The sequence below is a fragment of the Folsomia candida genome, unplaced genomic scaffold (genome assembly GCF_002217175.1).
Source record: "Folsomia candida strain VU population unplaced genomic scaffold, ASM221717v1 Fcan01_Sc035, whole genome shotgun sequence".
NCBI classification, from domain to species: Eukaryota; Metazoa; Arthropoda; class Collembola; order Entomobryomorpha; family Isotomidae; genus Folsomia; species Folsomia candida.
In genome coordinates this window covers 1,047,307-1,119,395 of record NW_019091227.1, presented here as the reverse complement: position 1 = coordinate 1,119,395, position 72,089 = coordinate 1,047,307, and the positions used below count along the sequence as shown (strand labels likewise).

General features: G+C 31.9%; 3 protein-coding genes and 2 long non-coding RNA genes across 9 annotated transcripts; 3 read left to right on the top strand and 2 right to left on the bottom strand.

The window, feature by feature from the left end:
• Positions 1 to 32,420: 32,420 nt before the first annotated feature.
• LOC110860907 lies at positions 32,421 to 34,269 on the top strand. The gene is made up of 5 exons (XM_022110025.2): positions 32,421 to 32,634; positions 32,951 to 33,042; positions 33,161 to 33,272; positions 33,681 to 33,824; positions 33,884 to 34,269. The coding sequence occupies exons 1-5, from the start codon at positions 32,562 to 32,564 to the stop codon at positions 34,081 to 34,083; spliced, it is 621 nt and encodes a 206-aa protein (XP_021965717.1). The 5' UTR covers positions 32,421 to 32,561; the 3' UTR covers positions 34,084 to 34,269.
• Positions 34,270 to 35,447: 1,178 nt separating this feature from the next.
• LOC110860899 lies at positions 35,448 to 38,638 on the top strand. The gene is made up of 8 exons (XM_022110016.2): positions 35,448 to 35,552; positions 35,801 to 35,907; positions 36,005 to 36,096; positions 36,227 to 36,335; positions 37,167 to 37,409; positions 37,868 to 37,992; positions 38,211 to 38,322; positions 38,377 to 38,638. The coding sequence occupies exons 2-8, from the start codon at positions 35,829 to 35,831 to the stop codon at positions 38,574 to 38,576; spliced, it is 960 nt and encodes a 319-aa protein (XP_021965708.1). The 5' UTR covers positions 35,448 to 35,552; positions 35,801 to 35,828; the 3' UTR covers positions 38,577 to 38,638.
• A 530-nt stretch (positions 38,639 to 39,168) lies between these two features.
• Positions 39,169 to 42,047, bottom strand: LOC110860888 (salivary glue protein Sgs-3). The gene is made up of 2 exons (XM_022110002.2): positions 41,919 to 42,047; positions 39,169 to 40,117 (listed from the first exon to the last, which is right to left on the bottom strand). The coding sequence occupies exons 1-2, from the start codon at positions 41,919 to 41,921 to the stop codon at positions 39,269 to 39,271; spliced, it is 852 nt and encodes a 283-aa protein (XP_021965694.1). The 5' UTR covers positions 41,922 to 42,047; the 3' UTR covers positions 39,169 to 39,268.
• A 1,562-nt stretch (positions 42,048 to 43,609) lies between these two features.
• LOC118439413 lies at positions 43,610 to 47,122 on the top strand. Of its 5 annotated transcripts, none has more exons than XR_004837414.1 (4): positions 43,610 to 44,470; positions 44,664 to 44,788; positions 44,860 to 45,210; positions 45,346 to 47,122. It is a non-coding gene; the product is annotated as an uncharacterized LOC118439413 (long non-coding RNA). The 5 variants fall into 5 exon arrangements; XR_004837416.1 differs by having other exon boundaries at positions 43,611 to 44,788; positions 45,346 to 45,539; positions 45,618 to 47,122; XR_004837413.1 differs by having other exon boundaries at positions 43,614 to 44,788; positions 44,860 to 44,908; positions 44,974 to 45,210.
• Positions 47,123 to 65,011: 17,889 nt separating this feature from the next.
• On the bottom strand, positions 65,012 to 65,225 carry LOC110860905. Its single transcript, XR_002549002.2, has 2 exons — positions 65,188 to 65,225; positions 65,012 to 65,122 (listed from the first exon to the last, which is right to left on the bottom strand). It is a non-coding gene; the product is annotated as an uncharacterized LOC110860905 (long non-coding RNA).
• Positions 65,226 to 72,089: the final 6,864 nt, after the last annotated feature.

Sequence of the window (72,089 nt, the reverse complement as noted above, 5' to 3'; positions counted from 1 at the left end):
TTTCACCACTTTCTCCATCTGAAGATCTGAAAGTAAATAATACAAAAATCTTGCCAAGCTTTTCTCAAATTTTCGATTTCTTATACATACTTCAATTTGTTATTTCCTGTTTTTTTTATACATTCACGCAGACATTTATAATCTAATAAAAATGTATATGTTTTTCTGTACAGTAAGGAAATTCTGGTTTTGAATAAATATACAGCCTAAAATATGCAAAAATATGAAAAATGTTACACAGTTTATTAAATCGAATCAAAAAAATCGATTCCAGAACCGTTTACCTACATATCATACCGATCATTAACAAAAATTCAAAATTTGAAATATCGACACCACTGTTAAGCACAAATTTCATATAAAGTTTCCTAATTGTCTATATTTTCCAAAATCACTATGAAAATTCACTCCGATGTAATCGAATATATGTAAATTAGGCTCACACCAAGAGTTTTAAAATGAGGCAATTCACGAAAAATTCAGGCAAAATTGGTACGTTTTGTAAAATAATTATACAACCATTTACAAATAAAAAGACGCCCTTGATCTGAGCGAGTTTATAGAAATTTGGGAGCTAATTTTCCTCATAAATCTTTGTAAAATTTTGCAACTTCACAAAATTTACGGATTTCATAAAATTCATGTACTATTTCGCTCGAAATGGATGACCTTCAATACTTATGGAACATAACTTTCCCAGAAAATTTATTTCGACGTTGATATTGTCTTGAAAACGAACTTTTATAAAATAAAAAGACATCCTTGATCTGAGCAAGTTGACAGAAATTTGGGAGCTAATTCTCCATAGAAATTTTTGTAGAACTTTGTTAAAGTTTGTAACTGTGCGGATTTTATAAAGTTACCAAGGACTGCGTGAAATCCCTCACTGCCAGATAGATTGGTAAACTAGAACGGAATATTGTTCCCACTTTCATTAAATAAAATCTCATCGAAAACAACGCAAACAACTTGATCCACATCTTTCTTTTTCTCTTGTCATCCACTCTCCACTTATTCCGTGATTCCACCTGATATTTACCTTGCTCTCCATACTCATTTAAAAAATTATCCTTTAAATCACGTTCATCCAGCTAAGATTTTACACCTGTTCCATTTCTTCCTTTTTGTGTGAAGACTTGTTGAAACTGAAACAAATCTTTCCACTTCAGATTTGAGGGAATCATCCCTATTTTTCATTGCTGGTCAGGTACGTGCTTTCTCTTCCCTCTTGTGTCTCTAACATACTTATTTCATCCTAAAATGTAGTATCACCTACACGAAATACTTATTTCCCCATCACATTTGTGAAAAATGGTAACTCAAAGAATTTGATCCAGTGTAAATAATCACACCTTTAACCCCTCACTCAAATTCTCCTTTTCCTGACTGTTTCAATCATAAAAATAATGGAATAAATTATGAATTTTGTATGTTAAACTCATGCTTCGTGCATAAGTACTTTCTCCGGGTACATTTTCTATTCTCAAATTAAATAGATCACCGTCCTTCATATGCAAAATTTCCATGGAAATCTTAAATCCAGTATTAAAATTGTATATACCAAAGTAGTATTCATATATGACTATATATCAATGTGGTATTGATAAGAAGTACTGTGTAGGGATACCTCGGTATTAAAATTTTACCATATCGGTAGCAAATTTGTATGGTCCCGTATAATTTTAATACCAAGCGGTTACACATTTTGCAAAATGTGAAGAATTTGATTAAAGTAATTTAACAAGAATTTGTGAAATTAAGACGCCGAAATTAAAAGGTTTACGTTTCTATATTCAAATATCAATTATGGAGATACAATATTCCTCAGAAATCATGTATTAATATGCGGTATTCATATGATTCTGCAACGGTGGTATTGATAAGTTATAATACCGTGTAGTAGCATCTCAGTGTTAAAGTTTTACCATGTCGGTAGTAAATTTCTATACACCAGTATAATTTGCAATACCAAGCGGTAACAACTTTAACACAGAGAAATCAATAGCTGCCTGACTATACCAGATTTCTAACAGTGTGTGATGTGACAGAATCATTTTACATGGTGAGATTTGGTCAAGGTGACGGCTTTCACTTAATTCGCACCTAACCTGTCATTCCCACTTTTCCCTCGCAACAAGCGTGCGTAGGCGATCACATTCCATAAAACACATCAAATATCAATCTTCCCAGAAAACAAATAAACTGCGACATGATCACACGGACGAAATCATGAAGCACGTTTAGAGGGCCATGCAGAAAGAAGGTCATCCATTTTGTGGTATAATATATTTATACCAAAATTTAAATAAATCTGTTACAGAATGGGTTTAATAAGGCAATTAGTCATACAGTCATTTGTAACTTTTAAAAATATGTGCGTTTGGTAAAATAATTTTAGAAATTTTGACAAAATCATCTGTGGTCTGAGCAAGTTTATAAAAATTTTGGAGCTAATTTTTGTTCTAAATATTTGTATAGTTTTGTTAAGGTTTGTAAGTTTACAGAATTTAACGATCTTACAAAGCCTGTGTGAATTGCCTCAATGTAAAAGTCTTATGATGGTAGTAATTTGCATCGGATAGATCAGAAACATTGCAGAGAATTTCCATCGTAATTCTGTAAAATAAAAAAAAACTGGGAAACTTATTTTGTTTTCATGAAATTGCTTAATAATAATGCCGATATTAAAAATTTTGAATATATCTTAATACAAAGTTTGTTCCTTTCCATAGGTTACCATTCCACGGACTCGGTATGTTGACCTTAGGATAGGAATAAGTTCACGCAAGTATTCGTAAACCGTATAAACTTTCACTAGGGGATTTTAAGATATATTTACTTATTTTAAACCAGATTTGCCAAGTTTTTATTAAATTGCAAGCTTCTGCGTGAAGTCTTGATTACCGTAGATTTTTAAAAATCTGGTAGAGCCACATATTTAGCCTGTACTGGTAATGATTTGATAATGTTTTCCTATCGGAGTGGTAGTAGTTTGTTTCTGAGTGGTAAATTTTTTATTACCACACCATCTCTAAATGGTAATACGCTTTATTTCCAGTGCAGGTAAAGTAATACATTTCCTCCGGTGAGTAATGATTTAATACCAGTTTCCTAAGAGTGTAAATTTCCGAAAATTTCCGAAAAAATCGGTGACATCTTTTCTGCCCTGGGCCATCTCTTCTATTCCTGTCCGCGCGGTCCAGTCCACTCATGCAAAGGCAAACAAGATCAAAGAGAAATTCAATCCGACCACGAAATCCGTCCTTCGGGCAGGAAGAAAGTAAGCAAATAATAAATAAATCCCGGCCAGACACTCGATTCGACTGGACCCACTCCGCTCCTCCCGATGCGAATGGGAATCTGATCGTCAAAGTGAAAGTAACCGAGTGAATGGAAGCGAGCAAATAAATATGTATTGCAAATATTCACGATTTATGCCAAATTTTCCAATAGGGCGAAACTGTAGGACAGGGTTTGGACAAGAAGAAAGTGCAAATTATTCATCAATCAATGGCAAATTTGTAGAAAATTTAGGCACGAATAACTTTTAATTAGTTTTTAATATGAAATTGAAGCATGATTTTTGCAGGGTTTTATGCAAAAAAATGCAGGTAGGTATGCATAAATTTTATGATAGAATACAGGAAATTCACGCGGACCTTGGTAACTTTGTAAAAGAGTGAAAGTAACCGGGTGATAGAAGCCAGTAAATAAATATGTATTGCAAATATTCATGATTTATGCCAAATTTTCAAACCGGGGGAAACTCTAGGACAGGGTTTGCTTGCACAAGAAAGTGCAAATTAATCGAATCAATAGTAGCAATTTTACGCACGAATAACTTTTAATTAATTTTTGGTATATGACATTTGATTGAATGAAGCATGATTTGGTAGGTTTTTGTTAGAAAAAACGTATGTATAAATTTTATGGGGGAATTATACAGGCAATTCACGGAGGCCTTGGTAACTTTGTAAAATAGTGAAAGTAGCCGAGTGAAAGGAAGCGAGCAAATAAATATGTATTGCAAATACTCACGATTTATGCCAAATTTTCCAACTGGGAGAAAATAGGGGACAGGGTTTGCACAAGAAAGTGCAATTATTCGAATTTGTGGTAAATTAGTGTCAATTTTAGGCACTAATAGCTTTTAATTAATTTTTGGTATGAAATTGAAGCATGGTTTTGCAGGGTTTTATGCAAAAACCAATGTATGAATTTTATGATTGCATTATTATTGAGGTAATTCACGAGGTAACATTGTAAACTCTGTAAACTTAAACCTTTACAAAATTTTACAAAATATTTCTGAGGAATATTAGCGTAGGTACGTATTTTGGTGAAGTTACTAAATAAATTTCTCAATTTACACTGTCATCTAAATTTGAAAAGTTTCAATAATATTTTTAATCATCCACAATGATTTAAAACAATGGATTTTAACAAAATTACATAAATTACATAAATTCTATAAACTTATAAAATTTTACAAATAGTTCTAAAAAAATTAGTTTCCAAATTTTAGTAAACTTGCACAGATCAAGGGCGTCTTTTTATTTTGTAAAAGTTTGTTATATTACTTATTTTACGAAATTTACTGATTTTACAAACTTACCAATAAATGCGTGATAATTACTGATATTATATAACGCGTAATTTGCTTTGCAGTGATTATATAAAGCACCCCGAGGGCTGCGCGAATTTCCTCGTTGCGAATGATAAAAATTTTGTCCACGATTGTTATCAAATTGGTTACCTCAATGAAAAATCATTACGTAGCTAAAGACATTTCGTGAAATATTTACTACCCCACTACAGCATCTATTTAATAAACAAATGCGATAGTTATTCCTCATAAAATTTATTCCTGGATACAAACTTGTACAAAACTTTGTACAAAACGAAACTTACACTAAAATGGGAAAAATATTAAAATTTTAATCCAAGAATTTTTCTTGTGTTTTACAACACTGATTCCTCAGATTTCATCAATATTGTCAAAACACGCCATCCTTAAAATTACAGGTAGGAACGATGCTTCCTAACTTAAAAAATTACACATCTCGGGATGTGCAAATTAAATTTTTACAAATATACCTCGAATTTTATGAACGAGACTTATCACGAATATTATTGTTATTTGTGCAAAAATTTCAATTCACTAATCTAGATCTCTTTTGCATAAGAACGACACTTATACAAGTTGCATATTGTAATAAACTTCTGCCAAATTCTAAACTTTTTAAACAATTATTTCCTCAAATTTTTACCCCACCCTGTTTTTTCCCACTCGAAGTTCCCAAAATCTAAATAGAGTTGTAGAAAACAGAACAAAATCCACATACGTGCCGAGAGCACGAGAGATTTCATTCTTTGACCAGGATTACAATTCAATTTGATGTGCGGCGAGACGTGTTGAGAGCGTGTGGCCCGTGATATTAGAAACGATCGAGTAAACACGGATCCAAATCCAAATCTGCGTTTCCGAGGAAATCTATTTATTTTGAGAACCCTTGTCCAGCCTCGTTTTCACGGAATTTCAGTGGTAATGAAACGGACAAAATACACGATTTTCTAATTTTCCAGGGGATTTTACGATTTAATGAGGCAAAGAAACTCGCTTAGAATTTTATAATAATTTCGTATTTGTTTGAAAAGTATTTTACAAATTGTTGTCAAGAATTTATAATTTGTAATTTAATAACGTCGAAAGATGTGATTTTACGATGTACGTGAGATAATAGCATAAAAGATTATAATTGAATCGTCGCTTAATTTACGAAATTTAGCTTGTTACAAGAATTTTATTGAATTTCACTTGGCATTTCGATTTTAGATTTTTGAACAAGAATTTCAAAATTGTTAATTATAGTTAAAAGTTTTAAGAAATTTTATACTATGTTTTGCATGAACTCGTTTCCTACATATTTATAGTTACCTCAAATTATGATTCGAACAATTTCACACTATTTGAACTCTGCAAATAGTGTATAGCAAACAGTCTTTAAATCTTAAAAAAAACTATTTCAAAATTCCGATTTGTCAATTTCTGAAGAAGTAAGCTCTTTTAATCAGTGTACGAGATAATTGAATCTGCTAAATTTAGCACTGCTGCAAAAAAGTGTAAATATTTAAATGCAAATAGGAATATATTTTCATGATAAGATTTTGCATCGAAATTTCCAAAATTTTTATTTTATTTTACACGAACTTTACATAGGTACATTGAAGACTTTTATATATTTCACGATATATCTGTATCATATATTCTAAAATTTTGTACAAAAAATTTGTAATTGAATTACGTCGAAATGAGATTATTTTTTTAATGGCATAACTAATAATCAAATTTAGGTTCATTACCGAGAATAGTCTGTCGTGGACCAGTTTTTGTGGGGGAACCATTTTTTTTGGCGCATTGCGAGCTACAATGTTTGTTAACTTATTTTAATTGAATGTTAAAACCCTCATAAAAATTACCCAGACAAAAAAAACATTGAACAAATCTGGTAATTGCGTCGTTTCCAAACTTTTGTGAGAATTTTGGAAACGTAAAATATTTTCGGGATATTTTAAATTTTCTCTCTAAATAACTTGGTAAAAAATTTGTAAGTATATATATAGTTGATACCTCCATAGTAAAAATCTGCTATGAAAAAGTTGCAAAAATTTCTGCCCGATTCAAAGTTGTCACCATGTCTAAACAATTTGTCGAATGGCCCATCGTGAACCATTTTTTGTTGTCCATGATCTTTAACTCATTGAGGCGATTGACCCGCAATTATGTAAAAATTCCGTATTTCTTAATAATTTTTACACATTTTTGTTACGAATTGTTTCAAAAAATTCTTATTTCGTAATTTAATAACCGACAAAGGTTCACTGTAAATAAAGTTGAGTAAAATTGCCACCAAAGCAACTATTGACTAAAATTTACCCTGAGAAAGGTAAAATTTTCTCAATGTTGAGCAAAAATCTTTCAGCCTTGAGTAATTTTTACCTTTCTCAGGGCAAATTTTACTCAATAGTTGCTTTGGTGGCAATTTTACTCAAAATTGAGTAAATTTTAATCAAATTTATGGGAATTACGGTTGAGTAATGTTGCGGTAATGACAAATTTATCGGTATCACTCAGGAACAAATCACTACCAATCCGGTATGAAGTTATTACCAACTCAATACCAACACGGAGTATATATATATAACTGAACCAGATTTATGACAGTTTTCAGAATTTTTTACAATTGCAGAACGCAGTTTTGTTATTGCAGCATTTTTGAACTGTCAGACAAAATTTAAAATCCTGGTTAATCTCGTTAGAATTATTTTATTTAAAAAGAATTTAATTAAAGCTGATTAATTAGTTTGTAACCCAGTAAACTTCTCACTAAACGTGTACTTATTTTGGAATATGCAATATATGTTTGAGCCATGTGCTTATAAAATATACAATTTCAATTTCAAAATAAACAATTTCCGTAAATAAATTCGATTGAATTGAATTTTCGAAAGGTACAAAATTTATGAAATTATATGACAAACTTCTCATCATGAATTTTTAAAATTTTGAATATTGTGACACAAACTTCTTTCGTAAATATGTATACTGTGCGATTTATAATTTACAAGGTTTTCCGCGCAGAAAGAAAAAATGGGTAAAAAGTCATTTACATATTTAGAAGTAGGAGGTACGTGGCGAGTTGCATGGTATTGTGGGGCTGAAAATTTGCGAATTTTGTATTCAGGGACGAAATATTTACTAGAGCACGTGGAGACGAATTCTGTTATGGAGGAGTGGATATGTAAAAGTCAATAGGTGCAGATTGAAACTTGGAGCAGAAATATTGCGAATTTTATAGTATTGAAACTGTGCAGAAAAATTGAGAATTTTTTTATGTAGTACGAAAATATGTATGATACATATGCACTTATTAGTAGACTGGTTTTGCTACCGAGTCGATACGTGAATGTAAATACAGATATATGTATCACACATCTATATATGCAGGTTGAAACTGTGCAGAAAATTTGAAAATTTGACTCCTTACACCAAATATGGTGAAATATTTAATCCACAAGAACACGCGGATGTTGGATTTGTTACGAAAGCGCACGCAGATGCAAAAAATTTGCAATATGCAATTTTTTGGGATATATTTATGCAAAATAAGTAGGTAATACTCGCGAGCACTGTGGGCTCGATTTGTTCGGAATGAAGTGGATTGCATGGTGTGACAAATATAAGGAAATTTTCGATTTGTATAAATTCGCAGGTGTTAGAAATATTTGCAATCAACACGACAACACAGTTGCATCAGTTGAGGATTAGGTCATGAGATTGGACAAGCAAAAAAAAAAACAAGTTAATGCCAACCAACATAAAATTTGTGTCACAAATCACTTTGAAGAACGTAGAGTTCATTGGGACAAGAATAACTCTTTTTTACCACCAGAACCAGCATTGGTTCAAGTTTAACCTTTATTGACGAATGGAGTAATTTACGAGTGATGAATCGACGAGTCGAAAAAAATATCAAATGTGCCATTAGTTATAGTTAGTTTTTATTTCAACGAATAGTTCAAACCGAAAATTATTTTTTAGATGCTGCTTAGAAAAGTAGAATTATAAATTTCGTACAAAATGTACTTGTAAATGTTTACAGAGAATGTTTATTTATGCATTTTTTTCGATTTGTGTATGTAGCATTCAAAATAAATATTTTTCAATATTTTTCTATATTTATTATGATATAAATATTTTAGGAATTTTGTAATTTATTGTACTGTCATTCTTTAATGAAAATCGTACTAGAAATAAATTGGTGATAGAATTTAAGATATTGCGAAAAATACAGAAAATTTTATTTTTTTACAATTTGATTTTTAAATGTTTTAATAAACTGGTCAACTGTGAGGCTGAATATTGAAGCTGTCTAGTGGATGATTTTTATTATGCAGACAAGATTTTTGAAATTTATCTCAGAAATATAAACCATGGCATAACCTTGAGCTAAATTTAATCTTAAATTTGTTCAAATCAAAACCATAATCTAATCACAAGTTAACGAAGAAACTTCCGATCTAACATAATATTATTTATATATGAAAACGTAAACATTTTACTTCGGCGTCTTAATCTCACAAATTTTTATTAAACTACTGACTTCATTTAAATTCTTAACAACAATTTGTAAAATGTGCAAACTAATTTATAAAACGTATTACAAAATTCTTGGTATATCACTGTAAAAAATAGCGGGGCGACGTCTCGTTAAAAGCTTGCATATACTAAAAGCCAAGCCTTCGAAAAGACCCCACCTCCCAAAAAATAATTTGAAAAAAATTTAAAAAAGTTTGCAATTAAATATGTCGTAATCTCCTTGTCTGCTTTGATAACCTTCCGCTTTTAAAAACTTTTCATTCTTTTGAGGAATGCGAGCTTGTGAGGTTGACAGAACCCGAGTTTGACACACACTCTAAGAAACCTGGTGATAACCACCACGCGGTGGTCATATGTGACTCTTCCGGAATGGTGACAGCTGCAACCACCGCAAGGTGACAACTGCACCACCGCACGGTGATTGATCATCACTGAGCTGGTGATGGGCATCCACCATCCGGTGGTCTTCTGCCACCTGCCGGTAGAGTCACATATGACCACCGCGCTGGTGGTAAAATTTCTTAGAGTGCATGAATGAATTAAAACGAATTTTATGAACCAGATTTTGAACGAATATGTATAATTTTGCAGGATTTTATGTAAACACGACTGTATAAATTTTCTGACTCAATTATTGCGAAGTTGGCAAAGTTACCCACGGTTGTTACCAAATTACTTACTGTAATGAATATCGTTCGATAACAAATTAGCACAGCAGAATCCAGGCTTACATCTGATAACTACTGATATGTAAATACATAAGTAGTCTATATGATATAAAATTTATTTCTGAATAGAAACTTGTATATTTTATGTTACAAAAATACCCAAATTTTCACATTCTTCCGTGCATGCTTCCGTAATAGTAATACCGCAGGTATTAATAATTTTACTAAAAAACACAACAATTAAAACTAAACTTCTCTATTAGCGGTAGAACGAGGTGTGCAATTTTGTGCAAAAATTTATTATAGAATGTTATGCATGAATTACACAAAAATTATAAGGATTTTATGCGCGAGATTTTCCATGAATATTTATATAATCTTGCAAAACTTAGGCATCATTTACACGTGCTAATAATAACGATACGTATATAAATTACAAGAACTTCTGCGAAATAGATCAATTATTGCTCAAATTTTTACCCAACCCTGTCTTTTTTCCCTCCCGAAGTTCCCAAAATCTAAATAGAGTTGTAGAAAACAGAACAAAATCCACATACACCGAGAGCACGAGAGATTTCATTCTTTGACCAGGATTACAATTCAATTTCATGTGCGACGGAACGTGATGAGAGCGTGTGACCCGTGGTATTAGAAACGATCGAGTAAACACGGATCCAAATGGAAAATCTGCGTTGCCGAGGAAACTTATTTATTTTGAGAACCCTTGTCCAGCCTCGTTTTCACTGAATTTCAGTGGTAATGAAACGGACAAAATACACGATTTTCTACTTCTCTTAAAGATTTTAAAACAAGGGTTTAATTTAATGAGGCAATTCACTCCGAATTTTGTAATAATTTCGTATTTTTGCAAATTATCTGATAACTTGCAAAAATACGAAATTTATTATTTTACACAGTTTTACAAATGGTAACTTCTAAAGATTTAACTTTACGATGTACTGGATGGTATCAAAAATTAATAGGTTATACGGTGGTTTTACAAAATTGAACACATATTTTAAAAAAATTATGGCATGTTTGAGATTTTATTTGATTTTGAAATCCACAAAACACACGAGTTTCTACTTTTCTATTGGATTTTACGTATTAAGGAAGTGATTTATCCAGAGTTTTGTAATAATTTTGTATTTTGTGAAATTATTTACACATTTTTGCTACAAATTGTTTTTAAGAATTTATACTTTGTAAATTGATAACGTCGCAAGATGTGATTTTACAATGTACTAGAATAAATTTGATGTGTAGATGAGTGCTTTGAAACCTTGAATATAAATTAGTTTTATTTTTTTTATTTTTTTTATTTTTTATTTTTTTTATTTTTTATATATTTGTGGCCTGATTTTACTTTGAAATCTTCGTAAATTTGATGTGCGATGAGACGTGATGAGAGCGTACGATCGAGTAAACACGGATCCAAATCCAAATCTGCGTTTCCGAAGAAATCTATTGTTTTGAGAACCCTTGTCCAGCCTTGTTTTCACGGAATTTTAGTGGCAACGAGGCCAACTAAAGACACGATTTTCTATTTTTGTATTTATTGGGTTTATATGAAAGACTTTAATTTAATGAAGCAATTTACTCGGAATTTAGTAACAATTTCATGTTTTTGCAAACTATTGTACTCATTTTTATTACACTGTATTTTTATTATATTTGTGCCAAGAATTTATAGCTTGTAATTTAATAACGTCGAAATGCATAACTTTGCGATGCACTCCGGACAACATCATAAAAAGATTAGATTCTGTCTTGGTTGGCAAAATTATATAAATTTATGCTATATTTGTGATTTATTCATTTTAGTTTGAGATCCGAAAAATACACGATTTTCTACTTTTCTACTGTTCATCAAATATTAATGTTCTTGGAAATTTGGTCACAATTTCTTGGAAAATGTTCTGAGAGGTTATTTGGTTGCTAATTAAAAAATAAATAATCTGCCAGGCAACCTTTCAAAATTTGTTGCGACCAATAATACAGGACGAACAGTAGTTGATTTCACGATTTATTGAGGCGATTCGCTCCTAAGTTGGATGTAATTTCGCAAATTATTTTACACCTTTTGTCAAGAATTTATATTTTGTAATCGAAAGATTTAAGTTGACGATATATTTGAGATAACATCACAAAAAGATAATGCTTTGACAAAATTCAACATGTGTTGCTATTCAGCCAATATTAATACGTAGTCTAAATTCATTGGAAAATTTTCTGAGAGGTTGTTTGGTTTTTCGAAAGTGAAATATACACCGGGACAATGATCCCGTCGCCTTTTTTGATCACGACATCCGTCGCGGGGACGGCGCAATCTTGAGTACAACCACGATCCATGGTCGGTGTGGGTAGAATCGCGTTTCTGAAATTTTGGGGCGAATTAAAAAAAAATGATTTTCTTAAATAGCAATGAGACGATTCACGCAGTCATTGATAACTTTGTAAATTCTGTTATTTTTGTCAAAATTCTATTTATGGTGCATAGATGCGCGTTTGCTGGGAAAGCGGGGCAAAGTTTCCGGGAATTTTAGAGCATTTTTGAGAAATTTTCGAATATACTTCGGAAATTATGAAAGTTGCCAGAAAATTTCGACCATTTTTTCGGCATTTCTGAGTATTTTGGGTAAGAATTATTACCGGGAGAAGCTTTTACGAAATTGTACAACTATTTCTAAGGGAAATTAGTATACAAATCTTTGTAAACTTTTAGTGATTCATAATTTATAAGGTTTTCCGCATACCAAAAAAACATTATTCTAGAATAGAATGTCACATAAGAATTTTTGCAATTTCCGTACGCCGTTTAAGGAAGATCAGCGTTTTTGAACTAAATATTTGACAATGTTTTAGGTTGAGCTTCTAGGAATGTTAATTATAATTATGTTATGAAAAAATTAATGCATGCTAATCTTAAATTTAAGTCAGATTAGAGCGTTTGTAACAAAATAAGCTTCTAACTAAACATACACATATTTTGTACAAGGTTGCGTCATGGGTTTATCAAATGTTCCCACCAGTTTCCGGGATTACAAAAATTCGGGTGAATTGAATTTCCAAAAGGGACAAAATTTATGATATTATATAATAAATTGCATAATAAAAAATACGACCCATCAGTTTTTCAAAATATTAACATTATATTTATAACACAACTTTCGCAAAGATCACTTTTTTTGCATCTGCGATACGCCAATTAAAGCATCGTAGTGTATTTGAACAGTTTAATAAAATTTAAGATCATGACTGTCATAATTATTTTATGAACAAAATAAGAAAATTTCAATCCCGGCTAATCTTGAATTTAATTAAAGCCGATTAACCCACTAAACTTCTCGCCACATATTTTGCACAAGTTTGTATAATAATGAATTTATAAAATATGCATACAGTTTTATAGATTATGAAAAATCGTGTGAACTGAATTTCAAAAAGTTAGAAAGTTTTTGCAATTTTCCAACACATTTCCCAATACAAACATCAGTTTTTAAAATTTTGAACTCTGTGACACAAAGTACTTTCGTAAATGTTACTTGAGCGATTCATAATTTACAAGGTTTTCCGCATGAAAAAAAAACGTGTAGAAAGACACATTGAGAAGTATGATCTTTTGTAGCAGCCGTACGCCGTTTAAAGCATTGCAGCGTCATTGAACTAATTAATAATATTTAAGATGGAAATTGCATCTTCGTCTCATTTTTTTCCGATGCCTGCTAATCTTGAATTTAATTATGTAAAGCAGATGAATCCCTTCGTAACCCAATAAATACGTATCATCTCACAAAACGTGCACATATTTTGCAAAAGTTTGTATCAGGAGCTTATAAAATATACATACAGTTTCCTGGATTATAAAATGTTTCCGTGCAGAATTGAATTTACAAAAGGTGCAAAATTTATGAAATTATATAATAAATTTCCTAGTAAGAAATATGATACATTATATTTATTATGCGACTTGGGCGATTCTTAATTCACAAGGTTTTCCCGCATACGAAAAAAACGGGTAGAAAGTCACATACAAAAAAATAGGTTTTTTTTTGCAATTCCGGTACGTCGTTTAAAGTTTCGCATCGTTTTTGAACTGGTTCACAAGATGTAAGATTGAAAATCATCCTTATGAGGACAATTTTAAAAATGAATTGAATTTACAAAAGGTAAAAAACTTATGAAATTATATAATAAATTTCCCAGTAATAAATATGACACGTCAGGTTTTAAAAGTTGTTACATATCTAATTCAACAGTAAGTTTAATATGTAGATTACAACATTCAAAATTAAGGGGTTAAACACAAACCGAACTACCAAAAATGTGGGTGGACTTTATAAAATTGGATTTCAAAAAAATTGATTGTACTGGAAAAATTTTGAAATTTGCAGAATTTACAGAAAATATATGCACCAAATCCGTAAAAACAAGGCGTTTTTTATGTGAATAAAGGGCATCCCATATGTAAAGTGCAGATGGAAAAACGGCCCTCATTCTGTTGTAATTCAATTTTGTTCGAAGAAACTAAATTTACATAAAAGCTTAGGATCTGTATGTGTTAGTTTTATCGTTAAACCAATTTCCTATCCTATTGTAACTTAGAGATATTAGGTTCTTCCGAGCTCCGCCGAAGGGTCGTTTTCACGGTTTTTCCTAAATGTCCTTTGCGATTCTGCTCCAAACTTTCGAAATCAACGAACGATTGCAAACTTTTTCTTTCGTGTAGAATATTGTCTTCGACAATTGGCCCAGAAGTTCTCGATACCAGGTGTTTGAGATACATTTTTAGCGTTGTTTGGTTTTTGTGTATCTCATCCAATGTGTTCGGGGGCATGAATAACCAAGGTTTTCTTTTGAAACATTGTCTTTGGCTTTAGTCTATCTTCGCATTTTGCATCTACTGGAGTAGTTGCTTGAAAATATGTACGATCGGGGACATGATCAGGGTCAGTGGTCACTTAGATTTCATCATAAATAACCACGAGTTTGCTTAACCCTTTTTTGGAAATTTTTCTGCATGCTGTTTTAGCTTGATGGTGCTGGGTCCATACATTTTTCTTTGCCGATTGCTTTACACACCCTTTCATGCCTAAGACGTGAAGTTTAATTCGACATATCGTTGAGTTCGATATCTTTTGTGTTGTGGATACGGCAATCATGGAATTGCGGGACGCTTCTTTGAGAACATCCTAATTTTCTCGACATTTCTTTTCGTCGACTGGATAACCGTCTGACCTGATATTCTTTTGCAATTCATGTCACCGGCAAACTCACATCTTGTAATTATTAGGTCGACAGCGAATCTACGTTTTTCTTGCCTGGCGAAGTAATCAATCGTCTTTTTCTAATCACGCCGATATGAATTTTCGTGCGTGTGAAAATCGACACTTCCGAGTTTTTGGATTCCGGCTCGTGTAATGCATAGACAAGATTTTTTGATGAAATCTGAAATCAGTTGTCTTAATCTACATGACATCACCTAAAATATGACTTATCTCTGATCAATTTTTTCCCCGCCCGTACCCTTAAAATCAATGCTTGACCGAGCTGCACCTTACTTTTGGGATGCCCTTTAGCAAATAATTTTAAGCTTTTTTAAATATGTGAGCGTTTCTGTTACCACACTCAAAACAAAACGGTGTCAATATATAACTTAACCGCCTTGGTTACAATTGTGATTCCGAGTAGTAACGAATTTTTTCCGTCCGGTAATAACATTATAACTACCGGTATCAAAATCATCATAACTCGGATTCAACATTGTAACCAAGGCGGTTAAGTCATATATTGACACCGGCGGTGTTGATTTGACAAATTTTTATTTTGAGTGTATTAATAACCATATCCAAATACGTCATCTGATTGACCTACTCGTACGTAAAATCGCTCCCACTCTGCTCCAACCCCTCGTCCACCACGGTCCTCAATTTGTCCTGAATTTCGGGATGAATCGCCAACGCATACGCGCAAAAGAGCAACAGTGACTGCGTCGTGTCGTACCCCGCGACGATGAACAGCACGCAGTTCGACACTATCCCGTCGTCATCCAGCAGGTCAGCGACTTGACCTTTGACCTCGCCCTTAAGGTGGAAAATGATAAGGATTAGATGTGGCATAGATTTTTAATCTTAGTCTGCCCTGATTCAATCACATTAAATGCGGATTTCTAAAATGCCTTCAATAGTACGATTTTTAAGATAAATGCTACTTTTAATACTTTAATGTTAAGTCAATTTTTGGTCCTACAAAACAATCGATTTGAAGAAAATCTCTACTTCATTTGTCATTTTTTGCAATACCTTTCGTCAAAAACGAGTTCACTATTTTTTTACAAATTGACAATTTACCAAACTTGCATTTGAAGACGTTGAATTTTTTTCACAAAAATAAATAAAATTGTCAAACCCTAACTTTGGATCTAATGAATTTAACATTGCTCAAAAACTCTGCGATATCTTAAACGGAGTGCAGCAGTTGCAAAAGATTTTTTACAGTTCGTTTCAAAAATAAATTTGCTATTTTTTCAAATTGATAGTTGTGCTCTGTCAAGAATTAACTTTGCACTGAATTAGAAAAAGGTACATTTACCCCAAACAATTATGTCATTTTAAAAATTCGCATTTAAAACCACGTTTCACGGGGACATGCTGACGAGGGAAACTTTTATAGTGCCCGGAGCTCCCAGCATAACCATCATATACATTCGACGTATTTTTTAATACTAGTCCAATGATGTGGCAAAATCTCCGTGTCAAAATGACATTTGGTCAAGCGGTGACGATTTTAGTGACGCGCGGAACGGTCATTTTCGCCATGCTTTTAGTAGCGTAGGTATCCTTTCACCACCCGATCCTCATTCATCTCACTGAAATCTCAACCCATTTGCTCATCGAGGACACTGGCACATATTTAATTTAACTGTACTTACAACATAATTACAATTTATTTACTATTTATAGCTTGTTAATATTATTCTTTTCCTTTAAAGTATGAGTTTAAAAATTATGTAGAAAAAAATTCCACAACTTTTTATGAATCAAAGCAAGTGGAGGGATTTGTTCCTCACATATTTTGAAGTGGGCGTCAGAATGTTATAATCTTTAAACCGAAAAAAAATAATATTGATAAGCCATAAATTGTAAATTGTAATGATAAGTACGCGAATCCATGCCACAAACCGCGGACGCGATCGTACCTGTCGTGAATTTTGTATATGCCGCGACAAAGTCGACTTCCCCTCCAGTTTGGACGTCGATGTAATCCACTAGCTTTTTCGCTGAGGCGTTAAACAGGGCGAAAACCCGCTTAATCTTGCCCGTCGTGAAGGTCCTTCGACCAGAGCCTTCCAGGGTTCGTCGTACATAAAGAAGAGCATTTTTACGTATGCTTTTTATGTATGCATAAGAATGTTTATCTATAATTTATGCATTTTGAATTTTTTCGATTTATATAGCGTTCAAATAAACATTTTTTAAGTATTTATTACGAGGGTTTTAACGACCTTCGTAACTGTGGATTCGTAAAAAAAATATTTAGTAAATTTACGTCATTTACGAAGGATTGATGTGAAAGACCCGTCTTAAAAATATTTTGTAAAAATTGTTTTTAGTTTTTCATTGCCTAATATCATCGGTAACGATGGTGTTCGAAACGTCATGATTTTTTATTGTTACGAAATTTTTTTATGAACGAAAAGATGCCTCAATCTTGCGTATAGTTACCAAACTTCGTAAGCATGATATCGTAAATTTACGCTATTTACGACAGTTATGAAGTGAAAACCCTATATGATATACATATTTAGATTTCCTCATTTGTCGATATCTCGACCAGAACTAGAATATTTCAGGAATTTTGTACATTTTTTGCAAAGTTAATTCCTTTAATAACAAATTACACTACGAAAAAATTGGTGATTGAATTTAGAATATTCCAAAAAAATACTAAAAATTTCATTGATTTACATTTTGGTTTTGAAATATTTTAATAAAATGAGTGAACTGTGAAGCTGAATATTGAAACTGCCTAGTGGATGATTTTTACAGATAAGATTTTTAAAATTTATCTCAGAAGTATAAACTTTAACAGATTGAGTTAAATTTAATCTTAAATTTGTGCAAATCAAAACCACAATCTAAGAACAAAAAACCGCAGTCGCAGAAGTTACCGATCTAAAACAATATTATTAACATACGAGAAGATATACATTTCATTTCGGCGTCTTAATCTCACTAATTTTAATTAAATTACTGGCTTCATCTAATTAAATTCTTGACAAAAATTTGTAAAGTGCGTAAAACAATTTTCACGAAATTATTACAAAATTATGGGTAGATCACTCTAAAAAATGGTGGGACGACGTCTCGTCAAAGCTTGAATATACTAAAAATCAACCATTTAAAAAGCCCCCCCCCAAAAAAAAATAAATAAATACATAAATAAAATTTTGCAATTATGTCGTAATCTCCCTTGTCAGCTTTGATAACATTCCAAAAACATTTCATGCATCTGAATAAGCGGGCTTGTGAGGTTGACAGTACCCGAGTTTGACATATGAATGAATTAAAACAAATTTTATGAACTAGATTTTTTGCACGGATGTGTATCTCTATTTCACTAATTTTGAAGGGTTTTATGCAAACCCAACGGTATAAATTTTCTGATTCAATTATTGTGAAGTAGGCAAAGTCACCCACGGTTGTTACCAAATTATCATAATGATATCATAATGAATATCATCTGATGACAAATTAGCACGATAGTCGGCTTGCTTGCATCTGATAATTACATGAATAAAGTGATTTATCATAAAATTTATTTCTGAATAGAAACTTGTACATTCGTGTCACAAAATCCCAAAATCTTGATATTTTTCCATGTACGCTACCGTTGACCTTAGTATATCAACAAATTTATAAAAAAAAACACCACCATTAAAAGTAAAGTTATCTGTTAGCGTAGCAACAAGGTGTGCAATTTTGTGCAAAAATTTCTTATAGCATTTTATCCATAAGTTTTATAAATAAATTGATTGCATAAAAATTGTATGAATTTTATGTGCGAGATTTTCTATGAATACGTAATCTTACAAAACTTTAGCATTATTTGCACATGCTAATAATAACGATACTTATACAAATTACATAAAATTCTGCGAAAATCTAAAAAAAAAATCTCCAATTATTCCTCAAATTTTTACCCCACCCTGTTTCTTCTCACTCGAAGTTCCCAAAATCTAAATAGAGTTGTAGAAAACAGAACAAAATCCACAAATGTGTCGAGAGCATGAGAGATTTCATTCTTTGACCAGGATTACAATTCAATTTCATGTGCGACGAGACGTGATGAGAGCGTGTTGCCCGTGATATTAGAAACGATCGAGTAAACACAGATCCAAATCCAAATCTGCACTCAAAATTGAAAGTAAAAATGATCTCGCTGGAAGATATTTTTAGACTGATGGTGATTTTTATTAAACAACTTGGTTTTAAGGTTTTGACAGTACATAGGAGACATTCATACATATGTAATAATATGTGGTCAGAAGTGACCATACAAACTACGCAGAGTTATGCTCAAACGAAGTGTCCCTTCTAATGAGGCATAAAAACAAAAGGACCCTTTTAATCCCTTGTCCTGGGAAAAAGGTTGGAAAATGCTCAGCCCTCATAAAAGTCGACAAACTTAAAAATTGATAAATATGGAAAACTTTGTTAACATGCATATTTTAACAAAAATAAGGTAGTAATGAATCATTACCATGCGGAATGACTATGTGGCTCTACCACGTCGGTTACGATTTGTCGTAGAAAGGGTAATAATAAATTCAGGGAAATTCAAATTCATTACCAAATATTAAGGACGTGAATACCATTATGTATTAAATTTGAATTTCCCTGAACTTATTATTACCTTTTCTGCGACAAATCGTAACCGACGTGGTAGAGCCACATAGTCATTCCGCATGGTAATGATTCATTACTACCTTATTTTGAGTGTGCGTTTCTGAGGAAATTTATTTGTTTTGAGAACCCTTGTCCAACCTCATTTTCACTGAATTTTAGTGGCAATGAAACAACGAAATACACGATTTTCTTACTTTTCTAGAGTAGATTTTACGATTTAATGCGGCAATTTACTCGGAATTTCGTAATAATTTCGAATTTTTTTGAAAATTATTTTATGAATTGTTAGAATTTATAATTTGTAATTTCATAACGTCGGAAGATATAATTTTACAATGTCTTCGAGCTAATATCACAAAAAGATCATATAGCACCAAGTCGTTTACTTGGTTACAAAATTTTGATTTTGATATTGAACTTTACTTTCCAATTTGATTTGCAAACTAGACTTTTAAACAAGAATTTCAAAATTGTTATTTGTGTTCTGCTTAAAGGTTTTGAGAAATTTTCTATTTGCACTCTGTTAAATCTGACAGAAAGTATTTCCGAGTTCTTAATTCCTGAATAAGCTTGTTTAATCAGTGTAGGAGATAATTGAATCTGCCAAATTTAACATTGGTGCAAAAAAGTAAAATATTTAAATGCGAATATGATTATATTTTCATGGTCATTTTTATGGAGCATTTTATGAAATTGGCTTTACATTAAAATGTTGTCAACCTTGCCACAACTACTCCACAAGATTATTAAGTTACACACTATAATAATAGGTATAGGCGTTTATGAATAGTTACACACTTCAAGATGTGTATAATTTGTGATGTCGTATAAATAACTTAATTGTTCAAATATCGACAAATCCTGTTAACTGTGAACGACTAACTAAATAGCATGCATACGATCGTATTATTACATTACCCCAATTTTACCAAAAGGGCATTTCGGATAATCGGGCATGGCCAAAATTCACATGCCTAATAGGCAAAAAGGCATTTTAGGCACGTCATGTCTTTTTGCCCTTGCACACTCTGGTTTAAACATGAATGAATTTCAAAGTTCACAAAAATACACGATTTTCTACTTTTCTATTTTAGATTTTAACCAGGCTTTAATTTAATGAGGCGATTCAACCAGAATTTTGTATTTTTTCAACATATGTTACACAATTTTACAAATTGTTGTGAGGAATTCATATTTTGTGATTTCATAACGCCGAAAGATTTGATTATCAAACGATTAGGTATAACGAAATAAGAAGATAAATCTATATACATTTCTAATTACTTACCTTATGTACGTTTACATTACAGTGAAAAAAATGCGGTTACGCTTATAACCAGAAAGTAAAGATATATGACTCTATCAATATGGCTATGAATTTGTCACCGACTCGTTTACAAATAAATTTATCACCACAGTTAACAAATTAATAACCAGTCGATCAGAAATTTATAACCAGTAATTGAGAAATTTATAACCAGTAATTGAGAAATGAATAACCAGTCGGTGAGAAATGAATAACCAGTCGGTGAGAAATGAATAACCAATCAGTAAGAACTTTATAACCAGTCTGTGAGAAATTTATAACCAGTCGATTAGAAATTAATAAGTCAGTGAGAAATTTATAACCATGCATGGCGGTATAGTTATATATACATTTACTTCCTGGTTATCATCGTCACCGCATAATTTTCAGTGTAACAAATGCGCTCATGCATAATAAATTTTTTAAATTTATTTTAATTCTTTGTACCATGAAACTGCCCACTAAGAGGCATACGGTCCCAAACACAAATAATTTTCAGGGCTTAATTATTAGGGCTTACCAAAAATTATAAATCGTTAGATGCACATTGATTTAGCATATTGAAGGATTGCAATGCCTGCTAATCATGAATCTAGTTAAAACAAGGTTCCGTCTCATGGACTTTGCACCATGGCATGCATTTACAAAAATATGTATAGTTTTCGGGATTACAAAAATTTGTGTGACTTGAATTTCACATAAGGATGCAGAATTTGTGTTAACTGCAGTAGATTATTTTCTACGATAAATTTCCCAATAAAAAATACGAGATATCAATTTTTAAAACACGAACTGTTTTCGGAAATATTATTTTAGCGATTCGTAATTTATAAGGTTTTTCTCATAAAAAAAAATCATCCTCGTAAATTTTTTAATAAATTTGCAAATGCAGAACGTCGTTTATTGTATAGCAGCGTTTTTCAACTGTCTTACAAGATTCAAGATGATAATTGACCTTGCCATAATTTTTTAATCAAGAAAGAAAATTTCAATGCCTGCTAATCGTGAATTAAATTAAAGCAGATTAACCCGTTTTTTAGCCCAGTTAACTTCACACTAACCGTGTATATACAAGTTTGTAGCATCAGTTTACAAATTTCCGGGGATTACAAAAATTCGTATGAATTGAATTTAAAAAAGGTGCAAAATTTATGAAATTATAGAATAAATTTCCTAGCAAATGAAATGATTTTCCAGCAAAGAAGTGCTGCGACTTATGACTTTTTAAAGTTTCAAACATTATAGCACAACCTACTTTCGTAAATATTACTTTCGCGATTCGTAATTTACTAGATTTTCAAAAAATCAAAAGAAACGTCTCGATAGAAGATTTCATACGTAATGAAAAATTTACCACTAATAAGAAACAAACTACTACCAATCTCGTAGAAAGTTATTACCAGTACGGAGTTCATATGTTTCTCTACCAGATTCTTAACAGTGTAGGATTTTTATTTGCAACTACGATACGCCGTTTAAAGTATCGCAGAGTTTTTGAACTGTCTTGCATAGTTTAAGATAATGGCTTTGTCGTTGTTTGTTACAAGGTGAAACCCGGAGATTTTGTCTGTCTGTCTGTCTGTCGTCTGTCACCAGAAGAACGGGAGAATGCATCGAGATAATTGAGTTCTGTTTGCAGCATCATACATATGACCCCAGGGGGGAGGATCTAATCAACTTTGGGGAAAATTAGACCCCCCCACTTTGAGGTCAGGGGGTGGTCATATATTTTTGGGGGAAAATTACTGGTATCATTCTATTGCTAATTGGTGATTGAATTTAAAATAATGCAAAAGAATACAGGAAAATTCATGTTTTTTTACACTTTGATTTTGAAATATTTTTAACAGGGTGGAATGTAAGGCTGTATATTGAAGCTAGTGGGTTAGTTTTGTAGATAAGAACTTATCTCAGAAATATAAACCATAGCCTAACCTTGAGCAAAATTGTATTTTATATTTTACCGGTGTAAAAATCAAAACCCTAATTTATAAACAACCTGAGGCAACAACGATCGATCTAAAACAATTATTGTAGAAATATAGAATTATGAATATTTTATTTCGGCGTCTTAACTCACAAATTTTCGCTAAATTAGTTACTTCGTTTAATTTCTTGATAATATTTGTAATTAGTAAAATGCAAAAACTAATTTTCAAAAAATGCGTTCATGTTAAAAAAATGCTGGGTAAAAATTATGGGGCGACGTCCCGTCTAAAGCTTGCATATCCAAAAATCAACTCTTTAAGAAAGCCTTTCAGCAAAAAAAATGACAAACAAAATGACAAAAAACATTTCACGTTTCTGAGGAAACAGGCTTGCGAAGGTTCCAGTACCCCGATTTTGACGCATGAATTACACAAACATTATACGGCTTTTATGATCAGATTTTGTAGATGGAAAGCTTTACTTCACAAATTTTAGCCTCAGTTACAAATGACAAATAATAACGACACTTACATACACAAATTACATAAAATTCTCCAAACAAAAAAAAAATACTCAAACTTTTATCCCACCCTGTTTTTTTCTCACTTTAATGAAACTCAACCTATTTATTAATATGTACATTGTGTGACTTGCTTGTGGTATATTCAGCCTGATAACTCGAAATAATTCTAATCTATTCACTACATGTGATAGTCATCCTCATAAAATTAATTTTTGGATAGAAAGTTGTACATGTTATTGGGAAAATTTGAAATTTTCATATTTTTTCGTTATTTTTCTAAAACAGTTATGCCTCACGTGTCAACAAGTTTTTAAAAAATACCATAACTAAAATCAGCGTGCTGCACGTTATGAACAAGATGTGCATATTTTGTGCAAAAATTTGATAATTTCTTTTATATACCTCGGATTTGATGGATGGATCAATTACAGAAAAAATTGTAAGAATTTTGCGATGGATTTTGTAGAAGTACATATTTGTACAAAGCTTTACTTGCGCTTCTAATTTAAAAATTGTAAAAAACAACGACACTTTTGTACACAAATTACATTGTAAATTGCAATTTGTAACAAAATTCTACCAAATCCTAAATTGTTTACGAAATTTTATATCCCAGCCTGTTTTTTTTTACTCTAAGTTCCCAAAATTTAAATAGAGTTTTAGAAAACAGAACAAAATCCACATAAGTGCTGAAAGCACGAGAGATTTCATTCTTTGACCAGGATTACAATTCAATTTGATGTGCGGCGAGACGTGATGAGAGCGTGTGACCCGTGATATTAGAAACGATCGAGTAAACACGGACCCAAATGAAAATCTGCGTTTCCGAGGAAATCTATTTATTTATTTTGAGAGTCCAGCCTCATTTTCACTGAATTTCAATGGTAATGTAACGGACGAAATACACGATTTTCTACTTTTCTACATATTTATTAGATTTTTATGTAAGGCTTTAATTTACTGAAGCAATTTACTCGAAATTTTTGTAAAAATTTAGTATTTTTTTACAAACTATTTCACACTTTTTTATTACAAATTATTGTCAAGAATTTATAAATTGTAATTTAATAACGTCGAAAAGTGTAACTTTGCGATGTACTCCACTTAACATCATAAAAAGATGAATAGCAATCCTTTGCCAAAGACTTTGGCCCAAAGTTGAACATGAGTTACATTTTTCAGAATAAATTTTATGGCATATTTGTGACTTGATTTTATTTTGAAATCCACGAAATGTTTTACTTTTCTATTGGATTTTACATATTAATGAAGTGATTTACCCTGAATTGTGTAATGATGTTGTATTTTTTGAAATTATTTTACACATTTTTGCTACAAATATAATACTCGGAATTTTGTAATAACGCCGAAAGATGTAACCTTAAACGTAATCGAGGTTAAATCACAAAAAGATAATGCTTTGGGCAAATTTTACTTGAGTTAGATTTTTGTAATAAATTCTATGGAACATTTGTTACTTGATTTTATTTTGAGATACCTACATGATTTTCTACTTTTCTAGTTTATTGTACAAGTAATGACGCGATGGACTATGAATTTTGTATTTTTTTTAGTATTTTAGTATTTTTTTCAAATTATTTTACACATTTTTATTACAACTTGTTGTGAAAAATTTATATTTTGTAATTTGTAATTCAATGACACCGAAATATGTAATTTTACGATATATTAGAGCAAATATCATCACAGGTACAAGATTGGGCAAAGCTTTTATTTACGAATTTACAAATAATTTGATTGAATAGCATTCCTATTTTAGATTAATAAAAAAGCTTTTCAAAATTCTTAATTGTGCTTAAAAGTGTTGAGAAATTTTACAATTTATGCTGCAATATACTCGTTTGCTATTGAGAATTATTTCCAATTTTGACCGAAATTCGACCAATTTTACACTGTGTGTATTCACGTCAACTTCGTAAAAGCCGTAAACGTCGCTTCGCAACATATCTTCGTAACTTTGCGATATTTGCGAAGAGTTGCGATGCGACAACCAATCAGATTGCTTTATTTTTTTACGACACATGCGAAGCAAAAGGGCATCTATTATCGTCGTCAACTATTTTTCACAAACTCGTCGTCAAGTGAAATTTTAATTTCTCCTCATTTTTGGAAATGTTGCCACACAACCTTACACTTTTCCGTCAAATAAATTAATTTTTTGCAAATAATCAATTTACGCATTTTCATGTAAAATAAGTCGTTCACGACACCGATTTCGCAAACACCGCAAAGTTGCGAAGATGTGTTGTGAAGCGACGTTTTTAATTGACGTGAATACCCACACTGTTTACACTCTGTTAAATCTGAAAAAATACTTTAAAATTCCAATTTCTCAATTTGTTAATACACTTTTTTTTAATCCGTGAAGGAGGTAATTGAATCTGCTAAATTTAATACTGGTGGCAATGCAACAAAAGTATAAATATTTAAATGTAGAAATATATTTGCATAAAATTTTTCATCGAAATTTTGAAAATTTTAATTGTACACGAACATCACTATATATTGAAAACATTTACGTATTTAATGATAGTGAATCTTATATTGTAAAATTTTATGGTATGCATTTGTAACTGAATTACGCCGAAATAAGATTATGTTTTTAATATCACGATAAAAGTAAAATTTAGGTCATTTATTTCACATACGGCAAAGAGTTGTCTATCTGTGGGCCATTTTTTGATTATCCATTGCGGGTTATAATTCTTTGCAAAAAGTTAATTATTATCATGTTAAAATACTTGTTTAATTGAATGTTAAAATCGTTAGGAAAATTTCCAGAAAAAAAAACGTTATAAAAATCTGGTAATTGCGTTGCGTCGTCCAACCAAGCTTTCAAAATTTTGTGGAAACGTAAAATATTTTCCGGATAGTTTAAAATTTCACTCAAAAATAAGTTATAACAGAATTGTCCCGTCACCCGTGTCATTACCACAATATTAAAGATTTGCTACGGAAACGTAACAAAAATTTCCCGGAAATTCAAGATTTTCATCATGTTTTAATTAATTTCTAATCGTAACGTGTTAAATTTGAGCTATGCGGAAATTGTTGCTACCATTCGCTGATGAACCTTAAAAAACGTGATAGACGCGGTGACGATTTTGTTACCGACTTATTTTAAATCTTCCCATGGACAAATTTGTTCCGTATTTTTGATCTTTTCCCCATGAAATACAGCTTTCTTTCATGTTTTCCACCAAAAAAAGAAATGTTTCTTGATTTCCTGGTTTCATTCCTTGAATCCTTTTACATTTCCCCTTTGCTGCACAAATTCGTAAAATTTTACATTTATCATTTTCCAGTGACACTGCACCATCAAAGTAAATTCATTACTTTTTGCTTGCTCCAATTGTCAAATTTTTAATCTAAAATGTTCCAAAGAAGAAAATAGAATGAAAGTGCATATTTACTTTCTTTGAGGTAAAATTTCTCGAAATTTCATGCATTTTAAACTCTAGATAATAGCTTTGGAATGTAAAAATACACTCTTAAAAAACTGGTATTACATCATTACTGACCGGAGTACATATATGACTTTACCGGCACGATAATAATGGGTATTGCCATTAAGTAATGTTGTAGTAATGAAAAATTTACCACTAAGAAATGAACTGCTACCAGGCCGGTAAAAAGTTATTACCAAACCAACACCCGTACTCTACCAGATTTTTAACAAGCTCTAAACTAATCCGCACTCAACGCAGAAAGTCGTAATTTAATAAAAACCTGTACGTTTTTCTATACAGTAAGGAAAATTAGGTTTCAAATTATTATAATCTCCCATAAAGGGAAAGTTTACATAGTTTACACAGTTTGAACGAATATCGAATACCTTTAAAGAAGATTAATACGCACTTACGCACAATACGCAGCTATTGGAAAAATACTAATAATCAAAAAATTTTTAAATTCTTATTCTCGACGTCACTATGAAACAAGTTGTAATAATAAAATAATTTTTTTAGCTGTTTTACAGAATTATGATTAAAAGTCACTCCGATGTGACTCGACCAGATTTTTAACAGCGATTGATTAAACAATCTGAATAACTTGCCAAATTTTTTTTGCTGCTACTTTTGTTCTAGATATATCCCGAAATTCGGAATGTTTCAAATTTACAAGATTAATGCAATTCACGCAGTCCTTGCTAACATTGTAAAATCGACAAGTTTCTAAAATAATTTTACAAAATTTTACAAAATAAAAAGAGGCACTTGATCTGAGTAAGTTTACATAAATTTATAAGCTAACCTTCCCTCGAAATATTTGCAAAAATATTTGCAAAAAATAATTTTGGACGGGATAAACGAAAGCCTGCATGTTGCAAAAACCTTAATACATTTTACATATGTGTATTATTCAAAATATATTTCAAACGGTTTCAAACCATGCCTTTGAGGAATTCACGTTAGCCTTCGTAACCAAGGAAAAACTTACGAACATCAGCTTGCTACGCAAAAGCATGCCTTTTATCTTCGTAAGGTTTGTAAGTTCGTAAGCAAAAATTGCCTTAAAAATGTTCGTATGTTTAGCCAAAATTTCGTAGGTTTCGTAATTTTACGTGGTTACGAAGGTTGACGTGAATTGTCCCATTGTTTAATACAACAATTTTTAAAATCACCCACACAGTAATAAATATTTTCACCCATCTTTCCCACACAAATTGGGTCATTTACTCCCAAATTTTCACCCCATTTTGCTTTTGCATCAAGGCAAATAACAAATTTCCCTGGTGAAAGCTGTCTGCAAAAAGTGAAAGCATTTCCATGTCGTTATTTTCATCCCGGATTCCATTCCCGTGATGAAACGGGATCCGTCCGATGATTTTGTCGCTTTTACTTTCTCTGCTCGCTTTTAAATCTAAAACGAATAATGTGTTCGCTTTCTGGGCTGAAATGCAATTAATAATCCGTTATACTTTCCTAGCTTTAGGCTTGGACTTTCTCCGGGCGGGCTGAATTTCGGTCGGATTTATTTCCATGATACATATGCAAACAATCGGTTTAATTTGAATATAATGGAAGTAAATAGTTCGGTAGGATGTGTTATTATTGCCAAATCTGGAATTTGGTATACTGTTAAAAATCTAGTAGAGTCGGATATATACTCCTTACTGGTATTGATTTGGTAATAAAATCCTTCCGGATTGGTTGTAGTTTGTTTCTGAGTGGTAAATTTTTTATTCCAACAATATTACTAAATGGTAATGCCCGTGATTACCGATACCAGTAGAATCATATATGTACCAGAAATGATTTAATACGCAAAATTTTAACGTCATTCACACCATGATTGGTAAATTGATAAGTAAAAATTATTGACTTAATGAATTGAACTTTTAAGAATTACTAATTGACAAACTTTTAATATGCAGTGGATTTTTTTTAATGAAAAGGAATTTCAAATAATTTTTAAGTTATCAGGTCCGTCAATAAATAAACCACAAAAAGTACGTGTTTCACCTTCAAAAAAAATTTTAATTTCTTCCTTTATACAAAATATTTTAACCGGTTTGAAATCATGTCAAAAATTACAACATTTCGCCAATCATTCGATGGCAGATTCTTGGCACATTTAAAAAATACAATTTATCAACAAATTTAATGTGAATGATTCAATATAATTTAAATCTCTAAGTCAAAATTTGATCAGCTTTTCGTCAGCTTGAAATTAGACCAAAAATTTTCAAAAATTTCGACGTAAATATACAATTACTCCAACATAAGATAGAGCGTTAGAGTTCGATTTTAATTTAATTGATCAAAATTATCGAGATTATAAAAATATTCAGAAATTTGAATAATTTAATTGTCAAAATTGATATTTATGCGAATTTAAATTTAAATTAAGACTTAATTAGGTAAATAAAATTTCGAGTGTTCCAATTCACCTGGAATGTATTAATTAAAATAAATTTAAACAATCGGACCCGGTCTTGAAATCAATTTGAGTTATGTTAATTAATTTAACTAAAATCTTTTACCCACATTTTTTTTCAAATTGTTGCTAAACATATCGGTAGTATACGGTAACAAATTGATTTCAGGTTGGTAGCAAATTTTTATTTCACCAAAGGTAGGGAACATTTATTACCAACACGTCAAACCTGCATAGATTTTATTACTAACTTACTTATTTTTAGTGTAATAAGCTTACAATAGCTTATACAATATTGCACCTTAATTTCATGCACTTAAAATACTGTGGTAAAACTCTATTACCAGTCTACCTTATGCATATGTCGAAGTTTAACCAATCTGGTAAAAAATCTCGTCCCATTTTATCCCGGTTACGCATTTATCAGAAAATTTAGTAAATTACTTTTCGCCTATGCACTTCAAAAAGTTGGAAATAATTAATCATACAAGCGTTAAATTCGGGGAATTTTATTACCTGACAGAACTACACAGTATTTACATTTGTAACATGTTTTTCTGACAATTTAAGTAGGACGAATTTGTAAAAAAATGAAATTTGGGATAAATCCCATTACCACATCAAAATAAGTTGGAAACAAAAATTGTCTCATATACGTGTTATGCGTGATATCGCGTTTGCAACAATAAATATTTGCCAATAATCACATTGAGGCAATTCACACAGGCCTTGGTAAAATTGTAAAATCCGTAAATACCATAAACTTCTATAAAATTTTACAAATATTGCAAGGAAAATTGGCTTACACATTTTTCTAAACTTATGTATTCAAATCAATGACATCTCTTTATTATGTAAAAGTTTGTAAAATTATTTACAAAACTTGCAGATTGTACAAAGTTACCAAGGACTGCGTAAATTGCCTCGTTATATTCTACAGTGGTACACACACATATATAAAGTTTGTCATTTCCCCGAACTTATTATTCGGTAACAATTTGCTACCAAATTATTTGGGGTGCGGACACATCATAACTTAGCAACGACGACTTTCTCCCCTTTTTCCCCTACCACTTGATACTTTCTCTTTTTTTCAAGTATAATAAACAAACATGGATAAAGCGAAATAGTTGTTCGGATCCAATTCCAGCTACTTTCTCCCTGTTTTGCTTCATTTTTTTGTCAACACAGGATATTTATTACGTTCTAGGAAAGAGCAAGGCGAATTATGGGGTTTGTTTGATCTGTTTCTGTGCTCTTTTCCATCCTCCAATTGTTTATGTGTACATGTCACGAAATGAAATAGAATCAGGGTTATTTTATTTGCACTCTTAGAAATTTTGAAATCAATTTTTATTCAGATGCGTTACCAGCTTGGTAATAAGTATTTTACAGAAAACTAATAGTTTCTTATCGGATGAAATTACTAGATTTTTTTTACGCACATATCGTCTTAAACGAAAATGGTCTCATTCTGTTACCAAGTTTGTCTTATGTTGTTAGGAAATTTGTCTCATTTCGTTACCAAATTCGTGTATTGTTTTTACTTTGCCAATTTTTAGGCCATATTTTGTAATGAAATTCTCATGCAAAAAATGTTGCTACAAAAATTTGGTTACAAATTTAGCTTTAATTTTTTTTATTTTACATCATAATAATACGATTCATCGGACGATTTTATCAGGATTTGTATGTCTGTGAACGAAAAAGCACTGATCTCATCGAATGCATGACCACATATCGTCATGTTTATTACGAGGTGGATTTATTCCATAAAGCCCATCAGGCGAACTCACTTCAATCTTAATTCTATCTATTCACCCATCGGGTCAAAGATTAACTAAATTACACCCGAAATAAGTTGATACCAAAAATGTGGCTCAGTTTTGCTGAGATAATTTTTACAATGATGTGCATTACAAAAATTAACTCGTGTAGTCAATAAAGTTTAGCATAATCCGTATTATCAATTACCACGAAAATCCCTACGGATAAGTGTCATATAATCATAAAGCTTGCGATTCATTTATATCAGGAGAGTTTAAAATGCATACAAAATTATGGATTTCGTTAATAATTAATCATTATATTTACTAAATTTTGAATTTAGAATTAAACAACGTTACATAATCCAAGTTCTTTAAAATTTCTGCCTCTGTGTTGACGACATTGCAATGTTTCGACGTCAAGAGATTTAGTACATAAATGTTCATTCAAATAAATTATTCATTTTGTAGTTGCGTCACATTATAAAATTCCGATAACATAGTTAATTCAATTAAGGACAAATTTATTAATACAAATGGGACGGTGAATTAAGTTTCGCTTGTGGATCATTAATGACACAATATCCTAATTTGCCAAATTTGCTAAAAATTCACCCAAACTTATGTAAAATGTGATGATTCAGTTTATTATCTACTAGGTTTATTAGTTCAGTTTATTTTGCCTAACCAGGATTATAATAATCGCATAAATTATGTTAATTTCCAGTATTTGTAAAGAAAGGCGTGATATTAATTGCAACCAATTAAATCTAGGATTACTTGTATTTACGTCATCGTGCTCGCGGAACTTGTGGAGACATTAATATTGTGCATATGTAGAATTTAACCGATCATAATTTAACATTTTTTCCAACCATGATTAACATACTTGTACGGAATACTTCCTTTCATTCATCATTAAGAAAACCAGCCTCAACCAGAACCAAATGATATAGGGGAGACAGTGGAAGACAGTGCTTCTGCTGTTAAGACACCTGCATGAAATTAGTGCACAATATGGTTTGTAAACGTTTAATAAAATTCTGGAGAAGGCAGGAAAATCCAATGAAATGCAAAGGCTTACATAACGTGGATGATTATTAAATTGAATGACACGTGGGCACCGCCCCCCTGTTCCAATTCTTCCACGGACACTGGTCATCCAAATGTTTTTTATGGCTAGATTAGAAATCCGGGTGACCCATAAAGCACTTCAAAAACATGTTTACTCATACATATATAAAGAATTTTATTAGTATTGGAGGTGAGTGCCTAAAATAATTAAGCATCCACGACTATCTTCATATATACGCATCAACATTCGTATCCTGATTCAGTGATAATTATCCTACCACAGTTTAATATTTATTTGACAGGTTTCTTGGGGGTATTAAGTAAGTATGAAGTACTTAATTTTGGCTGTGGCTCTAATGTTGGTGAAAGGCGTGACTTCTCGCTCCGCACAAAGTGAGGGTATGAGATTTCTTTCTCTACTGTTCCAACTGCCATAAGAGTTCCAAGTAATCCACGATTACATTAGCTGAATAAGCCAAACCGCATTAGGTGTTCTAAATTATTTGACACTAGTTTGTCTTATTTTGTGGTGAAAATCATACAATTTCCCAAATTCCAGACACACACGGCTAATGTAATCGTGGATCACGTGGAACTCTTGTACCAAATGGAACAGCATAATAATTATTGAATCAATGTCGACTATTACAAGTCTATATAAGTATTTATTATTTATCTGAGAGTTTATAATAAAATTATTCATTATTTGGTGTAGAAATCGTTTCTCAAACTCGGAATGGAATAAACTTTGCGCTAACTTATATTGGAACCTTTAATCAAAAATTGTACTACCATGATAAAGTCGGGGTAAGGATTTTAACCCGATTCAGATTTGTAAATTAAAAGGGTTTGCATGATTAACACTAACAACACGAATGAATACGGCCCTGCTTTTGATTAACAAACAAAATATTCATAATTGCAGGCTAACAACGACGATGCTCGATCCAACTGCAAAAGTATGGGGATGCGATTGTTGAAGTTTGAAGCGATAGAGGAAGTTGGGTGGATTGCTAATGCAACCGCAAATTCAGGCAGTAAAAATCTAAAATTTTTGTAAAACTAATATCGACTTTTGTGTAAACTGGTACGAAAATTGCCACGGACTGTATGCAATAAGGATCTCCAACTACAAGCTGTAACTTTTCCGATTTAATTTAGCCAGATTCCGAAAATTAAAGAACACATTTTTTTAGTTATTCAAATCGGGATACAATTCGAAAATTTGTAGCGTTTCGAAAAATTCTGATTTAGGCTGAAAATTAATTTAAAAATTCCGCCACTAGCCACAAAATTTGATTCCATGGGATCATGTCCCGAGGGAAGATTAGTTACAATACATCAATCAACTAAAAACGCGCATTCAATAAATGTGAAAGTTGAGATGTTTTATTCTGTAGATTTATTTATAGAGACTTTTTATTTTTTGCATTCCAATTACACAGCTGAGATTTGGACGGACGGGATGACTCACATTGTTCCCGCGTCATTCGAATGGAAAACAACTGGGGCTAGAGTTTCGGACTCTTTGAGTCTGGTAAAGGGTCATTATTACGGGCGGATCATTTCTGTGACCAGTGCAACCGATCGTACATTTCTATTAAATAATTTCTACCTTTGAGTGTATCACTAAAAATACATTTTCTAGGCCCAGCATGGACTGACGGCGTAATTAAAGCTGATCCAGGTTCATACCGCTGGTTTTCTGATGATTCGCCTCTAATAAGTCAATTAAAAATTGGGTACGTCGCCCTTGGCTTGGAAATTCGAGACGGGACCGGCTTGTACACTTGGAATAATGAAGTAAACGCCCTCCGGAGTTATTTGTGCTATGCCGAAACTTCATAAAATTATTAAAGTGGAACAAATTATTTCAAGAGAAATTCTTTAATTAAAATTGTATTGTATTGTATTTTAAACCTTTATTCAACTGTCAACAAATATCAGCTAATATAAGCTGGTTTCCAATCCATGGCAGAGTTGCTATAATATAAAAGCCACTAACTATGTCTACTATAATAAATTTAATAATATAAGTAACAGTATAAAATATAATTTATAATTTATAAAATTATTTCTCAATACTTATATAAAAACCATCAAGAGTGAATGAGCATCTAAAATGGCACGACGGTACATTTACGTAAAACTGTTTTATGTTCAGTAAATATCATGGTTTTTAATATGAGATGCATTGTGCCGGTACACATCTATCAGGCTGGCTTACTTTAATTAGAATAAACACCTCCTAACCACTCAAAAATTTAGCTAAATGATACTAACAAGTCTAAATTATTCCCGTATTGGTAACGATTTGGGATGGAGTTTGCAAATTTGCCTATTAGTAGAAAATCTTAATTTAAATTTAAAGAGGAATTCTCGGATGACATGATTGAAGGAAGAAATTTAATTTTACACTGCAAAAACTCCTATCGGTATTTCAGTATGGACGATCCGTCCATACTGAAATCGCATTGCGTGCTATTCATGCGGGTTTTGAGTTTGAATTGTTGTGTCTCAGCTTTCCTTTCTTCTATATATTCAAATTGAAATTGTGAAACCTGTTCATCTCCGTGAGTTTTTTGCAATATGAAGATTTTATTTAATGTACCTAAAAATCGATAATTGTTAGGTTTACAAAGTTGGGATGGTTTGATTTTTTTCTTCTATGACAAAATAAATATAAAATAGACGAAAAATAATCAGTAAAACTTAAGGCTTTTCTCATGGAAGAAAAAAATCAAAATCACACCATCCTAACTTTGTAAACCTACACATTATCGATTTTTGGGTTCACTAAATTCTTCATATTGTAAAAACCTCACAGTGATGAACAGGTTTCGAAATCGCCGTTTGAACATATGGAAGATGGGAAAGTTGAGACACAACAATTCAAACTGAAAACCGCATAATACGGATGGTTCGCAATCGCAATGCGATTTTTGATACGTCCGTACTGAAATACCGAAGGGCGTTTTCAGAGTGTATATGCTAACTTTCATTCCGGGGTCCAAACATATGTATAATATTATGATTGATATTGTCTCATAATCAGTATACGTTTTGCTGAGGCAGGATTATCATAATCGCAGAAATTGTGAATTTCGATTGCATTAAACCCAGGTCGCGATATGATGTGAATCTTGGATTAATTGTATGTATGTACGCCATTCATTCGTCCTGATAAAGAGATTTCCGCAGATCGAGAATTCCAGTTACTTAAACCACTTCAAAAACGGGTCTTCACATATAAAAAGAGTTGTACGACGTTTCTCGGTGTCCAATTTAAGTATCCACAACCACAAGTTTGAAATTCGGTGAGTATGTTCGCTAATTTCTAAACGTGGACAAAATAAACAAATTTTCAAGATTTGTAGAATTTCATTTCATTTTAAAATAAAAATGTCAAAATTTCAATATTTAGTTGATTTTAAATAAAAAAAACCCTATTTTTCCGAATAATTTTCACAAGAAATTTTCGATTTAACTTCATTCCGTGATAATTTGCTCATCGCATGTTAAGAAATTTAAATCTACGTATTTAAATATGATTTGTATTTTTCAGGTTTCCATAGGCGGAATTTGTGGGGGTAATGAGTATGAAATACTTAATTCTTGCTGTGGCCATCATTTTAGGAGAAAGTGTGACTTCTCACACCACACAAAAAAAAGGTATGCGACTTTTTTTTCCAATGAAGAGTACTACTAGTTAATATGAGTATTAGAATGAGAGTTTATCATAATAATCTATATACATCATTTGGTGTAGAGATCACTTCGCAGACTCGGAATGGAATAAACTTTTCGCTGACTTATCTTGGGACATTTAATCAAAAATTGTACTACATTGATAATATAGGGGTAAGGATTCAGCAAACCGATTCATTGTCAAATTAAAAATATTTTACATCTTAAAAACACTTGTAAATAAATACAGCCAAATATTGGTCTGATTTTGGTTTAAAATAAGCGATATATTTTTAAATTGTAGGCTAATTATGCCGATGCTCGATCCAACTGCCAAACTATGGGGATGAGGTTACTGAAGTTTGAGGCGATTGAGGAACTTGCCTGGATTGTTAACTCAGCTCCAAATTCAGGTACTAAAAAACTAAAATTATTATAAAAACAAAATCAATTTTAACTGGTGATCGGGTGATAAAATGTCCCAGAATGTGTGTAATATGGATCGTTACCAAATTGGTAACGACTACTTTAACAGTAGAAGTTTTAAAGAGATTATAATTCGGTGCAGTCTAAATAAACCTGGTAACCGACATTACCAGGCGGTTACTACGTATATGTGACACTACAGGGATGATAATAAATTGGTTAGGGACTGACAGGAAAACAACGCGGATTGTACCTATTGCCTGCGCGGTAACAACTTTACTACCAACCTGTAAGAAATAATTACCAGAGCTGTATCATATACACTCAAAATAAGGTAGTAATGAATCATTACCAGCCGGAATGACTATGTGGCTCTACCACGTCGGTTACGATTTGTAGTAGAAATGGTAATAGTAGGTCCAGGGAAACTCAAATTTAATACATAATGGTATTCACTTCCTTAATATTTGGTAATGATTTTGGATTTCCCTGAAATTATTATTACCATTTCTATTACAAATCGTAACCGACGTGGTAGAGCCACATAGTCATTCCGGGTGGTAATGATTCATTACTACCTTATTTTGAGTGTAGTCACCGCATGGTAATAGCCTTGTTACCGGATTTTTTAGAGTGTGCAAAACTGCTTCATAGCATAGAGACATATAATATGTATCTATATCACAAAAATATTATTTTTATGGTATGGGGTTACGCGAAGCCTGCGGGGCTTGGTCAGTACCCACTAAGCACAGCAAATCGGCGATTCTACTAGAATTTACTATCAACTACAACTTTTTTAAATTATAATTATGCAGTCAACATTTGGACGGACGGGATGAGTCATATTGTGCCCGCGTCATTCGAATGGAAAACAACTGGAGCTAGGGTTTCGGACTCAGTGACCGTGGTAAAGGACCTTTATTACGGGCTCCTGTTCAAACGCGGCACACAGGCTTTAACAGAAAGGGACCGGGGTGCCGTTAATCCATATGTTTGCTACATGATTCTTTCCCAGGTACAACAGATTCCTCAAGTCCCTCTGGGAACGTCCGAAATCGGTATTGTTTTAATTTTTTACCAGTCTATGTCCATGGCTGATAATATGTTCTACGAAATTGTTACGGATACTGTTTTGTATTTAAATTTATTTTCTTTTAAAATTCATGTCATGCGTCTGGAGCAGTGATTTAAACTAATTTACCCGCTCAATTTCGTTTCTCCAAAAACTTTTGCCAACTAATCACTTTAACAAATTCTATAACTAAAAATTGATTGAAATTGATTGAAATCAATTATATATTAACTCGAAGATCAACTATTAAAATATGGCTCAGAGATTTAAAAGTCGCATTTACCCCAGTGCAAGGAGAACAGATTACCTGTGTACCGAATGTCGTTCAAATTTTGTTACAAACCGTGACTGATAACAGTTTCGCAAAACATTTTATAGCTTAATAACAATCTTCGTATTATGGTTGTATATTACAATATTCTCAGAAACAATTTGTAATATAAGAGGGATTACCCAATATTGTTATCACATCCGTGGATACTTTGGATGAAAATGTGGGACCTTTGCCAAAATTATCGTTCATTGGAAGATATGGAAAAAAGTCGTTTTTCCTCGAGTCTGGTATAAAGGTATGACATGCTAATTTCATTTATAAATTTTATTAATTTCATGTAAATTAGTTAATCAGATTTTAGCGTTACGTAATGTAATGTAGCTAGTTTATCTTCGCTACCACAAAAGCATACTGACTGCTCCCTAATAACTCGTTTCGGTCATTAGTAGACAACTGAAACTCTCAATACTTTACATATTTTAACACAAAATTAAGAAATCTTCAAAATTTTAGGCGAACCAACCAGATGCACGAAGCAACTGCACTGCCATAGGAATGAAGCTAGCTACAATCGACTCACAAGCGGAACTGGAGTGGATCGTTTCTATGACTAGTGATTCAGATCGTATGTTTTCAGCTGATAATTTCATGGATGTACCACTAAAAACATTTTTTCTAGGTCCAATATGGACTGACGGTGTAATTAAGGCTGATCCAGGTTCATACCGCTGGTTTTCTGATAATTCACCCCTGCTGAGTCAGTTGAGAATTGGATACATCGCGATTGGTTTGGAAATTCGAAACGCAGCGGGATTGTACAGTCGGAATAATGAAAGTTTCAGCCTCCGAAATTACTTATGCTATGCTGAAACTTCATAAAACTTTTGCAAATCAGCTAAAGGAATGTTTAAAGTATAATAAACTTAAAGTTTTCCAAATTATTTGTCAATATATATAAATTTTAAAGTGCATAGTTTGCATATTTGATGGACGCTCTTACTCTCCAATTTTTAAGTCCGAACAAAAACGTTGATCTCATTGATTGAATGAGTGACGTAAATATAACGATTTCTAGCATTATTATTAGACGAATTCCTCCGGTATTTATCAGGCTCAGTCACTTCAATTATATAAATATCTCCTAACTTGTTTGATCTTATCCAGTAGCAATCTCAACTTCCCAAATTTTCACAAAATAAAGCTATCCTCATAACCAAACCCGTGTAATACGTGTTTCAAATAAGCATGTGAAATTGTGTTTGTTTGTAAACTTTATCACTTTACAATTTCATTCAGCCTCAAAGATGAAATTATAAACCTCTTCTTAAATTGTTTTGTTAGAATTCTCAAACTGGTAATCTATTTGACATTCGCGATTGAAACTTGATAATTTTTTAAATTTGTGCTAAAATGTTGAAAATTCATGAATTTAATTAATTCTAAATATTCAAAGTCTCCCATTCCTCCCACATTTTAGGTCAAACATTAAATCCATTTATTCATGCCAAATCATCACCACAAAAATTCCAAATTTTATTTCAAATTATAAAAAATATAAAGATCAAAATTTCTTAAACAATGAATAAATCTTCCTCCTCCACTTCCGGTTGTCGTTCCTTCTTATGTCCCCCCGTTCCGGATGCGAATCCCTTCACGGAAGAATTTTTTCCTGAATTCCCTCCCGTAAATGCGATCGTTCCAGTCGACACGGAGACCGTCTCTTCTTGCGAGGTCGCCTTAACGCGGTGGTGATGACCAACTTTCTCCTCAGACGATTCCCCCTCCTCATGACCGGAAGTAGCATCCTCCTCACTTCCGGCTGGCGAACCACCCCTCGTTTTTAGTTTGGGGCGAAGTGATGCCGTCAAATTGGAAGACTGTCTCGCACCAAAGAGGGGATGCGTACTTGGGATTGAGTGGTGACTATCGGTCACTTCCGGTTTCTTGTCGTCACCAGAAGTTGCTTGGTCGTCACCAGAAGTTGCTTGGTCGTCATCGGTGGAACGACGGACCGCGTGATGAGTCGAATTAGTGGCGCCAGATTTCGAAGCCAGATGGTGATCCTCATCGTTACGAACTTGTCCCCGCGTTACGGTGGCATTGTTGGGTTTAGCTTTGTCGTGGATAATACTTCCGGAAGTATGACTTCCGGTATGGATTTCAACCTCGGCGGGATGATCTTCACGTCGGAGGCGGATTTGTGCGGAGGAAGAAGTCGAATTATTTTTCCCTTTTGGTGGTCGTTTCGTGGTCGTGGTTCGGGTCGTGGTAGACTTAGAAATCGAGCCGCTGCTGGTCGTGGTGGATCGCGACGGCTTTTTTGGCGAACCGGGAGCGGACGTAGTGGAATTTGAGGGAGCCCCGAAAACTGAGACGGCACCAATTATCACGACCAGGATGACGAGGAAGATGGAAGATTTCTGAAAATTTTTACGAGAAAAAGAAACATTCAAAAATTTTTGTCATTATTTGTTTCGAAAACTGTAAATCTATGAATCACTTTATAATTTCAAATCTTTAAAAAACTATTTAATGACTCGGAACTAGTTTAGAAAATAGTTTTATTACAAGGATGATGAAAGTTTTCTGAAAATTTTAACGAGAAAATGAAACATTGTGATTTTGTTTTACTTTTTAAAAATTAATCTCCAACACCTTCAACGAGCGATGAATCTATAGGTCAGTAAATATCTTAAAATCTTTAAAAAAACTAATAAGCGACTCGGAACTTGAACTAAAATAGTTTACGAAATACTTTTATAGTGAGGGTATTCACGCACCCTTGGTAACTATGTAAACAGCGTAAAATCCGTAAACTTACAAACGTTTACAAACAGCTTCCCGTGAATTCACTTTCGCAATTATTTTCGTAAAAGTTTATCTGGTAGTTGAAACAAAATGCCGATCATTTTCAGAAAAATTAATGGAAGATTTGTGGAGCTGCATTTATTGATATACTAAATACCACGAACAGTGGAGGCTGTTCCTATAAAAATTTCCAAACCTTCCTAAATTCTAATCCTAAGCTATTTTTCGACTCCACACTAAATCTTACCTGAATATATAAATTCTTAGAAATCGGTATGGGTACCCCTTCCTCATTGCGCGTCTGGTTATTTTTTGTTCATCTTTGACTTCATATTCTTTCATGAGAAGCTAATAAGTATCACCGTTCCGAATTTCAGCTTTTTGAGACAAGTTATGAAAATCGGTATGGGTCACCCAAACGGGTCCCGGATGTGAAAATTTTACCAATTTCACTTCATATTCTTCCATTAGGGGCCTTTAGCAGCCTCTATACGAAATTTCAGCTCGATTGGATGATCTGGAAAAATCGGTATGGGTCACCCCTTCGGGTACCTCCGGTTGAAAAATTTTCCAATTTCACTTCATATTCTTTCATTAGGAGCCACTAGCAACCTCTATGCCAAATTTCTGTATCGAACAATTTTTTTTCTTCCCCAAATTGAGTTTACAAAATACTTTACAAAATTATAAGACGCCCCTGAGCTGCGTAAGTTTACAAAAGTTTGTAAACTGATTTTCCTTGGCAATTTTTGTAAAAGTTTGTAAACGTTTGTAAGTTTACGGATTTTACGCTGTTTACGTAGTTACGAAGGAGGGCGTGAATTGCCTCAGTTAAAATAGTTTTATAAATATTTTAAAATTCAGTAAAAATTTATCAATTCAGTAAACTTTTAAATTTAAAAAAATTCAAAGATTTGAAATATAAGGAAAAATCGTGCAAAATTCTTGCGAATATGTGTGTGTGCATGGAGTCTAATAAATTCCAAAAACACGGGATAATATCCAAGTGAAACAAAGCTGCAAGGAATTTACTAGATTACAAATATCGGAGTAAATCGGTTCATTATTCTACCAAAATACATAGGATAATTAACTCATTCGTCTTTATGAAATTGTGTAACGAAGGTGTCGCCAACAAAAATTTAGAATTTTATTCAATTGATTGTACAAACTGCAGGTGTCAATTTCTCAGGATAAGAAGACTAACTTAACAATAACTGTGTAAAATAATGTCCAAGAAATAAAATTAGCGAGCAAAAATGCTACACTATTTTAAACTTTTATGAAATCTACTCAACACTCGGCAAGTTATTGAGTTTGTTCAATTTGCGAAATTTCAGAGTAAGTCCAGTTTTTGTACAAAAATTTTTAAAAATAGATCGACCCATTTTTCAAATTAAATTACAAACTTGCCATTTTGCAGATTGCTTCCTGCGAGATTGGTAACTTGATATCTTGCTAATTTAATCACGTCTCTTTTTCCGCGTTCCTGTAGACAAAAAGTGGCTCAGTTCTCTCCTCGGGGGGAAAGTTTCATCTTTTTATATGCACTAAAAAATATGCTAATCCACCCGTTTCTGCAACCAATTTGCCTAATTGATCGGGATCCTCGCAACAAAGTGAGGGGTGACTAAGGTTGTAAAAAATACTGTAAAAGTGGAGATGACGACGGTGCTCCGAGGGGAAATCCACATCAGTTATCGTTACCGTTATGGATTTTGGTAGTTAAATTTTTTCTTACTTGGAAACAAATTTCTTAGGACACTCTAAATAGTGTGGTGAAAAAAACTGATGGGAAAATACGGTAGGAAAATTTGGTAGCGAAATTTAGTAGCAAAATCCTACAAAGTACGGTAGCAAAATTATTAAAAAAAAGAATTGTGGCAAAACCGATGCAAAAAGTGTTTTTTTTAATCGGGGTATTTGCTAAAGAGAATGAGGCAATTCACGCTGGCCTTGGTAACTTCGTAAAGTCTGTAAACCATTTAAAAAATTTCACAAATATTTAGGAAGGACAATTGCATAGCTCATAAATTTTTGAAAAATTTTGTAAATGTTGTAAATTTACAGAATTTACTTATTTTGCAAAGTTATTAAAGACTGCTTGAATTCCCTCAAAATGTTGATATTTATTTGTGTATATAATTTTACCAAGTTTTTAAAGTTCGTTATTTAAAAAAAAGACGGTCAAAATAGAAAATTAAATAAGATTTGGTAACATAATTTGGACCGAAGGGACCAAATGGTAAAAAATAAAATTTTAAAATAAATTTCAAGTAAAAATTCATCGCCTAGAATTTGATTGGTAGAAAATCAATATTTAACTCCCTGCCATTTTCGTCATTCGGTAACAAATCGTTACGAGTCTGTTACAATTTTTGTGCTTTATTATTTACAGTGTGTGTCACCCTGCGAGGTACTTTTCGTCTCGAAAACAGTGTTATGTCGTTGAGGTTGTTTTAATTTCAAATGTAGAAACTGAGTCAGTTAATTCCTTGTTGAAAATAGCTCTAATGATCATTTTTGATCTTTATTGTTTTGTTGCGTCCGACTGGCGACAGGTTAAAGGGACGATTACCATTAAGTAACAATTATTTATGGGATCCTGCAAAAAGCATTGGGTTCATTTTCAACACTCTTAGAAATCCAGTATTAAAATATTACCAAGCGGTGTTCATATATGATTCCGCAAAAGTGGAATTGATAAGTAATACTGGGTAGTAATACCTCGGTATTAAAGTTTTACCATATCGTCGGTAGCAAATTTTATAGACCAGTGCAATTGTAATACCAAGCGGTAGCAACTTTAATACCGAGAAAGAATACCTGCCTGACTATAGCAGATTTCTAACATTGCAGGCATTTTGACAAGTCTCATATGTCTCAACAATGTAGATAATTTAAATAAATTTGATTTTATGACATGCTTTACGCAAGGTCCTAACAAACATCTCATAAATTTACAGTAGTTTACAATTGAACTCTGATATTTTCATGATGCATTTTCAAGATGCAGTTCTAAGGATGCACAAATTAAAACAAATTATTTATGTATGTACGCTACTTTGTAAGCAAGTCAATTCAATAAAACTTGTGGACTTGAATACTGTTAAAATGACTAGAATTTAGGCAAGTCGCGCAGTCCTTGGTAACTTTGTAAAGGAAAACGCGTAAATTTTTTGCAATAATTTTACAAACTTTTACAAAATAAAGACACCCTTGATCTGAGTAAGTTTACAAAAATTTATGGGCTAGTTTTCCTTAGAAATATTTGTAAAATTGTGTAAAAGTTTGTAAGATTATGGATTTTACAATGTTACAAGAACTGCTTTAGAGGAAAATTAAAATTGTTAGTTTCATTCACACAGTATATGTATCCGACAAATCTGAATTATTTTTCATGACATGTAAGAATTTTACGAATATATATTTAGGCGTCGTAATTTGCAAATTATTTCGTGACGTTGTTCTCTTCTGAGGCAGTTGCATCTACAAAATAAATACTTTTTACATTTTGTCATGATAATTTTTTTAATTTTATAAATTTACCAATCAATATTATTCAATTTATGCAGGATGTCATGTCAACGTTGTAACCTACGTGACTTTGTTAGGTTTATAAGCTTACAAACTCTTGACGTGAATTGACTTTGTAAACATTTTCGTAACATTTTTTGCTAAAAAAATGTCTCGTAAGCGGAACCTATAGATAGCTACCCTCATTTCAACACAAAATGCAAATCTCAAACACCCGAATTATTTACGAACGTTTGTTTACGAACCAAAAACATGCTTTTGTAGTTCGAAAGTTTCATAAAAGTCGGTAAATAAAATTTCCTCAGAAATGTGTGGAAAAGTTTGTAAACGTTACGAAGGTTACAAACTTTGACATAAGTTCCCTATATTTCACTTTGTAAGTAACTCAATAAAATTAAACTTACACCTTAAAAAACACATACAACAAGGTACGTTTTAAATACAGATTAAATATAATAAAGTTACAAAAATTTAAACTCAATTTTAGCACAAAATTAGAAAATTTTTGCACACAAAATAAAAATTCGCAATTGAAAAAAAATCGTATTCTAAACCACACCCACAACAAATAAGCAGTTTTAAATATGTACACATTTAATATAATAAACTGTAAAATTTTAGCAAAGTTCATAGTGAAGGTTTTCACGACCTTTTTAACTGTGGATTTGCAAATATTCGACGATTCGTGAAGGGTTGAGGTGAAACACCTTCGTAAACAAAATTTTCGGACTTTTAAAAAAATATCTGTAAGTTTTTACCAATTCGCACCAGTAACTATGATGCTTGAAATATTCTTATATACGAAATATTTTTACAGAACAAAAAGGCGCATCACAAACTTTCATATATTTATTTATCGTTGGCAGGTGCGAAATTTTCTTAAATGTCGTAAATTTACGCTACAAATCTGTATTTACAAAGTTTACCGCAGTACGAGTTGACGTAAATGAAAACCCTCCTCGATAAGGTTTGAAACTTGTATGTCCGTGAACATGCCGAGTTGGGGCTTAAAAATAGTAAGATTGCAACGGATCTTGGATTTCACATCCGCGTACGAGCCAATTTCCTGAATTGGCTCGTTTTCCTCGCGAAAACGGACTTTCTCCTTCTCTCACACAAACCGGGGGCTTGGCAAGAAGGATGCGATTTAAAATTGTGACTCATTTTGGTAGGAAAATCTCATTAACTTGTTTAGTTAAGAGTGTATATTGAGAAAAATTGTGTAATTAAGTGATTTAAGCACTGTCCCAATTTTTCACAGGAGTTGCATATTTATTTTATGTAAATCTTCCCAATTTTCTAGATGACAATGGGTGAAGGATGACGAGGAGACAAAGAGAAAGCATAATGGCCAAAGTTTGATGGGGGTCGTATAAAATGCTTTTGTATGTAAAGTGCGTAATGCAACTCGGTCAATGCAATGGAATAGTTCGCCAAAAGTGAGAAGATCGTATCCCGAGTGACTTGATTTTGTGTCCTGGATGTAAGCAAAATTTGGTAAAAACTGAGATTTCAAAACAGTACCTTAAACTGAAATGTGTATAAAAACCTAAAATTTTAAAGTATCTATATCAGGAATTATACAGCTTGAAATGTTCATGCGGCATCACACCTTTGAAAAATAATAATCTGATCCAATTATAAATTGTAAACTTGGCGTCGAAGATATTCATTTTGGAGAAATTGTGATCAGTTTTTTTTACTCGTGTATAAAAATGTATACGAAGTCCTATTTCGTACTTTTTGAAATTTGTTACAAAACAAAAACCGAAATTTTAAATTATGCCGAGCATTTACGTTGGAAGTATCTTCGTCAAGAAATATCAATTTCTACAGCATGTTAAAATCACACGATTGACGTGGAACTCATACATTTTAGAGAAATTATAAACCGTTTTCATAATTTCATGTAGAAAAACAAAATCTTATTTTCCAAAATTTGTCATAGTTTCAAAATTATAATTTCATGTAGAAAAACAAAATCTTATTTTCCAAAATTTGTCATAGTTTCAAAATTAAATTATCTTTAAGCTGTGATAGTAACGTATTCTCGTCAATTTTGCCACGCTTTCTTGCAGTACAGATAATCTTGCCAATAAATTCCTGCATGCTTTATTCGCAAATATATTTGCGAGGTTTGTGAAATGTATCCAGTTTAATTTCATTAATCGAAGCCTCTCCAAATAATTTTTACAATTTCTTCATATTTCTCTAAACTATAACTCGTGCATTTCCTTATCTTAATGATTTATTATAAGAGACGATTAATTTTCCGAAAAAATTGAATTCAACCTTGAAATTTTCTTCAATAAAATCTTTACGAATCTTGACGAAAAAAAAGACGCCCTTGATCTGAGTAACTTCACAAGAATTTATGAGCTAATCTTACTTCCAGATATTTGTATAATTTTATACGTCTACGGATTTTATAAAGTTACAAAGGCCTGTGTGAATTGTTCTATGTGAGAATCAATAAATTCAATCAATATTCCGGCATGTTCGATTCGAGAATAAATTTGCGAGGTTCTTAAAATGTGTGTACCAGTTAAATTTCCTTGTTAGAAAAATCGTCCAAAAATTGTGTTTTAAAATCACGTCCTATTTCTCTGCTCTAAGCAATAGAGGCTTGTGGAATTAAATTAGTTACACTTGTTCACTAATTTTCCCAATTCGCCGTTGAACTTTTTTAATTTTGTCGAATACTAAAACTATTAGTATTATTACATGTATTTAGATAATCACGGATAATTACTAAAAATGCGATAGGGTTGAAGTGCAACACTATAAATAGTGACATTTCCCATAATATCATTCTCGTCTTTCTTTATGTTGGAAGAAATTTAAAAATGTTTAGTTTTTGCTGTTATTTGCGATGTTTGTGGAATGAAGTGGAATATAATTTTTTTCTGTTTTTTGCTCCTTATTTTGAGTCATTATTAAATCAATAATGGATTTTGTTAATTTATAAATATCAAATCGAGAATTAATCGATGCAATGTTTTTAACGGCGAAAAAATTGTCACATTAACGTTCTTCAGTTTTGGAAATAAATAAAAATTCTGAGCTACGTGGTCTCAGTATTTCCTGTTTTCTGCACAATTCGTAAAATTTTAAATTAAGTGTAAGTCCTGTTAGATAATTTACAAAGTTTGGAATTATTTCATTCCAAAATCAGGTCACAAATGAGTATACTCTCACGCTTAAAATAATTTTACAAAATTTGGGAATATTTAAGCGTCGTTTACAGTATTTATAAATATAATTGCAACGATGTTGCAGCTTAGATTTAATTCCGGATGCCTGGGTTTTTCGTTTCGTAAAAATTTATAAAGTTCCTAATTTTTCGTTTATTTTTTTAAATGATACTAATAGCTCATTGAATTTCATTATGAATTCAGACAGATTTGCCGGAATATGTTTTTACGTAATGCTTATTATTCTGGACACATCTAATAATTTATGTTAGGCGTACTCAAGTTAATATAAAGGGCATACTCACGACAAACATCTTATTTCGCAGCCCAACTGATTTGGGAAACTTGCAAAGATCAAAATATTTCTGTCGTGAGGGGATTTGCAAAATATGATTTCGCAAAACTCTCCAATCTCACAAATCTAGGATCTATAATTTCTCTTGATGGCGATGGTGAGGATGAGTTTGCGAAATAATTTTGCGAAATAAGAACATGTCCAATTGTTGGGTAAATTTGTGAAAAAGAATCGAATGGTTTTCCAGCAAAATTTTTGCGAAATCTCGCATATCTCGCAAAACTTCGCAAGTTATGTTGCCATGCTCAATTTGCGAGATATGCGAAATATGCGAAGGTTGACGTGAGTATAGCGTTACGTGTAACGTTTTTTTTGCACGCTCAATATTATATCGCATCGTAACCAGGTTTAGAAAGAGTTTGTGTATTAATCTTCCCAAGAACGTAAATAATCAAATTTTTGCAACCAAATTTTTATTACACTTTATACAAGTTTTTTAAGTTAATTTTTAAATTTGAAATTTAGCATGATTTTGACACCGTATAAAAAATATTACTTTTGATATTCCGCTAATGAAAGAAGTCCAGGTGACATCTCTATTTTTTGTGGCTGAAAATGTTGTAAATTTGTCAAGTTGCGTTTATCTCCTCAATTTGCAAGATTTGCAGCTATGATAAAAAAAAGTATGTAGTCGCCCACACTAATGTTAATGTTTTTTTTTATCATATTTCTAAAATGTTCAAAAGTGCTAAATCAAAATTGTCAAGATCTTACGCTTATCTCAATAATTTTAAAATATGCATAACTATGTTAAAAATTAGGTCTGTAAGTACAAAAAACTGGGCATAATCAGGTTTACGTCAGGTCGCAATTTTATCTTCCAAATTTTTTACACCAAAGTAATATGTGAAAATATCTAAAATTATATAACTAATTGACTTAATTCGTAAATAGCGTAAATGATATCACTTATTAAAACCATGGTTATCAAGTTGTATTTATCTGCTCAATTTGCCAGCTATAACAAAATATGCAACCAAAATTATTTATTGAGTGTGCTCATTACTAGAGTTCGCATGTTCGCGTCGTAATATAACTTTTTAAAATATTTTGCGAACTAAATATTAGCCCTGGAGATGGATAAGTTCAAGCCACTTTTTGCGAATTTGCGAACTTTATTTTCTGCCAACGTTACATTAAAATTGTCGAGGTTTTAAGTTTGTTTCTCTAATTTAAGAATATACGTAACTATTAATTGAACTATATTTTGAAAAAAATTCACCTCAGGTTGCAAGTTTATCCCTAAAACTGTACCAAAATTAAGACCAAATTAATTTCTTACAATAATTAACTACCTAATAAAATTAATTAATTAAATAATTTAATTGACTCAATTGAACACCTTATTGTGTTTATCCTAGTCAATTTCGTGGCCTTAAAATCAGCCGCTAAAATCTTCAGTAATCTTCACTAATTAGGTAAAAATCGATTATCAGCTTTCTCATTTTCCCCTCAAATTTCACTTTATAATCATTCACTCCTCGATCTTATAAAGGGTATGCAATCTCGACGAAAATACAAATCCGCCTGCAAACAGCGAGATATGTGGAGTTCCAGTCTAACCTAAAATTATTGTTCTTCTCATCCGAGGCAGTCGTACCTGCAAATATGTTTTAAACTGTCATCATGATAAATTAATCAATTTACCCATTAATTTATTATTTTTGCCATAAGCAAACTAATACATGTTATGCGGTAAAACCGCGGAAAAGGATCTACTTTTTCCAATACCTAACGTATTAATTCACAATCTATGAGCGCGAATTTTAAAAATCGCAAGATGTTCGTAGTCCAAGGTTGATGTCGAAAAATGTGTTAATCTAACTTGAAGCTTGTCATATCTGATTCTATTCAAATGTAGTTGGGAAAATTCAACAATATTAACTTTAAGCTTGTGGAGAAAATGAATACAACTTTTTGAAAATTTCAATGTAGCGCCTCAAAGAAGCCTTATTTCGAAAAACAGGTCCTAATGAGGGCACACCCCCTACATCTCAGGAATATGATTCAGATGAGATCCTGTCAAAAAAATCAAATTCGTGGTATGTTGTCTCAGTGAGAATGAAATGACACAAAATTTTGAATTTTCATGCTCTTGAGAAGCATTGTTTCAAGAAAATAATGTATACAATATTTGGCTATAGCCAAATGATCTGCGAATATGATAAGTTAATATTTGCAATGGTTCCCACCAACTGGGGGTATACTGAGATATTCAGAATGTGTTTTATTTAAAGGAATCTAAATTTTCAGAAAACCAGCGATAACTTTTCAAAGAAGGCGAATTTCGAAAACATGGTTATCTTGAGGGCACTGCACATTATCCTCAGGAATATGATTCCAGTGAGAATGACTCAAGAAATCGATTCTGTGAAAAATTTTCTCCAGCGAGAATGGAGCGCCCTCAAATATGACATTTTGAATTTTCCCGCCTTGGGGATGCTTTATTTCAAAAAAAGTTTCAAACGTTTGTTGTAGCCCAACTATCTCTGCATTTGACTCCGTCAATGGTTTTTGTCTATCTGTCACTCAGATCATTTGAAAAAATATTTTGCGTTGAGATCACGGCACAGAAATTATTGCATGTAAACGTGGATATTTCAAAAAGTTTTAGAAATTTTGAAAAACGGCATGCGTACCCTATCCCTCGATTTTAGAGATGGTCATAATGCCTTTAACCGAATTGCTCTATCTCTTAAGACGGACCCACACGAGCCCTCTCAAATTAACATTGGCTGCCGTGATAACATACTACCTCTTCCACATATACTTCCATGGTGCATGAAAGTAAATGGGGAAAAAAGTAGAAAAATAAACCTTGTGGACTTCAAAGTGTCTAAATTACTATGATTTCTATAATTGATTTGCACAAAATTCAAATCATTACCTAGTGAATTGAACTGTGAAATCTTTAACTTGTGATCTTGTGGTCTTGTGAGTATCATAAGGATCAAGAATTTTTATGTAAACTAAATTAGGCGTCGTAGTTTACAAGTTATTTTTTTTCGTCCGAGCCAGTTGTAAATATCTGGAAATACCTACGTTTTATATTTGTATTTTGTCATGAATGATAAATTAATCAAGTTTACCAATTTACAAAAACAAATTACCAAAAAAATCACAAAAAATTATTTGTTGTAACTAAAATACAAAAACAAAGACTCGTGTGCGATGAAATTGTATGAATGTTTTATATCGTCAAATATTAAATTAATGTTTGGAGAAGTCAATAGGTGTTTACAAAATGTTGACTTATAAGTATACCGACCACTTATAAGTCGTTTCCACTTTTAAGTGACACTGCGCGAGCATGCGCAGTAGCTAGTATTTCACTTATAAGTGATCGGAAAATAAGTCTCCTGGATTGACTTTTTCCTGGAATAAGACACTTATTTCGCTTGTTTTGAGCATCAGCTGCCGTTGAAATTTTACTCACTCAAATTTGCTGTAGGGCACTTGCTGCTCAATAAATTATTTTTCAATCGAGTTTTAATCTGTATTCAAGTTATTTAAAATGGTGCATAATTGAAATTGGTTTAATTACGATGGTGCAGTGAAATATTTAAAATGGGAAGTTCAAATGAGAGTTAAGATTAAATTTTCAATCATTCCACTTCATAAATATCATGTAATTTATATATTAGGCAAGAGTTCAAAGGTTGTACCTATTGTTGAAGTTTTAGGTCTTTTTAAAGCTACTATGTTTGTTTTTGCAATGATTTTGACGTTTAATGCAATTCGGTCGCCTGAATTGCATTCAACATAAAATTTAAACAAAACGTGGAGCATTCAAATAGAACCCACTTATAATTGATTTATAGAAATGACTTATAATTTGTGGGAAAACCAAAATAAGTCGATTGTAAACCCCTAATCTTATATGTTTCTACAAAAATTTGCATAAATTACCCTGACACCAGAATTTCCGAAAAACACTATTTCTTTGGAATTTTTTTAAAAACTCGATGGTATAATGTGGAAATTTTGGATATTTTTCTTCTCAAATTTTGGAATTTTCCCTACACTGACAAATGTATGAAAGTGGATTTTTCGTCTTTTTGTTCAAAAATTAAAAAAAATTGGAAACTAGGAGAAAATTTTGAATCAACATTATCGTACCGAAGGGAAACTTTATTAAAAAATCAGTAGTACGAACGAGGCTAAGAATGTGTATTGAGTAAAATTTATAATGTAATAACGCAATGCCTCAATTTTGCACATAACAAAACAGAAGCTGCCTAAATCTTCCCCGTTTTCTTGATGACAATGAGTGAAGGATGACGAGGAGACAAAGAGAAAGCATAATGGCCAAAGTTTGATGGGGGTCGTATAAAATGCTTTTGTATGTAAAGTGCGTAATGCAACTTTGTCATGGCATAGTTTCGCCAAAAATTGGAAGATCATGTCCTGAGTGGGTTGATTTTGTGTGCCGGACCAGGGCAAAATTTGGTGAAAATCGGAATTTCGAAACAGTACAAAATATGGAAACGAAAATTTCAAATTGTACAAGAGTTTGGACATCTAGAATGTAGTTAAAATTTATTTGAAATGTTTAAATCTCAGGCTTTGCGTTGAACTCGTAGAGAAATTTGGCGAGACAGGTTTTGCAGAAAATATCAATGAATATAATGTAGAAAATATCTTCGAAACCGTGTATCCTATTTTTTAAGTTTGTTACAGTATATAGAACTGTGAGTTGTTAAAGTTCAATAGGAATTTAATGGTTTGATTAAGCATGCAGTAAAAAATCCCTTTGTAACAATACTTAATTCATAAACTTATGGAGGTTGTACATTTTAGAAAAAAATTAAACAATTCATGCTCATGTAGAAAAATGTGTACGAACTCATATTTCTTATTTTTGAAATTTGTTACATAATATAATAACAGATTTTTTAAACTATACAATAATTTAGTAAATTGACAGAGGATTAAGAAAGGTCTAGGTAAAAAACTTCTTTCTATTTTGCAAGAATTTATAATTTTAGAGAATTTTCGGATTTGAAAAAGGTTACCAAGAACTGCTTCAGAATAATGACTGAATTATGTAAATAATACTTCCTGTTTATTTGACCGTCGAGTGGTGCGATATCTGGTTTTAAAAACAGATTCCTAAGAAATATGTAAATCGTAAACTTGGCGTTGAACTCGTACATTTAAAAAAAAATTTAAAAAATTTTTATAGCTATAGGGTAATGAGTAAGAAATCATATTTAATATTTTGAAAAATCTTAAACAATATAAAAATCGAAATTTTAAAGTATACCAGAAATTTTAAAGTTAGGGCACCCGGACACAAATACGGATCTATAATAAAATAGAATATACTAAATATTTGAATCGTAAACTTGGCATGGAACTCCGCCATTTTAGAAAAATTATAAAGTTTTTCCATCCTTTTGAAAAACGTGCACGAAATTTTATTTTCTGAAACTTGTCACAATGCGAAAAAGTTAAGTATTAAGCTCTAAAAGTGACGTAGATCTGAATTTCTACCCACGCATTTTGTACTGATGTTTTATTTTGCCGCTAAATTCCAGCATGTTTAATTCGCGAGAATATTCGCGAGGTTTGTAAGCACCCAGCTTAACTTAATTTCTGGAAACACCATGCAAATAATTTTTTATTTGCCTGCCAAATTTCTGCAAATTAACCCTAAAAGGTCGAGGCATTTTTACATCTTAGTTATTCATACACTTACTGCTTTACGTTAAAAAATTGAATTGGACGCTGAAATTATACATTTTTCAATGCAAAATTCTATTGAATAAATCAAAATTTTCTTAATAATCTGTAGTTCGTTCAGTTACAAGATTAAAAATTCGGAAATTCAAGCCATACTTACAATGGAGAGGTGTAAGGTGGTTATCTCCGACTTTAGCCGGATTAAAAACTGCTTAAAATTAAATTAAAAAGTCTACTCAAAATTTGACTTCAAAAATGACGCCGTATGGAAGAGATCAGGTGGAGATGTTTGTATTTCCTTTGATTAACCCAATTTTCTAAATCTTACTAATACAACATACTAAAGCTCGAAATTCCAACGTTCAAACGTAAATTTAAAAAAATTAATTGAAATTAACATTTTGTAAAAATGCTTAAAATTAAATTTTTAAAAGCAAGAAACCGCTAATTTTCTAAAACTTTCATTTGCAAATAAATATCTGTCAAAATTTACAATGTTTAGGAGAAAAATCATAATTTTGTAAATTTGGCTTGGATAACTTTTTAACTAAGGATGACGAGGAGACAAAGAGAACGCATAATGGCCAAAGTTTGATGGGGTCGTATAAAATGATTTTGTATGTAAAGTGCGTAATGCAACTTTTTCAATGCAATGGCATAGTTATAGTTTCGCCAAAAGTGGGAAGATCATATCCTGAGAGACTCGATTTTGTGTGCCGGACCAGGACAAAATTTGGTGAAAGCCGAAATTATGCCAAAACCAAAAATGGGATAACTACATATACCCTGATTGACATGATTTTGTCCAAAATTTGGTAAACGCGAAATTTCGAAATTCAGATTTAAAATAGTACTGTTAAACTAATATGTGCGTATATTTATAAAAAACGAAATTTTATGTTAAACCAGGAAGTTTGGTTCACCGCGGCTGCAAAATCTGGGTCACAAAATTGCGTTATAAGAAACATTTAAATCGTAAACTTGGTTTGGAACTTGTACATTGTGGAGAAATTATGATCAGCATTTTGCCCATGTATTTGTTTAGAAAAATCTATACGAAATCAAATTTTGTTATTTTTTTAAAATTAGCTATAGAATATAAAAATCAAATTTTTTTAAGAATATCAGAATTTTATAGTCTGAACATCCTCGATGGATTCATCTAGCCGAGAAATAATGTATTTTAAAATCTTTAAATCGTAAACTTGGCGTGGAGGTTGTATTTTCTTACCAGATTTTTAACAATTTCCAAAAATAAAACTGTTGTGAATTGAATTTTCAACTGTGCTTCAATCTGAACTAATTTTCATAAATTGCAAGAATTTGATGTAAACTAAATTATGCGTCATTGTTTACAAGTAATTTCTATTATCACCCTAGGCAGTTACATCTACAAATAAGTACGTTTTAATTTTATTTTCCATGATAAGTTAATCAATTTCCGTAATCTATTAAAAATATTATTAAAAAATTTCAAAAAAATATTTTTTAACCGAACCAAATACAAAGACAAAAACTCGTTTAAGATCAAATTGTATAAATGTTTTAAATCGTCACGTGTTAAATTCAAGCCAGGATGAATTAAATCTTAAATTTTTATACGTACTTAAATATACGACAATATTTTAAACGGCGTCGTGAATCGTAAAATTCACTGTTCAACTTCCGGAAACTTAATATTCAGTGCATACATATAAACAATGTTAGAAGATGATTATCTACATACAAAAATTCGCAATTTAACAAAATCATACCCATAATTGCCAAGTATATTCTGGAATAAATGCAAACTAAATACAGCAAATTTTTAAAAGCTCGGTGAAAAATTAGAGCTTGTCGCACACAAAAATTCACAATTGAACAAAATAACGTGGTTAAAAAACACGTTTTTGAAGAAATAAAAATTAAATATAGCATTACGAAAATAACAGATTACAAACATAATTAAATTTTGGTACAAAATTAGAACTTCCAGCACACAAAAATGCGTACTTGAACAAAGTCAAGTCACATGTTAAACCATCCCTACAGCAAACAACATTTGACATATATTTAAAAATATGAAATGAAATGAATGTCAAAATTTTGTTTTGAGTGTATGTACACATTAAATATTATCAAATTATAAAATTTTAGCACTCAAACTTTATACTGGGTTTTCACGCCCTTCACAAATGTGGATAAAAAAGCAATATTCGCCAATTTATGAAAGGTTGCCTGAAAGACTTTCGTAAATAAAACCTTCTTACGGGTTTAAAAAAATAGTCCGTTAATTAGTTTTTGCCCAGTCGCATCAGTTATTAAAAATTGCGAAATATTTTTATGAAGGAAAAAAACGCATCACAATCTTTCATATATTTACGAAGCTTCATAGGCACGGAATTTTTGTAAATGGTATAAATTTACACTATTTACAACGTTTACCACAGTTACGAGTTGTCGTAAATGAATACCCTCACCGGTAATTTCTCAAATTCGCAAGTAAAAAATTTCAGAAAAATATGTACATCTAGTTCTTGACTTATATCTATTTGCGCGATTATGACACCGAAATCGAGGGCTTAAATAGTAAGATTGCATCGCGTCTTGGGTGTCAAATCTTTGACTTTCTCGTTTCCCTCGCGAAAACCAACTTTCTCCTTCTTCCACCCATAACCGGTGCGTGCAAAAGAGATATCCGATTTAAATATTGTAACTCTTTTTGCTAAGAAAAACTCAGTGAATTATATATGTATTTAATTAGGAGTGTATATTCAGAAAAAGTATGCAACCACGTGATTTAAGCACGATCCTATTTTGCATAGACGTTTCGTAAATCTTCCCCGATTTTCTTGATGACAATGGGTGAAGGATGACGAGGAGACAAAGAGAAAGCATAATGGCCAAAGTTTGATGGGGGTCGTATAAAATATTTTTTGTGTGTAAAGTGCGTAAAGTAACTTTGGGTATGCAATGGCATTAATAAAAATAAGTACAATTTACTCAAAGTAAAAAGAGGACGACACAAAAAAGATAAAATTTATTCAACCCTTGTGCAAAATTTGTCCAACGGGACGGTAAATTTTGCACAACGTTGGCTAATTTCTACCTTTCGGTTGTGTCATCCTCTTTTTGTAGTCAACCCTGTGTAAATTTTACTTATTTTTCTTTAGAGTGAATAGTTTGCAAAAAGTGGAAAGATTTCCTTCCTTCATTTTATATGTCGGACATGGAAAAAATTTAGAAATTGAAGTTTAAAATAGTACTGTTAAATTAATATATGCATATAGAAACGGAAATTTTAAAGAAGGCATATGCTATACTGGGAAGTTTACAGTTGGTCAACCTGCAACAGAACCTGACGCAAAAGGTGGCCTTATAAGAAATATTTTGATTATAAATTTGGCGTATAACTTTTCTTTTGGAGAAATAATCATTTTTTTGCAATTGTAAAAAATGTGTACGAAATCATATTTTTCATTTTTTAAATTCGCTACAAAATATAAAAACCGACATTCTAAATTATACCATGAACTTTTTCGACGTCTTGGAATGATCTGCGTTAACAAAATTAATTTGTCCAAAAACTTTGAATCCCAAACTTGGTGTGGAACTCACACCTTTCAGAAAAAATATACAGCCAAAATATAAACCGTTTTCATAATTTTATATACATAGAAAAATGTGTGAGAATGCGAAATCTTATTTTCAGACGTTTGTTGCAGTGCAAAAGTGAATGTCTTTAAGGGCAAATTGCATGGGGGGTTTGAATTCGAAATTGTGTGTCTCAACTTTCCCTTCTTCCAGGTATTCAATTTGTAATTTTGAAGCCTGTGCATCTCCGTGCGTTTTTTACAAAATGAGATTTTAGTTGCATTTAAAAATAGATTCATTTTAAGTTTAATTTCTAAAGGTTTGTAAAATTATCTTACAAACTTTACAAACATTCACAAAGTGAAAATACGCCCTTGGTCTGAGGAAGTTAAAAAAATTGTAAGCTATAATATTCCTGCAAAGCGTTTATAAAATTTTATAAAAATTTGTGAGATTACAGAATTTTCGAATTTTATAAACCTGCGTGAATTGTCAGTATACTCAGCACCGTTATTACAAGGCTTGGAATTTTAGAGACCTAAAAAAGCAAAATCTGCAAAAAAAGTACAGCAGTCATTCGAAAATACACGTATTTATTACATGCTTTGTCAAAATTTTGTAAAGTGAACTTTTTATCGCGGCTAAAATACTTAAAAATCGTGAAAACAGTGTATTTTGACCATGATAAAGACTCCTTAAAAACGTAAAGTAAAGTACTGGTACACTCTGTAAAATTATGTTGCTATTTGTATTTCTATTCAATTTCGAATGTAAATTAGGTTTAAGTAGCAGAAAAGTTTTTGTATGCTTGTTTAATACGTCGTTTGTAGGAAGTATAAATATCTTTGAAAGAATATTATATTAAAGATTTAATCTCGTTACTATGGTTTTTTAAATAGTTTCATAAAAATTTGTGGTGTTCGTTTTTTTAATTCGTTTTTTAAACTTGAAAATAAATAACATTTAATTTCGTTTTTTTTAAATGATACCAATTATTAGTGAACTCATTGAATTGAATGGTGAATTCAGGATCTGGAATATATTTTTGTTTATTTTTCTGGAGATGTATTTTTTGTATTGTGCAAATGCATATTTTGCATCTTAACCAAGTTCAGGAAACAGTTTGGGAAATAGTCTTACCAAGTAAGAACAAAAATATGCAAATTTTTATTACCTGATATTTATTATTTCCTGATAGTCACATATGTACTCCGGTCAGTAATGATTTAATACCAGTTGCCTAAAAGGGTACAAATCCGTCTCCTTTTAGAAATATCTCGACAAAATTAAAACGATGAAACTACCGAGAAAGAAATAGTCGACCGGACGGATTACTCTAAAATATCTTTTTTCGGTGTACTCACGAAAAGTTGGTTAGCAAATAACAAAATGATGAAAAAATCTAGCGAAGCAACAATTCTGACAAGATTACATATAAATATTAAAGGTTTTAGGTCTAAACTTTGCAACCTGTGACAAATAATTAACTGTGCATGCAAGTTTTCAAAATTGTAATTTGAAGTAATTTTCAAAAATTTTGGTTTTTAAGTTTATTTTTTAAAATTGGAGTGTTGTATGCAAGCTCTTGACGTTGGATGAAAAGTATTTGGAAAATCAGGTAATCTGAAGTAATAAATAAGATCCCGTTCTCGCTTTCCACAATGTAAAGTAATTTTTTAATGATGATATTAAGAACTATGTTTTTTTGTTTGTTTATTTGTTAAATTTCAAAAATTAAATGGATGAAAGAGTAAAAGTTGAACGAGGTAGTCACGAAAAGGTGGTTAACAATTAACAAACTAATGCAAAATCCAGCGACGTAACAATTCTTACGATGTATAATAAGAATTGTAAACTTTTAAAAGTTTATTTCGAAAGTTTGTTGTAAACTGCGATAGATAATTACCAATAATTGTGAATGCAAATTTTAAAACATTCAAGTTTTTTAAAGTTTTTAATTATTTAATTTTAAATCTTTTTTTTTCAATGCAATTTTAAGTAGATTTACCAATTTAATTTTGAGCAGCTTTTATTAATTTTAAAATTTTGAATTTTGTAAGAGTTTGAGGTTGCATTAATAATATTTGTGTAATTGGGTATTAAAATTAAATTCTCAGGTTTACCGGCCATATATTTTTGTCATTAACTTCATCTTTTTTTAAAAACTTTATTATTTACAAATTGAATATAACTCCGTACTTTTATTGATTTAGTAATAATTTCCCACCGAATTCCTAGTAGTTTATTTCTAAGTGGTAAATTTCTCATTACCACAACATTACTAAACGGTAATGCCCGTTATTACCAGTGCTGATTGAATGATACATATGCATATATACTCCGGCCAGTAATGATTTCATACCAGTTTTCCTCCTAAGAGTAATGTCCTCTTAATAGGCACCTTATATTCCATTCTAGTTAATTTGCTTCCTTAAAATCAAATCAGCTCTTAAAATCTTCAATTAAACCCCCTTAATTAAAAATCGATTATCTCATTTTTCCCCTCAAATTGCATTTAATCTTTCACTCCTCAATCTTACAAAACACACGAAATCTCAACTAAAATACAAATCCGCTTTTCTGCAAACAGGAAGATATCTAACCGAAAATTGGAGAGAAAGTAAAGCCCTCAAGTTTCTAAAAGAAAATCACTTTCGAGAGAGATTTGGACCGTTGCCCAGTTCCGTCCAGGCCAATATCGCTCCAATCTTTTCTTTACTTTACTTCGGGCTGGCTGGATGAACGTGTTACGATGGAGACGGCCCAGCAGCAGAAGAAAGTGGATGGAAGGGAAGCACTTGAAAGTGCACGGAGGGGAAATGATACCACGATTGTCACGGAGACAAGAAAATGAAGAAGACACTCTAAATAATTTGGGAACAAATTAATTTATTTTCTATGATAGGTTTTGTAGATGGGGAGACAATTCACGCAGGCAATTCACGCAGGTAAAATTGGTAACATTGTAAATTTTGTAAACGTACAAACTTAAATTTTGTAAAATTTAAAATTTTGTTAAAAGTAAAATTTTGTTAAAAGTAAAATTTTGTATAATTTAAAATTTTGTTAAATGTAAAATTTTGTAAAGAGTTTGAAACATTTTACAAAATTTTGTTAAATGTAAAATTTTGTAAAGTGTTTGAAACATTTTACAAAATTTTGTAAGATTAAATTGACTCACAAATTTGTGTAACCTTAGTCATGGCCAGATCAAGGGCGTCGTTAAAGTTAGTTTTTTAAGAAAATTTCAACGTCTAATTCAATTTTTTGGGGAAATTAGTAACATTTATAAGTAATTAAGGTCATCCAGTTTTCTTGCGGAAATAGGACATGAATTTTATGAAATCCGTAAATTGTACAGAGTTACCAAATTTTACAAAATATTTCATAGGAAAATTAGCTCCCACATTTCTGTAAACTCGCTCATATCAAGGGTGTTTTTTTATTTTGTAATAGGTAGTAAAATTGTTTTACTAAACTCGGATTTTACAAAGTTACAATTGACTGCGTGAATTGTCGAACTTAAAATCCTGTTTTAAATTTGTATCTTTAAATATAATGAAAATTTTAAATTAGATTTTTTTTTACTTTCGAGGTCTATAAACTTTGGAAATTCAAACTAATTTTGAAGATTATGATTTTGGACACTTTTTATTAAAGCTTTTTAATATCAAACGCGAGGTGCATCACCAACAGAAGAGCGACCAATTTAATTCCATCAGCAATTATATGCAGGTATACTACTAGGTAACAAATTGTTACCAAATTTGGTAACAAATCGTTACCAAATTCGGTAAAAAACAGTTTTATTATCAGATTATACATTTTATGAAAATGTTTTTTAAAAACAATAATAATACGTTTTGATTGGCACGGATTGAAAAGATTCAAATTTCTCGTAAATTGGTGTGGTAGGAGTGTAGCAACCTGTTACCGCGTGGTAACAGGTTGCTACCGAATTGTTTAGAGTATATCCAGTTAGCAAAATGGGAGAGCAGCTCAAAAGACAAAACGTACTTGTAGAGGAGAAAGTCAGGGTTTGTTACTATGCAAATTAATGCAGTGCAAGTATGCAGAGGAGAGAAAGTCAAGTTCGCCTATCTAATTCGCTATCTATAAATTATGTAACGTGTTAAGTAACCTTAAAAATCGCACAAAGAAATTATGCCGGGTTGCTAAGTTACATAATTTTTTGTATCTCGCGTTCCATCTAAATCAAATCAAAATCTATTCATATGAGAAATTGATAATTATGAAATAATGCGGTAATTCATGCAGACCTTGGTAAATCTGCAGAAACCGAAAATTTACAAGTTTCTACAAAATTCCATAAGTAATTCTGGCAAAAAATTAGCTCACACATTTTCGTAAACTTGCTCAGATCAAGAGCCTCTTTTCAATTTGTAAAAGTAATGATTACGTGAAATATTTCATCTTTGTAGCCATTCATAATTTACAAGGATTTCCGCATATAGCAAAAAACAGAATTGTTTGCAATTCCTGTACGCCGCCTAAAGCTTTGCAGCGTTTTTGAACTGTATAACAAGAGTTCAGATCGGTCCCACCGTGTCGCCCTGATTTTATGAAAAAAAGAAATGCCTTGTAATCTATTAGAATATTAACTCGTTAAACTTCTGAGTGAACGTGTCCATATTTTGTACACGTATTTTGAATCTGTATTTTGTACATTTTTTGTACATTTTGTCCATTTTTGTATTTTGTATAAAAATTTGGGTGAATTTAATTTCCAAACGGTATCAAATTTATTAAATTATAGAATAAATTTCCAAATAAAAGATACAAAAACATCAGTTTTTTAGAAGTTTGTTACATATATAATTTTACAAGAATTTAACATTTTACTGCGTACAAACAAACATTCACGTCAAGGGTGTCATTTTGTTCTGCAAAAGTTTGAACGTGTGAAAAAACACTATTGATACGAGAACTGAGGGATCAAAGGGAAAGTAAGTGAATGAAATTGAAATGATGAAATTGAGATCAACTTGTTTGTTTTATTTAGCAAAGGTTTTGACGAAAAACTGATTGAAATTTGGACGAAAAGTGGCATCAAATTTTACAGTAAAAAATATATATATTTTTTACTGTAAAATTTGCTTGGCCAAGCAATTTTAATCAGCAAAGAAAAATGTACAAATTTCGTAAACCAAGTTAAACAAATTAGGTAATCACAATATGATCAAGATGGTGGAAATTATTTTGGTACTTTTTTGGGGGGTTTGAAATTTCCGAAGAAAAACATTTCTTTCAAATTCTTTGATGGTTTTGATCTACTTTTTCATTCATCACATTAACGAACGAAAACAAAAATGTAATTCGGCGTGGATTAAACAAAAAAAAATTACAAGGGCGTATTTCTATTTTGTACAAGTATTTTACCAACTGTACATATTTTACAAAATGTACAGATTTAACAAAATTTTCGGATTTTACAAAGTTGCCAAGGACTGTGTGAATTGTCTCATTATACAAAAGTCAAGGTTGCTTAAATTAAAACGAAGATTGAAGAAAGTCCTACAAGTAGAGGAATCGTAACTTGGAGAAAGTCATGGTCAAGCCCTGTTTAATATGTAAATTATTACAAGTGCAGTAAAGACAAAGTACTAAAAGTAGTTGTTATACGTGCCGATTAAAGTTACTAGACTGGGACAAGAAATTGAGACTTATTAAACTACACATGCACGAACCAGGGTGGCATTGTTAAGTCTAAAATTCGGGAAAGTAACATATCATCAATCCAGAAAGCAAGATCAATTGGTGTCTGTCTTATTCTGAAAGTTAATGGCTTTATTTTATCACTATATTCACTATATCACGGCAGGCGTAAAGTTTAATTGTAAGGTTTGTAAAAACTATGAATCATAATTAGCAATTTTTAAATTCCTGTTTAAAAATCCAGTTTTCCCATCAAAATAACGAGTAAATAAATTCAATCAAAATTTTGTAAACTTTATAAATTCACAGTTTCCACAAGTTTTCAAGGATTTCAAAGTAAAATTAGATCACAAATCTATCGTAAAAAAACCAATCATACTCCATCGATCTTCTTTGACATTCGCTCGAGTAAGTCGTAAAATCACATCTTTCGACGTTATCGAATTACAAATTATAAATTCTTACAGAAAAATTTGTAAAAATGTGTAAAATCATTAAAAAAATAAAATTATTACAAAATTGTGAGCGCATTGCCTCATCAAATTAAAGCCTATCTTTGTTAGAAAACTAGAATTAAAAATGTAATTATTTAATCAAAATGAAATTTAAAATTCAATCATATTTTTGTAACTCGGTAGTCTTTATAAATTACCGAGTTACACCGAATTACTGTTTCCACAAGTTTACAAAAATTTTAAAGTAAAATCATGCTACAAATAGTGTAAAATACAAATTAATAAAACGCAAAAGTACACCCATCTTTATTCTTAATTGACTCGAGTACATCCTAAAATCACATCTTTCGACGTTATTGAATTGCAAATTATAAAATCTCTTGGAACAATTTATTTATAAAAAATTTTGACTTGAAACAATTTATATTCCTGCATTTATATATTTAGACTATTGAACCAGTGTTAAACTTGATACATTCAATTATGTACTTCATAACATAACACTGATTTTAAAAGATTATTTAAAAATTTAGAAACTTTTAAGTATTTTTTTAAGTACGAAATATTTAACAGGGTAAAACTGGCCTAATCAAAATTGAAGATCAGCATGAGATGAGTATTTTGTGAAACTAATTGTAAAATTTCTCAAAACTATGAACCAAAATTAGCAAGTTTTAAATTCCTGTTTAAAAATTTGGGTTTTCCATCAAAATATTCCTGTTTAAAAATTTGGGTTTTCCATCAAAATAATGCGTGAATAAATTCAATCAAATTTTTGTGAACCTTATAAATTTACCGTTTTCACAAGTTTACAAAGGATTTCAAAGTAAAATCAGATATACAGCGTAAAACATACGCATAAATTACATCAACTGCATCGTTTTTGATATTGGCTGGAGTACATCGTAAAATCACATCTTCCGACGTTATTGAATTGCAAATTATGTATTCTTAGCGAAGAATTTGTAAAGATGTGTAAAATAATTTTTTTAATACAAAATTATTACAAAATTACGAGTGAATCGCCTCATCAAATTAAAGAAATCTACCTTTCTTTCATAGAAAACTGTAGTTTTCAGATTAAAATGACATGTAAAATTCAATCATATTTATGAAACTTTACGAATTCACAAGCCTACAAAAACTTAAAAGTGAAATCAGGCTACAAATATACTGTAATAAAATAAATAAGATCAAATCTAAAGCTTGGTCACTTGTGTAGGCAGTTAAGTTTACCTATCTTTTTTGGTACGCTAGCTCGAGTACATCGCAAAGTAATATCTTTCGACGTTATTACATTATAAAATATAAAATTCTTCACAACAATTTATAATTAAATGTGTAAAATAAGTTTTTTTAAAACACAAAATTCTGAGGGAATCACCCAATTAAATTCAAGCCTTGTACAAATCTCCATTAGAAAATTTTCACAAGTGTAAAATCCAGTAGAAAAGTATAAAATCATGTGTTCCTTGGATTTCAAGATAAAATTAAGTCACAAATATACCGTAAAGTTTAAACAATCTTACACGTGTTCAATTCCGCCAGAGTATTAATCTATCTATTTATTACGTTACCTCGAATACATTGTAAAGTTACAACTTTCGACGTTATTAAATGACAAGTTACAACTTCTTAAAAATTTTTTGAAAAAATGTGTAAAATCGTTTGCAAAAAATGCCAAATTGCTATAAAATTCCGAATGAATGATTAATACACTCCCAGCCAACAATTCTTTGTGTTTTCTGGATCAATTCGGCCACAATTTTCGACCTATTCGGGACCGATTTCTTGACGATTCGTACAGAAATCCCAAAGAAATCGGTGGGAAATGTCCGCAGAATCGTACAGAATTCTTGACGATTCGTCACGACTTTTTATGCCGAACTCTGTACGAATTCTGTACGAATTCTTTCCGATTCTTTCTCGACTTCGTGACGATTTCTGATGGAAATCCTAACGAATTTTGTACGAATTCTGCCCGAAATCACTACGATTTACATTTAAATAAAAAATTAGATAGACGAGTTGCCCTTTTAAATAATTTTATTACTTTTGTGATCATAACAAAAAATAAACTAATTATTTGTAAATTAATTCTGTGATGATGGCGAGGGCAGGTTGTTGGTGACTGGCTGTTTCCTGTGAAATTAAAAGAGGTTATAAATATTTAGCACCATATATTGATAATAGCAAAAATTTCTCACTTATTTCTTTTATACACACGATCGCCGGCCTTAGTCAAGTCCCTCGAGATTCCGTCATCAATTTTTGAGTGGTCAGGTGTCAAAGGGCTCATCAGAATTGCCGCACCGCCTAATAATTAAAAAATAGTAATAAATTCAAGGGAAGAAAGTCTAATTATATGATTCACCCTACTTATTCATACTTACTGTGTAGGACATATTTTATATCCGCTAGCGTAGAAAACGAAAGCTTTTTCTGCATTCCTTTTAGACTATATTTGGACAATAAATCGTCGGTCATCAATTTTTTCATCATCTTGCTAATGACATCAACTTCCTCGTATCCTCTCACTCCTCCAGAGACGATGGTGATCTGAATACCCCAAAGAACAATTACCACAAGCAAAACGAGATAAAAACGGATAAAACTTGCTACAACATTTTACAAAATGAAATACTTACCAGGTCACCTTTTGCTACGTCAGACGACTTTACCATGTCATTTAGCTTTTCCAATTCGACAGTATTTGTAAGAGGAAACGTAAATTTCTGTAGTTCCATTGAAATCCGTGTATTTGAGGCAGAGCGACCTTTCCCTCCATCGAGAATTGTGTGCAGAATTTGACCTTGTTCTGCCAATGCAAGTTGAATTCCCTTGACCATCCGCAGCACTGTAATTAAAATAACCGAAGGTTTATTTAGATATTCTTTGGATAGTAGAAATAGTACAAAATTTTTAAAAAAGCTCACATTGAGTAATTTCGCAGGGATCCGTCTGAACCTCCTTCTCATCGGTGTCAATCGCTGGAGAGACGAAATACACCACGTCTTGATCTTGTGTGACAGAAGACGCCTCTCTTGACAAGTTCTCGTTCTCTTCTAGAATAACGTTGGCGTCGCTAGGAATAACGCTTCCAGACTCATCAATTCCGGGTGGCGTGGGAAGAGAAACCTGTCGTTTTGATTTCGATGCCGACGTGGCGCTTCTTTGTTCTTCAAAATCCGAAGTATAGGTTGCTGCTTTCAAATTCTGCCGAGCTTCGTTGTAGCTTCCTGAAAAATTGGACAAAAATTCAATGGTTTATAAAATTATGAATGTAGTTTGGAATGTAAAATGGAATGTAAGGCAAATGACATGTGAGCTTACCGTACGCATTTCCGACGATCAGAGCTTTGCATTTTACCCACGTCTCGAAATTCGGTTCGGCATAATTTTTAACAAGTTTATTTACATTATTCGGTGGGGGTGGCCAATAACAGACTTCTCCAACCATCCACGGCTTGGCAACAACGGCAACAGCATCATTCTCTTCAGGAAATTTCACAATTTGGAATTCCATTATTTAACTACAATGTAAAAGGGGGAACACAAAAGTTTTTAAATTGGATTCGTTTAAAACAACACACTTGTAATTAATCTCCGAGATAGGGATTCGTATTTGACTTGACAATTTTGACAAATCTACACTAATTGTTGAGATAAGTGAAGAATCACAAGGATAGCTAAATGCACTTTCAAAGTCACAAAATTTTCTACATACTACCGTCACCTCTCCGGTTTTTTCTAAGAACTTTTGCGCCACTGCAAATTGTCGGTTAGCGAAACAAAATGTACCGTTATGAACATTAGGTTTTAATGTAAAGTTTTTATATTTCACAGCACTATAACTTCCGTCAGATTGGATTTTTGAAAGTAGTGGAACTTATACTTTGTTCACAAAAGGCCCCTGCACTACAGAATCTTTTTCAATTAACCGCCTGTGAACTTGAGCCAAAGAACCAGATGATTTTCGAATTAATCTCTTAATTTCATCAAGTTTATTTTCATACTTGAAGGCACTAAATGCGTCTAATCCACCAAGTCGACGGACATCTGTTGCCAAATGTATTAGTCCATGAATGTTGTACGAAATATTCACTTTTCCATACAATATTTTAAATTGGCTAACAAAATAATGTAATAGAGAATCAGCATAAGTAATAAGTTGCTCTTTTTGTTTTGGTGAAGCCAAAATTCGGATTGCAAAGTTGAGACACAAAAATAATTGATAATGTTGTTCTGGTAAATGTTTCTTCAAAGCCAAGGGACCCGTATAAAGAAGAAATGTACGTAATTCAGTTGCTTTCCACCTGTCAATTTCTGAAAGTGGTCTTTGTTTCCGGTTGAACTCTACAGGTAAACACTTGCCAACTTTTACGAGTTTTTTTTGATATTTTTAAAATCACTTTCGGCCCTAGACGAAATACTTTAACTTTTCCACTTGTCCATAGTTTTAACAACTTTTTTGTGACTCCTAGGCAAATCAAATGCATGTATTCATAAGGAAAACTTTCAATCATGTCGAGGGGAAGCTTTTCTAAGTCACTAATTCCATTATGATGTTTTTCTTGCACCCGTCCTCTAAAACTGTCATTTGTTCTTAATTCGGCATCCGTTTTTAACATAACCACCCGGTTGTCAACATATTTACCCTTAACTGTGCACTTTCCACAACCATAATAACCGGTATGATTTTTAATGCTTGTAATAAACGCACGAGCAGGGGCGTCACAAATAAATGCTTCTATTTGAAAATCGATTTTACGGCTCTTGTAAATAATTCCGTTGCTAATTAGTTCGACAGATTCTTCCACAAAATCGCGAAGATAATTATTCAAGTCGTTTGGCTTACTGCAACCTTCGTAAATTCCAATTACAAATACATCACTATCACTAACGTCTTTCACACTTCCAAGAATGGGCCAGAGCTGTTTATTTGTACTTTTGTGAATGGGAATGCCGTCAATATTAATGTGAACAACAACTGTCTCATGGCATGAATTTGATTTCTTTAAAACTTTTATAATTCCGGCCGCAAGTCCTAAATGGCAGTATTGTCCAGGCTCAACTTGTCGAATAACGGTAGTAGTGGGCGTTTGAAGTAATGTTCTTGCTTCTGATGGCAAGTCTGAGAAACATTGATGAGTTTTTAATATTTTAAGGAGGTCGGAAATAGCTGAGTGAGTCACGTTATGTCCAGTTCCCCATTTCTGAAGTTTTATTCTAAGGTCAATGCTGTCCTCCAATAAATCTATGCAGTCACTATCAGAACTGTTGCTCTCGTCAATTAAAGGTGAAAATTCCTCAATGTCAAACTTTTCTAAGTAATTATTTTGCTCTGGCACATAATTTAGCAAATCACTATCTGCATTACTTATAATTTCACTTACTGATTCGAGTTGTAAATTGTGATTCTGAGGTGTAGATTCCTGTTGTTTTTTGCTTCTGATCTCGTTGGTTATCACTGGCTGTTGTTGGAGAGCGAATTTATTGTTCAGATAACTTTTCAAATTAATGTTGTTCTTTAAAATCCTCCGTTTTTGCCTCAGGGAGAGCAGTAATAAATTGCGTGGGCTCATGGCCACTTCCAAGAACAAACTGCCGCCTTAGCTAGAATTCCTTAAGAATTCGTACAATCCAATTGAGATTACCGAAATCTCCAAGAAATCGTGACGAATTCGGGCTATCCTTCTGTCTAAATTCGATCAAGATTTTCCGTTAAGAATTCGGAGTGAAATCACAAAGAAATCGTAACGAGTTTCGGTCATCTTTCGGCCTACATTCGTTGAAGATTTTTCTGTGCGAATTCGCAGTGAAATCGTATCGAGTTCTTCAAGAATTCTGGCAGCTTTTGAGCTCGGTGTAATTTCGACATGTTCGTACAGAATTCTTTCAAAGAATTTTGGCCGAATTGTTGGCTGGGCTGTAAATAAAGTTGAGTAAAATTGACACCAAAGCAACTATTGAGTAAAATTTACCCTGACATAGGTAAAATTTACTCGAGGTTGAGCAAAAATCTTTCAACTTTGAGTAAATTTTATTGGTAAAATTTATTAGTAATTTATTAGTAATTTATTAACTTATTAATTTAGTAACTTATTAGTAATTTTATTTAGTAAAAATTGGCCTAATCAAAATTGAAGATCAGCATGAAAAGAGTACTTTGTAAAACTAATTATAAAATTTCTCAAAACTATGAACCAAAATTAGCAAGTTTTAAGAATATGATTTTTCCATCAAAATAACCAGAGAATAAATTCAATCAAATTTTTGTAAACCTTATAAATTCACCGTTTTCACAAGTTTACAAAGGATTTCAAAGTAAAATCAGATATACAGCGTAAAACATACGCATAAATTAAACCAACTGCATCTGCTTTGATATTGGCTCGAGTACATCCTAAAATCACATCTTCCCACGTTATTAAAACTAGCGTATCAGCCCGTCTCCCGCCGGGCGAAACTTTATTTGATTTTCGCGAAAATTAAGTCGGATTGTTCATAATTCCACCGAATTGTTTCTTTATTGCCTCTATATAATTCGCTGGAAATGCCTGTTGTGAGGGAAGTGAAACTTTCTCCACTTTTACTTCCGTCACGGAAAATTACTTTAACTTCCGTTGCAGACAAACATTTCCAGCTTATAATATAGATTTTATTTTATTCGTCGTTTTATTCTTTAAAAGTAAGTTTTTTAAGAAAATTTCAACGTCGAATTCAATTTTTTGGGGAAATTAGTAACATTTTTAATTAATGAAGATCATCCAGTTTTTTGTGAAAATAGGATATGAATTTTACGAAATCCGTAAATTCTATAGAGTTACAAAATTTTACAAAATATTTCATAGGAAAATTAGCTTTCATATTTCTGTAAACTCGCTCATATCAAAGGTTTTTTTATTTTGTAAAAGTTTCGGTTTTACAAAGTTACAACAGACTGCGTGAATTGTCGAACTTAAAATCCCTTTTCAAATTTTGTATCTTTAAACATAATAATAAATGCAGATTAGATGTTTTTAATTTCGATGCCAATAAACTTTGGAAATTGACACGAATTTTGAATATTCTGCTTTTGGACACTTTTTTATCAAACGTAAGGTGAATCACCAACGGAAGAGCGACCAATTTAATTCCATCGACAATTATGTGCAGGTATACTACTCGCTAACAAATTGTTACCATATTTGGTAACAAATCGTTACCAAATTTGGTAATAAAAACAATTTAATTTTCAGATTATACATATTATGAAAATGTTTTTCAAAAACATAATAATAATACGTTTTGATTGTCACGAATTGAAAAGACTTAAATTTCTCTTAAATTGGTGTGGTTGGAGTATCACCTGTTACCGCGTGGTAACAGGTTGCCACCAAATTGTTTAGAGTTTATCCAGTTAGCAAAATAGGAGCGCAGCTCGAAAGACAAAACGTACTTGTAGAGGAGAAAGTCAGGGTTTGTTACTATGCAAATTAATGCAGTGCAAGTATGCAGAGGAGAGAAAGTCAAGTTCGCCTATCTAATTCGCTATCTATAAATTATGTAACGCGTTAAGTAACCTTAAAAATCGCACAAAGAAATTATGCCGGGTTTCTAAGTTACATAATTTTTTGGATCTCGTGTTACGATCAAAATCTAGTCGTATGACAAAATGATAATTATGAAATAATGAGGCAAAATTACCTTACAATTTTTTTTAAAACCTTCCTCAGATCAAAGACGTGTTTTTATTGTGTGCAAGCTTGTAAAATTATTTTATAAAATTTACCGGTAGTACAAAATTAGTAATGACGGCGTGAATTACTTCATCTTTGTAGCCATTCATAATTTATACGGATTTTCGCATAGGCAAAAAAAACAGAATTTTTTGCAATTCCTGTACGCCGCTTAAAGCATTGCAGCGTCTTTGAACTGTTTAACAAGAGTAAAGATCGGTACCATCGTCTTGCCGTGAGTTTATAAAAAACATTAAATGGCTGCTAATCTATTAGAAGATTCACCCGTTTGTAACCTAGTGAAGTTCCTTCTTATTGAATGTGTCCATATTTTGTACAATTTTGTGTCATGACTGTCATGAGTTTACACAATATGCTTATAAAGTTTCCCGGATTGTAAAAATTTGTGTGAATTTAATTTCTAAACGGTATACCGTATGAAATTATACAATAAATTTATCAATAAGAAATACAAAACACCAGTTTTTTACAAGTTTGTTACATAGGTATGTAATTTTTAATTTTTAAAGAATTTAACACTTTACTTCGTACATTCACGTCAAGGGCGTCATTTTAGTTTGTAATAGTTTGCACGTTTAGAAAAAACGGTTGATCCGATAACTGAGGGATCAAAGGGAAAGTGAGTGAATGGAATTGAAACGGTGATAACGGTTGAGATCAACTTGTTTGTTTAATTTAGTAAAGGTTTTGACGAAAAAGTGGTTGAAATTTGGACGTAAAGTGTTTCAAATTTTCCATAAAAATATAAAAAGTAATGCGAACTAGCAAAGAAAAGTGTACAAATTTCGTAAAATAAGTTACACAAATTAATCACAGTATGGTAGAAATTATCCTGGTATTTTTTTCCAGGTTTGAAATTCCAGAGGATAAACATTTATTTTAAATTATGTACATGATGTTTTTAATTTATGTTTATAAACTTTATATTGTGTATAGTATTAAAGAAAAAATGTAATTTGGCGTGGATTTTGACAAAAAAAAATCCAAATGGTGTTTTTAGATTTTCACAGAATATAGATTCTACCAGAAGAATCGATCTTATGTATTCGAGTGACGCTTATGGAAGAACGGGGAGAGCCAACCAAATAACTCGGTGTACATTTGGCCCACCTGGGGGATGGCACCTCCGCATCATCATCATCACCACATCTCCTCGCATCAAAAAATGAAGATGAAAGCACATAGGTGGCGGTGGCACCCCCATTTCTGCACCAGAACACACCATTCTGAGCCGCGTCTCCACAAATTTGATGCTCTACGAGGGTGTGTTCTGGTGCACAAATCGGGGTGCCACCGCCACCTATGTGCTTTCATCCTCATTTTTTGATGCGAGGAGATGTGGTGATGATGATGATGCGGAGGTGCCA

Bases quoted from the DNA above. Each gene is read 5' to 3' on its own strand.
- LOC110860899 (XM_022110016.2), top strand. From the start codon at position 35,829: ATGAGTATGAAATACTTAATTCTTGCTGTGGCCATCATTTTAGGAGAA. The intron at 35,908-36,004 runs GTATGCGACTTT...CATTTGGTGTAG, and splicing joins TCACACCACACAAAAAAAAG to AGATCACTTCGCAGACTCGG. The intron at 37,410-37,867 runs GTATTGTTTTAA...TTGTAATATAAG, and splicing joins TCTGGGAACGTCCGAAATCG to AGGGATTACCCAATATTGTT.
- LOC110860907 (XM_022110025.2), top strand. From the start codon at position 32,562: ATGAAGTACTTAATTTTGGCTGTGGCTCTAATGTTGGTGAAAGGCGTG. The intron at 32,635-32,950 runs GTATGAGATTTC...TATTTGGTGTAG, and splicing joins TCGCTCCGCACAAAGTGAGG to AAATCGTTTCTCAAACTCGG. The intron at 33,043-33,160 runs GTAAGGATTTTA...TCATAATTGCAG, and splicing joins ACTACCATGATAAAGTCGGG to GCTAACAACGACGATGCTCG.